Source organism: Mobula birostris, chromosome 2 (genome assembly GCF_030028105.1).
Source record: "Mobula birostris isolate sMobBir1 chromosome 2, sMobBir1.hap1, whole genome shotgun sequence".
In the NCBI taxonomy this organism is placed as follows: domain Eukaryota; kingdom Metazoa; phylum Chordata; class Chondrichthyes; order Myliobatiformes; family Myliobatidae; genus Mobula; species Mobula birostris.
Genome location: NC_092371.1, coordinates 47,185,496 through 47,257,584, shown reverse-complemented (window position 1 = coordinate 47,257,584; position 72,089 = coordinate 47,185,496). Strand labels below are relative to the sequence as shown.

Sequence of the window (72,089 nt, the reverse complement as noted above, 5' to 3'; positions counted from 1 at the left end):
ATTGTATCACACTTGGTGAGTCAACAGAAGTTGTTAGCATCCGGTGCCCTCTAGTGCAAACTGAACTTCTCTGTGAAGGACATTATTCGAATTTTTTATTTATTTGGAATGTTTTGAGAACGCTAAATTATGAGATCAGCTTAGGCAGTCATAAATAGTCATTAAAGATCAAAAAAATAAAAAGATCTTGCACAGTTGACAACTGGAAACTGGGTAAATTGGCAGTTTAAATGTTTAGGTTACATCCCTGCCCTGGCGCATCCAGAAGCCGACAGTTACCAATATGTGCGGCTGCGTGACTCAACAAAAGACCGGGAATCCTAACAAAAATAGTTAATAATGCATTTCAAATACGATTTCTTTGGCAATGATCTGCGATTTTCCACCATAGAACACAGAACAATGCAGTTTGTTAGGGCGTATTCTCGAGTTATGTGAATATAGCAGACATTAATTCAAACAACAACCAGTCTTCAGTTCTTAATGTGGATTGTAAATTGCAAATAGTGAATTGAAATTAAAGGAATGCTATTGCACTGTTTGTGGAACATTGGCTGGCCTATGGACTAAGAGATATGGTTTGCAAAATGGTGACCATGAGATATTTATTTTAACATTTGTCTGAAGACTATGCAATGTGTTTGTATTAATTGGCCTGCATTAAACAAGGTAACATGGGCTAAGTTATTTTCACCTTTGCAAAAGGGAGTTCAAGCTGGCAGACAAGACTGATGTTGTCACTTAGTATATCAAACATGGTCACAGGTATAGGTAATCAAACAGCTTTTGTACACTTACCATATTTGTATACTTAGAAGACAGCCCTGACAACGTTAATTTTGGGTGTCTGGGATTTCTGTGAATTACTTTGTGACAAGGCATTTGAACATTCAAGGTGTCTTTCATTATAGATATGTATTTCAAAGGAGGCATTGTCAACCCAAAATATTGAAGTAAAGAATTGTAACTACTGAAGTTATATTGAATCAAGTTGTATCCTATGATCTTAAGTGTATTTTTAAAATGTAATGTATTTTTGTGTTTGTGAGACTTTACTGAAAGCAGCAGTTTCCAAAGTGGGCAATATCTCTCCCCTGGGGGGTGGTTGGAGTTTCTAAGGGGCAAATAAAGAAAACACAGGTGGTGAGGATTCCTTGGTAGCGGTGGTGGTGGTGGTGGGGTGTCAGCTGAGGCTTTTTTTTTTAAATATGAAAATAATTATTATAAGCATTTGGTCATCACTGCTTTATAAATGATCATGTAATCACCTCATCTCTTGCTAACCCACTGTTCTCTTAGAATTTGCTCAATGTGACAGATCATAAGAAATCTGGACAGAAGAAACTGTGTTATTTCTGGACAGGCCTGCACTTTATTTCTGTTTACTACTGTACTATATTGTTAGCTAGTACGATTCCCAGACTCTAATCATGCAGTGACACAGTTTCTGTGAATTATGGTATGGCATCCAATCGGGTAAAGCTCATTATCTGCCCTTTCGAGTGGTCTTGCTGTATTTCTCTAGCCAATGGCCCATCCGAGGTATTGCTGCCCTACTTCGTCTGCCTGAAGGTACATAGTCAGGTTTTCCCTGAGCTACGATGACATCATAACTTTCCCCTTTATTGATAACAGCACTTGAGGTTGGACTTTGCAGGTGATTGACCATGGTTGTTAATCCTTAATGAAAATGGCAGAAGCAGACCAAACGAAAAGGAAATGTAGACAATATAGTGTGATGTATCTGAAATGTGGATTTATAGCAGCACCAAGCAACCAACAGCAGCCATTATGTCAGTTTTGTGACCCAGAACCCAGTTTAATTTTAGCACAACATTCTTGTTCTTGCACTCTTGCAATGTAAACCAAAATACCAGAAACCTCCATATTTAATTCCTGCACCTACATGTTTGTTTTCAGTGACTGTTGCATAAGAACATTCATTTCCCTTTGTACATCAATGTTTCCCAATCTATCACCAACCTATCTGCCTTTCTGTTTTTCCTTCCAAAGCGGACAACTTCGTATTTATCCTAGTTTAATGGAATTTACCATGGATACAGTGTGCCCCCTTACTCAATTTGTCTGCACCATCTAGAGATCTCTCGGAGTCCTCCTCATTGGATAGATATTTGATTCTATCTCATGTTTGCTAAACTTGCTATTCAAAAGTTCACAAACAGTTGTAAGAAAACTTTCAATTATATTGCTTTGTTTAACTTTTGGTCATAAACAGAAGTCTGCATCTCTTCAAATTTAAATGGAAAGCTGCTTTAGGTTAAAAAGGCATTCTTTATACAACAACTTTGCAAATATGCTCTGTATTTTGAAGACACTTTGTAATGAGTCACTGCACCTGCTTTGTTATTGCTCAAAAGTAGAGTACAAGACCATGGGTTGTTTAATTTAGATTGTTTCAAACCGACAAACTGACTCTTAAGTTACTTAGTTCGAGGTAGCTGGCAAAACAGATGCATAATATCATTTAGCTTGTCAATAACTGATGTGTTTATAGTCGAAAGAGCTAACTCAGAAGTTAGCTTTGCAGCATTAATGGTAGATCTACATCTCCAAAGAAACTTTTAGACCATTTGTGTTAAAAGGATATCTAAGGAAACATATCATGCTTATGAAGTCACTCATTTTGGAGATAAAGGGTATGAATGTAGAGAGAAGTTCAAGCTTATTAGAACATCAATAAACATTGAAAGAAATAGAATCCATTCCCCAAGCTCTGCTTTCTACAATGGATAACTTATTCATCTGCATTTTTGGTACGTCTTTTAAGTTCTTAGGAATTGTTTCTGTGTTTTGGAAATCCTTAATCCTTCATATTTGAGAAATGCTTTGAGCTTTGTAATGATTTGTGTTTTAGACATGATTTGAAATAGGGGAATGTTTAAAATAGAAATCCTCTGTGAATTTTAAATGTGTTTTAAGAATGTTGCTTGGATTTAAACATATATCACTATACATAAATGAACTGCATTTTAAACTACTTTGTTAGTTGGAGGTATCTTTTCCTTGATAGGGGAAAAGGAACCACCACTTGAATAGCCGACATTGGCAGCTAAACTCACCAGGGAGAATAAACGAGGAAGTGAACTAGTCATTGAAGATTGGATGATTACAGTATAATCTCCTTTTACTGGGAGAACTCATGGCTATTTATATCCAATAAGGCTTAAAGCCAGCAGGGTGAGTATCAGTATGTTAGGATGCAAAATCAAAAAGGGTAGCAAATACAGTACTCAAAGTGTTAGATTTCAATACACAAAGTATAAGAAACAAGGTGGATGATTCAGTTGCACTTTTACAGATTGTTGGGTTTGATGTTCTGGCCATCACTGAATCGTGGCTGAAGGATGGTTGTAGTTGGGAGCTGAATGTTCAAGGTTACACATTGTATCAGAGGGATAGGAAGGTGGACTACAGATTACAACAGGAAATAGAAACGGTGTGTCAAAAGGGCAATGTTATGAAAGTCATGGGAGATTTCAACATGCACTTTGATTGGGAAAATCAGGTTGGTAAAGAATCCCAAGAGAGTGAATTTGTTGAATGCCTATGAGATGGCTTTTTAGAGCAGCTTATCATTGAGTCTTCTAGGGGATCAGCTATACTGGATTGGGTGCTATGTAATGAACTGGAGGTGATGAGGTAAAGGATCACTTAGGAGGCAATGATCACCATATAATTGAGTTCATCTTGAAATCCTGATAGGGAGCAAGTAAAGACTGATGTAGCAGTATTTCACTGGAGTAAAGGAAATTGCAGTGGTTTGAGAGAGGAGCTGGCCAAAGTAAATTGGAAGGAGATGCTGGCAGGGATGACAGCAGAGTAGCAATGGCTTGCATTTCTGGGAAACATGAGCAAAGTGCAGGATAGATGTATTCCCACAAAAAAAAAATTCAAATGGCAAAGTAGTACAAGCATGACTGACAAGGGAAGTCAAAGCTAATGTAAAAACAAAACAGAGGGCATACAATAAAGCAAAAATTAGCAGGAAGATAGAGGACTGGGAAGCTTTTAAAAACCTGCAGAAAGCATCTAAAAGAATCATTAGAGGGGAAAAGGTGAAAATGAAAGCAAACTTGCTAACAATATCGAGGTCAATAAGAAAAGCTTTTTCAAGTATATAAAATAAAAGAGAGATCAGAGTGGTTATAGGACCGCTAGAAAATAAGGCTGGAAAAATAATAATGAGGGACAAGGAAATGGCAGATGAACTAAATGAGTATTTTGCATCAGTCTTCACTGTGGAAGATACTAGCAGTGTGCCAGGTTGAAGGGTGTGAGGGAAGAGAAGTCTGAAAGACCTAAGGGTACATAAGTCACCCGGACCAGATGAACTGCACCCTAGGGTTCTGAAAGAGGTAGCAGTAGAGTTTGTGGAGGCATTAGTAATGATTTTTCAAAAATCATTGGACTCTGGCATGGTTCTGGAGGACTGGAAAATTGCAAATGTCATTCCACTCTTTAAGAAAGGAGGGAGGCCATAGAAAGGAAATTGTTAAGGATGAAGTTATGGTGTTCTTGGTGACACAGGACCAGATAGGACAAAGACAGTATGGTTTCCTTAAGGGAAAATTTTGCCTGCCGAACCTGTTGGAATTCTTTGAGGAGATTACAAGTAGGATAGATAAAAGGGATGTAGTGGATGTTGTATATTTGGACTTTCAGAAGGCCTTTGACAAGGTACCACAAATGAGGCTACTTACCAAGTTAAGAGCCCGTGGTATTACAGGAAAGTTACTAGCATGGTTAGAGCATTGGCTGATTGGTAGGAGGCAGTGAGTGGGAATAGAAGGATCCTTTTCTCGTTGGCTTCCAGTTACTAACAGTGTTCCACAGGGGTCAGTGTTGGGACCGCTTTATTTTATGCAGTATATCAATGATATAGATGATAGAATAGATGTCTTTGTTGCCAAGTTTGCAGATGATACAAAGACTGGTGGAGGGGAAGGTAGTGTTGAGGAAACAAGAAGGCTGCAGAAGAACTTAGACAGATTAGGAGAATAGGCAAGAAAGTGACAAATGAAATATATAACGTTGGGAAATGCATGGTTATTCACTTTGGTAAAAGAAATAAATGTGCAGACTATTTTCTAAATGGGGAGAAAATCCAAAAATCTGAAATGCAAATAGACTTGGGAGTCCTTGTCCAGAATACCCTAAAGGTTACAGTTTGAATCAGCGGTGAAGATCGCAAATGCAGTCATTTTTAGAGGTCTAGAATATAAGAGCAGGGATGTGATGCTGAGTCTTTATAAGGCACTCTTGAGGCCTCACCTTGAGTATTATGAACAGTTTTAGGTTCCTCATCTAAGAAATGATGTGTTAGCATTGGAGAAAGTTTAGAGGAGATTCATAAGTATGATTCTGGGAATGAAAGGATTATTATGAGAGGAACATTTGATGGCTCTGGGCCTATACTCACTGGAATTTAGAAGGATGGGGGGGGATCTCATTGAAACCTTTCGAATGTTGAAAGGCCTAGACAAAGTAGATATTGAAAGGATGTTTCTCATGGTGGGGGAGTCTAGGACAAGAGGGCACAGCCTTGGGATAGAGGGGCATCCATTTAAAACGGAGGTGTGAAGAAATTTCTTTAGCCAGAGGGTGGTGAATTTGTGAAATTTGTTCCCACAGGCAGCTGTGGAATCCAGGTCATTGGGTATATTTAAGGCAAGGCTTGATAGGTTCTTGATTGGACATGGCATCAAAGTTTACGGGGATAAGGCTGGGCAGTGGGGCTGAAGAGGGGAAGAAAAAGGATCCACCATGATTGAATGGTGGAATAGACTCGATGGGCGAAATGGCCTAATTCTGCTCTGATGTCTTATAGTCTGAAGTCTTCATTTGAGTTTACAACTTCACGATCAGCAGCCCTAATATCATCACACTCAGAACTGGCTAACTGACCCAGTTTTGTGTCAAAATCTGACACAACCTTTTCCAATCCTTCATTTTGGTATCCTTCCAATAAGATGTTTTCCCTTGCCGCTGTTTTGAAATGATATCCATCAAAGCAACATCCTACATTACTATGGATAGGTTACACACATCTTCTCAGGTATCTCTGTTTCTCTAAAAAGGAATGTTTTGGCCCTTGACGCTGAGGAAAGAGGAGATAAAAGAGAGAGGTTGTATCATAGAACATAGTACATAGAAGAGTACAGCACAGGAACAGGCTATTTGGCCCACAATGTTGTGCAGAACCAGCTAAAAAGCAAATCAAAAACACCTAAACACTAATCTCCCCGTACCTACACCATGTCTATATCCCTCCATCTGCCTTATATTCATATGCCTATTCAAACATCTCTTAAAAGCCTCTAATATATTTGCCTCTATCACCAGGCAGCGCATTCCAGGCATTCACAAATCACTGAGTAAAAAACTTACCCTTCACATCCCCCTTGACTCTACCCCCTCTCACCTTCAATGCATGCCCTCTGGTATTGGACATTTCAACCCTTGGAAACGGATACTCTCTGTCCGCGCTACCTATGCCTCTCATAATATTGTAAACCTCTATCAGATCTTCCCTCAGCCTCCAGTGCTCCAGAGAAAAGAATTCAAGTTTATCCAGTGTCTCGTGATAGCACCTGCCCTCTAAACCAGGCAGCACCCTAATAAACCTCTTCTGTACCCTCTCTAAAGCCTCAACATCCTTCCTACAGTGTGGCGACCAGAACTGTACACAATACTCCAGATGCGGCCTAACCAGAGTTTTATAATGTTGCAACGTAACATCTTGACTTTTGAGCTCAGTGTCTCAACTAATAAAAGCAAGCATTTCATAAGCCTTTTTAAACCACCTTATTGAATCGTGTAGCCACTTTCAATGAGCTATGAACTTCGAGCCCAAGATTTCTCTGCTCAGCAAAACTGTTAATGATCTTGCCCTTAACAGTGTACTGACTCCTTGCATTTGCCTTACCAAGGAGCAACACCTCACATTTATCTGGGTAAAGCTCCATATGTCGTTTCTCTGCCCACATCTGCAACTAATCTATATTGTGCTGTATTCTTTGCCAGTCTTCTACACTATCCACAACTCCACCAATCTTGGTATTATCCACAAACTTACTAACTCACCCATCTACATTTTCATCCAGGTCATTTATATACATCACAAACAGCAGGCGTCCCAGCTCAGATCCCTGTGGAACACAACTAATTACAGGCCCTCAGCTCAAATAAGGCCCTTCAACGACTACCCTCTGTCTTCTTTGTGCCAGCCAGTTCTGAATCCAAGCAGCTAATTCGCTGCCAACTCCATGCATCTTAATCTCCTGGATTAGCTTCCCATGAGGGACTTTGTCAAATGCCTCACTAAAATCCATGTAGATAGCATCCATTGCCCTACCCTCATCAATCTCCCTCATCACCTTGTCAAAATACTCAATCAAGTGTTGGTAAGGTATGATCTGCCATGCACAAGACCATACTGACTCTCTCTAATTAGGCCGCGGATTTCAGAATGTTCATGTTTCCTAACCCTAAGAATTTTCTTCAGCAATTTCCCTACACCTGATGTGAGACTCACCAGTCTATGGTTTCCAGGATTTTCCATTGTTCTTTCTTAAATGGAGGTACAACATTAGCCACTCGCCAGTCCTCTGGGACCTCGCTTGTGCCTAGAAATGACGTGAAGATACTGGTCAAGGCCTGAGCAAGCTCATCTCTTGCCTCTTTCAATAACCTGGGATAAATCTCATCAGGCCCTGGGGACTTAACCACCTTAATACTCATTAGGGGTTCCAACACTTCCTCCTCCTTGACCTCTAAACATCCTAATGTATACTCGCACTGAACCTTTGATCCTCCATATCCTTTGCTTTGGTAAATACTGAAGCAACGTACTCATTAAGTACCTCACTCACATTCTCCGAATCCAAGCAAATGTTCCCCCCTTTATTCTTGAGTGGACCTACCCTCGTCCTAGTAATCCTCTTGCTCTTGATATAGAATCCCTTGGGATTCACCTTAATCCTATTTGCCAAGGACTTTTCAGAGTTCTTCCTGGCTTTCCTGATTCAGATTAGAACTAGAATCAGAATCAGAATCAGGTTTAATATCACCAGAGTATGTTGTAAAATTTGTTAACTTAGCGGCGACAATACAATACAATACATGATAAATATAGAACAAATAAATGAAATATGTTAAATATATATTTTTACTAAATAGTTAAATGAAAATAATAGTGCAAAAACAGAAATAATAAAAAAGCGAGGTAGTGTTCATGGGTTCAATATCCATCGAGAAATTGGATGGCAGAGGGGAAGAAGCTGTTTCTGAATCGCTGAGTGTGTGACTTCATGATTCTGTGCCTCCTTCCTGATGGTAACAATGAGAAGAGGGCATGTCCTGGGTGATGGAAGTCCTTAATAATGGACACCACCTTTCTGAGGCAGTGCTTCTTGAAGGTGTCTTGGATACTACGGAGGCTTGTACCCATGATGGACCTGATTGATTTTACTACTTTCTGTAGCTTCTTTCAATCCTGTGCAGTAGCCACCCCCGCCCCCCGCCCCACTCCCCCACCATACCAACAGTGATGTAGCATGTCAGAATGTTCTCCACGGTACATCTGTACAAGTTTTCTAGTGTTTTAGGTGACAAACCAGATCTCCCCTAACTCCTAATGAAAGATAGCGGCTGACTTGTCTTCTTTATAGCTGCTTCAATATGTTGGGACCGGGCTAGATCCTTAGAGGTATTAACATCCAAGAACTTGAAATTGTTCACTCACTCCAATTCTGATCTCTCTATTAGGATTGGTTTGTGTTCCCTGATCTTACTCTTTCTGGAGTCCGCAATTAGCTCTTTGGTCTTACTGAAGGTTGCAAGGTTTTGCTGCAACACAATTGAACCAGCTGGTAAAACCGCTCCTGTACGCCCTCCCGTCTCCATCTGAGATTCTGCTAACAGCAAATTTATAGATGGCATTTGAGCTACACCTAGCCACACGGTCATGGGTGTAGAGAGAATAGATCAGGGGGCTAAGCACACATCCCTGTGGCGTGCCAATGTTGATTGTCAGCGAGGGGGAGATGTTATTATCAATCCACACAGATTGTGGTCTTTTAGTTAGGAAGTCAAGAATCCAATTGCAGAGGAAGGTACAGAGACCCAGGTTCTGTAGCTTTTTGATCAAGACTGACAAGAGTTGATTCTAACCACGACCAACCTTTCAAACTTGTTAAGGCAGCTCATATTACTCTTCTTGGGCACTGGTACAATTGTTGCATTTTTGAAGCGGGTGGGAACTTCTGATTGTAGCAGTGAGAGACTGAAAATGTCTTTGAGTACACCTGCCAGTTGGTTGGCACAAGTTTTCAGAGCCTTACCAGGTATTCCATTGGGGACTGCCGCCTTGCAAGAGTTCACCCTCCTGAAAGACAGCCTGACATTGGCCTCTGAGATAGAGATCACAGGGTTCCTGGGTGAAATAGGGATCCTCACAGCTGTAGTTATATACTCCCTTTCAAAGTGGGCACAAAAATTGTTGAGTTCATCTGGTACGGAAGCATCGCTGCCATTCATAATCTTGGGTTTTGCTTCATAGGAAGTAATGGTCTGCAAACCCTGTCAGAGAAATTCCCTTCTTTAGTTTTATTTCTTGCTTCTTTAAATTCCTCATGTGCTTCATTTGATCCTAACTTCTGAAGCTTTACATACTTTTCCTTTTTCTACTTGACTAAATTCATCACTTCTTTGGACATCCAAGGTTCTCTTACCTTTCCATCCCCATCTTTCCTTCTAACAGGAACATACCTTTCCTGTATTCTGTGCAATTGATCTTTAAACACCCTCTACGCATCTGATGTGGACTTGCCAGGGAGAAGGTGTTCCCAATTAACCCTTCTTAGTTCCTGCCTAATGCCATACTTTTCCCTACTCCAATTTAAAACTCTCCTACAAGGACCATATCTATCCTTATGTATAGCTCTCCTAAAAATTAAGGAATTGTGGACACTGTTCCCTAAATGTTCACCCTCTGGATGTTCAGTCACCTGGCCTGGCTCATTACCCAACACCATGTGCAGTATGGCCCATTCTCTTGTTGGACCATCCACATATCAACTTCAGAAACCTTCCGGGATACGCTAACAAATTCTGCTCCATCTAAATTCCTTTCACGAAGGAGGTCCCAGTTTATATAAGGGAAGTTGAAATCCTCCATGGCATCAGCCCTATTATTTTTACATATTTCCTTAATCTGATTACATGTCTGTTCCTCAATGTTCTGGTGGGCCATTGGGGTGATTCCATCAGTGTGATTGCACTCTTCCTGTTCCTGAGTTCCACCCAAATGGGCTCAGTGTCTGACCCCTTCATTATGTCTCCCCTGAGTGAGTTGTGATATTGTCCTTGATTAGTAGTGCAACTCCTTCTCCTTGCCTTTTACCTCCTCTACCTTTTCTAAGACTTTGAAAACCTGGTATATTAATCACCCATTCCTGCCCCGCTCTCAACCAAGTTTCAGTAATGGCTACAACATCGTACTTCCATGTACTGGTCCATGCTCTTTCATCACCCTTGCTCATAATATTCCTAGCATTAAAATATACACATTTCAAATCATCTTACCTATCATACCTGCTATTTGGATTTTGCCTTTCAATACTTTCCCTGACATCTAACTTCTTGTCTGATCTTTCCCTTAGTGACCTGGGGCTCCGGTTCTCAGACCCCTGCAAAATTAGTTGAAACTCTCTTTCCTGAGTAGCAGCAGCAAACCTCCCAGTCAGGATATTGATTCCTCTCCAGTTCAGGTGCAAACTTCCATTTTGCTTCAATCTTGCAATAGAAACCATAGAAAAACTACAGCACAGAAACAGGTCTTTTGGCCCTTCTTGGCTGTGCTGAACCATTTTCTGCCTAGTCCCACTGACCTGCACACGGACCATATCCCTCCATACACCTCCCATCCATGTATCTGTCCAATTTATTCTTAAATGTTAAAAAAGAACCCACATTTACCACCTCGTCTGGCAGCTCATTCCATACTCCCACCACTCTCTGTCTGAAGAAGCCCCCACTAATGTTTTCTTTAAACTTTTCCCCCCTCTCCCTTAACCCATGTCCTCTGTTTTTTTTCTCCCCTCGCCTCAGTGGAAAAAGCCTGCTTGCATTCACTCTATCTATACCCATCATAATTTTATATACCTCTATCAAATCTCCCCTCATTCTTCTACGCTCCAGGGAATAAAGTCCTAACCTATTCAACCTTTCTCTGTAACTGAGTTTCTCAAGTCCCGGCAACATCCTTGTAAACCTTCTCTTCACTCTTTCAACCTTATTTATATCCTTCCTGTAATTTGGTGACCAAAACTGAACACAATCCTCCAGATTCGGCCTCACCCCCAATGCCTTATACAACCTCATCATAACATCCCAGCTCTTATACTCAATACTTTGATTAATAAAGGCCAATGTACCAAAAGCTCTCTTTACGACTGTATCTACCTGTGACGCCACTTTTAGGGAATTTTGTATCTGTATTCCCAGATCCCTCTCTTCTACTGCACTCCTCAGAGCCTTACCATTAACCCTGTATGTTCTACCTTGGTTTGTCCTTCCAACGTACAATACCTCACACTCGTCTGTATTAAACTCCATCTGCCATTTTTCAGCCCATTTTTCCAGCTGGTCCAAGTCCCTCTGCAGGCTCTGAAAACCTTTCTCACTGTCTACTACACCTCCAATCTTTGTATCATCAGCAAATTTGCTGATCCAATTTACCACATTATCATCCAGATCATTGATATAGATGACAAATAACAATGGACCCAGCACTGATCCCTGTGGCACACCACTAGTCACAGGCCTCCAATCGGAGAAGCAATTCTCTACTACCACTCTTTGGCTTCTTCCATTGAGCCAATGTCTAATTCAATTTACCACCTCTCCATGTATATCTAGCGACTGAATTTTCCTAACTAACCTCCCATGCAGGACCTTGTCAAAGGCCTTACTGAAGTCCATGTAGACAATATCCACTGCCTTCCCTTCATCCACTTTCCTGGTAACCTCGTCGAAAAACTCCAAGAGATTGGTCAAACATGACCTACCACGCACAAAGCCATGTTGACTCTCCCTAATAAGTCCCTGTCTATCCAAATGCTTGTAGATTCTGTCTCTTAGTACTCCCTCCAATAACTTACCTACTACTGACGTTAAACTCATCGGCCTATAATTTCCCGGATTACTTTTCGATCCTTTTTTAAACAACGGAACAACATGAGCCACTCTCCAATCCTCCGGCACTTCACCCGTAGACAGCGACATTTTAAATATTTCTGCCAGGGCCCCTGCAATTTCAACACCTTCAAGGTCCGAGGGAACTCCCTGTCAGGTCCCGGGGATTTATCCACTTTAATTTTTCCTCAAGACAGCAAGCACCTCCTCCTTTTCGATCTGTACAGTTTCCATGGTCTCACTACTTGATTCCCTTAATTCCATAGATTTCATGCCAGTTTCCTTAGTAAATACAGACGCAAAAAAACCTATTTAAGATCTCCCCCATTTCCTTTGGTTCCGCACATAGCCGACCACTCTGATCTTCAAGAGGACCAATTTTATCCCTTACAATCCTTTTGCTCTTAATATACCTGTAAAAGCTCTCTGGATTATCCTTCACTTTGAATGCCAAGGCAACCCCATGCCTTCTTTTAGCCTTCCTGATTTCTTTCTTAAGTATTTTCTTGCACTTCTTATACTCCTCATTCACCTTATTTACTCCTTGTTTCCTATACATGTCGTACAACTCCCTCTTCTTCTTTATCAGAGTTGCAATATGCTTGAGAAGCAAAGTTCCTTATTCCTATTCACTTTGCCTTTAATCCTGACAGGAACATACAAACTCTAGAGTCTCAAAATTTCTCCTTTGAAGGCTTCCCACCTACCGATCACACCTTTGCCAGAGAACAACCTGTCCCAATCCATGCTTTTTAGATCCTTTCTCATTTCTTCAAATTTGGCCTTCTTGCAGTTCAGAACCTTGACCCTAGGACCAGATCTATCCTTGTCCATGATCAAGTTGAAACTAATGGTGTTATGATCACTGGAACCAAAGTGCTCCCCTACACAGACTTCCATCACTTGTCCTAACAGGAGATCCAATATTGCATCCCCTCTAGTTGGTCCCTCTATATATTGATTTAGAAAACTTTCTTGAACACATTTTACAAACTCTAAACCATCTAGACCCCTAACAGTATGGGAGTCCCAATCAATATATGGAAAATTAAAATCCCCTACCACCACAACTTTATGTTTTCTGCAGTTGCCTGCTATCTCTCTGCAGATTTGCTCTTCCAATTCTCGTTGACTATTGGGTGGTCTGTAATACAATCCCACTAATGTGGCCATACCTTTCCTGTTTCTCAGCTCCACCCATAAGGACTCAGTAGACAAGCCCTCTAATCTGTCCTGCCTGAGCACTGCTGTAATATTTTCCCTAACAAGCAATGCTACCCCCCCCCCCCACCTTTCATTCCTCTGCCTCGATCACATCTGAAACATCGGAACCCTGGAATATTAAGCTGCCAGTCCTGCCCGTCCTGTAGCCAAGTTTCACTAATTTCTATAACGTCATAATTCCATGTGTCAATCCACGCCCTCAACTCATCCGCCTTCCCCGCAATACTCCTAGCATTGAAATATATACACCTCAGAAGATTTTCACCACCACTAACAACCTTTCTATTAGCAGATTTGCTTGAACTTTTAACATCATTTATTTTCACCCCAGCCACACTGTCAGCTCTGGCACTCTGGTTCCCATCCCCCTGCAAATCTAGTTTAAAGCCTCCCCAATAGCACTAACAAACCTCCCTGAAAGGATATTGGTCCCCCTGTAGTTCAAGTGTAACCCGTCTCTCTTGTACAGGTCCCACCTGCCCCAGAAGAGGTCCCAATGATCCTGGAATCTGAAACCCTGCCCCCTACACCAGTTCCTCAGCCACTTGTTCATCCTCCAGAGCATCCTATTCCTACCCTCACTGGCACGTAGCACAGGTAGCAATCCTGATATTACCACCCTTGAGGTCCTGCTTTTCAACTTCCTACCAAGCTCTCTATACTCACTCTCCAGGACCTCCTCACTCTTCCTTGCTATGTCATTGGTACCGATGTGCACCACGACATCTGGCTGATCACCCTCCCACTTCAGAATGTCATGCAAGTGATCAGAGACATCCTTGACCCTGGCACCCGGGAGACAACAAACCATCCTGGATTCTCTGTCACGACTACGGAACCTCCTATCTGCATCTCTAACTATCGAGTCCCCTATCACTACCACTCTCCTCTTTTTCCACCCTCCCTTCTGCACTGCAGAGCCAGACTCACTGCCAGAGATCCAGCTACTGCAGCTTGTCCCAGGTAAGTCATCCTCCCCAACAGAATCCAATGTGGTATACTTGTTGTTGAGGGGAATGGCCATAGGGGAACCCTGCTCTGCCTGCCCTTTCCTCTTCCCTCGCCTGACAGTGACCCAATTTCCTGTCCTCTGCTCCTTTGGCGTAACTACCTCCCTGTAGCTACTACCTATAATCTCCTCATTCTCCCGAATGATCCGCAGGTCATCCAGCTGCTGCTCCAGTTCCCTAACGCGTTTGTCAGGAGCTACAGCTGGATGCACTTCTTGCAGGTGTCGTTGTCAGGGACACCGGAGGGCTCCCTGACTTCCCACATCCTGCAAGAGGAGCATTCCAACATCCTGCCTGGCATTCTCTCTACTCTAAGCAATCTGAACAAAAAACTTACCGGAACCTACCCTGGCCTCTGCCTGTTCTCGCCGAAACCTGTTGAGCCAAAGCCGTCCCACTCTAACTCAGTCCACTCCGACGATGGCCGCTGTATATGGCGGTCTGTTTTTAAACCTTGGCGCGCTACGTCACGCGCCTGCGCAGTGCAGACCCTTCTTCCCGAGCAGTGTTTAAAAAAAAAAACGACTTTTTTAACCTGAGTTCTTCACTCCCTTCTCAGCTGCTTGCTTCAACTGAAACAAGAACCGTTGAAAATATTCTCTTTTTAAACCTTGGCGCGCTACGTCACGATGCAATGTGATGGATATTCACTTTCCTCGGACAGGAGGTCTCATGTTTGCTAAGCTTGCTTTCTAAACACAAGCAGCTGCCATTTGAAAGATCACAAACAGATGTAATTAAACTTGCAACTAATTAGTTTGTATAGTTTCTGGTTGCAAATGGAAGTCATTCTTCAGTTCTTTAAATGTAAAGGGAAAATAGTAATCTGCTTGAAGTTATAAAATCACCCTCGAAAGAATAGTTTAGAAGATGCTCTGTTTGTGAGAGTGCAGATGCTAGTCACTGTACCTGATTTACTGCTCAAAGATGTAGTGTAACACAATGGGTTTTTAATTTGGTTGTTTCAAATAGACAAGCTGACTCTTAAGTTGCTTAGTTCACAGAAACTTGCAGAACATATGGATAATATTATTTAGCATATCACTATCTGATGAGTTTATAGTTGACAGTTTTATGTACTCAGAAGTTAGCTTTACAACTTTTATTGTGAAATATGAACATGTCTATGTTTCCAAAAAATGCTTTTAGATCATTTGTGTTATGTCACCCAAGTGGGAGAAAAAAGGGTCTAAATAGAGAGAGTAGTTTAGGCTTATTAGCAATGAGGTAAGGAACATCAAGAAACTTGAAAGAAACATGGAGTGAATGAGAATTGGTTTCTGTATGTATTGGGTATGTCTTTTTAGTTTACAGGAATTGTACCTGTGTCTTGGAAATCCTTTATCGTTTGAGTTTAGAAATCCTTTGGGTTTTAGATATGCTTTATCCTTTGTGTTTAAGAAATGCTTTAATCTAAATGTTTTTTTTTGTTTTAGAAATGGTTTGTAATTTGAAAATGTTTCAGATAGTGATATTGTTGGTGAATGGGAACTGATTCAAGCAAAAATCTGAGAGTCTGCAGGCTGTTCTGTAGTTGGATGGAGATGGGGAGACTTTGGGTGTCCATAGTAAAATTGAGACAATTTAAAAAAACCCATCAAAACAGCAGAGAACAGAAAGTAGTCACAAAGGTAAAGCTCAAGGAGATCCACATCCCCTGCAGTAATAAACCTCCAGCCTTGACTTCCCTTATATCTGCTCCAATGACAGATACACTCTTTTCCATGTGGCTGAGCACCTGAGTGAAGGCTAGCTTTTGTCTGCTTTTTCTCTTCTCTTTTTTTTCTACAGTAAAGGTGGGAGGATGTTAGTGTGTGATTCCTGTGATTAAATGTGCAGATATGATGGGCTGCTTCCCCTTGAGTGCACATTGAGAAGGAGGAGAAAACAAGCTGTAGGCAGGGTAGGGAAGTGGTATCCTGTAACACAGTGGTTCCTACATGAAATATAAGAACAATTGAAAGAAGAGAAAGGTTTTCCTGTTGTTATCGGTAAAAGCAGCGTCCTGTTTGGGCTAGGTACAAGGATAACAGCTGCAATCTTGTATGCCTGGACTGAAAAGGAGAATGGGTGCAATGTACCTCTGTAAATGAAGGAAAACTGTGGGAAGGAAAAAAAGAGTAGTGGCAAGGTCTTATGGGAAACAAATTCTCATTTTTGCTCTGTTACTGAATTTTTGCAGCATTGCATTTATGTCTTGGGGATAATAATAATAATGACATTGATGGTTTCTGCCACCTCTTTCCAGATCTGCTGCAGTAATGATGAAGGTTTGTTGACCTCCGTTTCTTCCACCGTTGATGCTGCCTGCTGTTTTATGCTTTGCTGCATCATTTACCTAGAAGGTATTCATTAGAAATGAATTCATTTCTTCAGTAGCTGAATTGCTTCACTGAACTGTGCTAATCTACCAAATGTGCCTTTCAACCCAAATTCCAAAATGGCACCAAGTAAATTGAACACATTTAACATGTGCTATCAGCCCTCTGGAAATTATATCCTGCAAATTGCTGATCAGTGAATTCAAGCAGATAAGCATATGTTGCCTGCATCTGACTTTCAAAATAAAGATCAACTATCAAAATGGTTTGGCCACATCACTGACTATACAAATTCTTAGCTGGAATGTTCCACCAATTTGTCTCACACACAGTATGCAAAAAATTGATTGAATAGCACAGCATCTCAATATGCCAGGCCACATAATTCATGCATTTCAACATGGTTTAACCGTGAGTTATATTTGAAGCAAATATATCTTCAAAAGTTATTAATATCTCTCGGTCAGATACCACAATCTCTCATAATTTTTGTGTTCTTTTTGAAGACCTTCTTTCTGGAACCAAGAACACGAAGGTTACATTTAAACAAACAGTTTATTAATGCTGCAACACAACTTAATTTCCCTGAGCTGGCTAGTTTATCTGACCCATATAACTTAAACTACTCAGTAAATGAAAAGGTTGATTCTTTTAACAATAACTTGACAAATACATTAAACACAGTGGCCCCACTTAGGGTTAAAAAGAAATCACTTAGTAAAATATCATTATGGTTAAACAACCTTGTCTGTAGCTGAGAGAAAATGGACGAAAGCTGGACTGTAAGTCCACCGTAATATTTTCAAGGGAAAACTAGGCCCCTTTAATACTGTTATATGCTCTGCAAGAAGAGCCCATTTTCCCAAGATTATTATAGAGAATAGCGGCGATCCAAGAATATTGTTCTCAACCAGAAAAACTGATTGTTGAACCCTGCCACAACCCATGTCCTCAGTCAAGCATCTGCCTCAAAATGTGAGGGATTTTCTATATTTTTCATCAACAAAATTACTTCCATTCGGAAGCCTATATATACTAGTAGCCTCTGCAGATAACCTCTCAAAAAGACGGCAACCATGTCAAAATTTACAAGTATATCTGATTCAGAACTCTCTAAGATTGTAACGAATAGTGACAGTCTACTTGCTGTCTCAACCCTGAACCTACCACACTTTATAAAGACTCTTAATAGTGTTTTCAATTCTGTTAGGAAAAATATTAGCACATCTGTTGAAACTGGAGTTTCTCCAAAAGCCTTTAAAACAGCGCTGTCAAACCTCAATTTAAAATGCCAACATTTGATCATGAGGTACTAGGTAACTACAGGTCTATATCAAATCTTTCCTTCCTGGGCAATGTTTTTGAGAAACTAACTTTCAACTATCTCAACAACTTTATGAATAAAAGCAATATTCCAGAAAAGCTTCAGTCAGATTTCAGAGCAAACCACAGCACAGAGATGACTCTTACCAAAATTATCAATGGCCTTAGACTCAGCACTGATGCCAACAGAGTCTCATTTCCAATTCTTCTAGATCTTAGTCTTCAACATTATGGACCACTACATTCTCCTAGATAGGCTTGAGAACTGGGATTGCCTTTTAGGGAGTGCCTTTAATTAGTTTTGTTCATATATCTTGGAGAGGATTTTTTTTTGTCTGTCTTGGAGACAAATTTTCTAAGAGATGCAATGTACCATTTGGTGTTGCTCAGGGAAGCTGTCTTAGTCGTCTACCCTTCTGCTTATACATGCACCTCTTAGGAGACATAATTAGAGAGCATAAACTTGATTTCCACAGAGTACAGCACAGAATCGTTTTCATTTCATAAACCTGTTGAAGCTGTCAGATTTTCTTCTGCCAGTCTCTTAAACTTAAACATTTTCCCTCAAAAAATAACTGGCAGGTGAGCTTTTTTGAACTATGTTCCTAAACTGAGGCATTCAAAACCTAAAAATTTAAGGGATGCAGACTTAATTTATGCTTTTAAACGCCAGCTAAGCTATTTATTTAAGCTTTCTTCTAACTAACACCTTTTTGTCTTTTATTTTCATGGTTATTTTTATATTTTATTTTCATGTTTTTACTTTTATCCCATTCTAACAGATTTGAACTACATCAGCTGTATGAAAAGTGCTCTATAAATAAAGTTATTATTACTATTGTTGTTGTTGCATTTTCATTTTACCTCAGCTCAAGCTGGTAAAACCTGAGGTACAGGCATCACCAAGCATGCTCATTTCTCAATTGCTAGGAACTTTCAGTGGTGTTTAGCATTGTGGCTTTCTGGAGATTTACATAAATATTGCTGCGTAAGACTGGTTGCTTAATGCTATTGTCTAGTGACATTGGGATGATATCAGTTGTAGATATTACTATTACTAATACTAATACTAATATTAGTATTGGTATACCCTGTTCAAGTTCCACTTTTAATTCAGCACATTTCTGGTGTTTTTCACTTATTTATTTCTCTATGTTTTGTGTGTTTGGAATAGCTATGTCTATTAAGTAAGTTGTCCTTGCTTGCTTATCCTGTAATATTATATCTGAACGATCACTATGTTTTGTCCTATCTGTAATAACGGATTGGTCATAATATAACTTGTAGGACTCGGACTCTAAAACTGGATCAGACTCGTGTTTATAGTAAGGTATGGTGCTTTTATCAGTTTGTATTTTAACACAAGGTTTTGGTGAATGAAACTTGCTACTTGATTGAGCCTGTGTAATCTGACTGAATTAAACTGCTACAGGATCCTATAATGTGTTGGATTGTTTCTGGTTTCTCTTGGCATTTCTGAATTTATCATCTTGAATTTGTTGGTTTTTTATTATGTACTTTTGATATTTTTTTTCTGTTAACCACCTGATCCTGTATTGCCACAAGGAACCCCTTTGTTTCTGGAGTCAGGCATCCAACACTTCCTTGTTGACATCTAGTCTCCTCAGATTGTGCGGATGTCTACCATGGAGGGTCAAGCTCTTTCATTGGTTAACTTTTTCTTCAGTAATGATAATTTCTTCAGCTTTCTGGGTTGTGCTTTCATTTAAGTTTAGTGGTGTGATCTTATCAGAATTTCATTTGCTTGTGTGGTGTGCTGAATCCTGTTTTCATTGATGAAAATATGTCATCAGAAGTATTATCTGACTTGTGTTCATCTAAGTGTGTTTGAGTGTACATGGTGTTTTCTAAAATGTGTCATTTCATTTCTTATTTGTCTTTGTAACTTTCCAGATTGGTTTTGGACCAAGATATTATGCCAAAAGTTAATATGGGTATAGCAAAAGTGTTTGTTCCCTTTGTTATATTTTTACTATTGAGTTCTGTTTGGCAGATTTTCTTAAGCCTTGAAGTAAATTCTGTTCAAAGTTTTCCCTTTATTGCAGTATAATCTACTTTCTTTGCTTGTTGATACCTCAAGTACTTATGTTTCATGTTCTTCCATTGGTTGTATCCTGCTGCTCTGTTTTATATTCTACTAGCTCTATAGCATCTTTCTTTATGCTTAATTTTCTGAACTTAACTAGTCCAAAGTTCATGTTTATATCTTTTGAAAATAGTCCTATTTAAGACCATAAGATATAGGAACGGATTTAGGCCATTTAGCCCATTGAGTCTGCTCTGCAATATCATCATGGCTGATCCATTTTTCCTCTCAGTCTCAATCTTCTGCCTTCCCCTGTAACCCTTCATGCCCTGACCAATCACAAATCTATCAACCTTTGCCTTAAATATACATAAAGACTTTGCCTCCACGGCTGCCTGTGGCAATAAATTCCACAGATTCACTACTCTCTAGCTAAACAAATTCCTCCTTAACTCTGTTCTAAAAGGATGCCCCTCTATTCTGAGGCTGTGTCCTCTAGTCTTAAACATTCTCACCACGGGAAACATCCTCTCCATATCCATTCTATCAAGGCCTTTCATTGTTCGATGGGTTTCAATTAGGTCACCCCTCATTCTTCTGAATTCCAGTGAATACAGGCTCAGAACCATCAAATGATCTTCATATGACAAACTATTAATCCTGGAATCACTTTCCTGAACCTCCTTTGAACCCTCTCCAGTTTCAGCACATTCTTTCGAAGGTAAGGGCCCCAAAATTGCTCATAATTCTCCAAATGAGGCCTCACCCGTGCTTTATAAAGTCTCATTACATCCTTGCTTTTATTTTCAAGTCCTCTTGAAATGAATGCTAACATTGCATTTGCCTTCCTCACCACAGAATCAACCTGCAAATGAACCTTTAGGGAATCCTGGACAAGGACTCCCAAATCCCTTTGCACCTCAGATTTTTGTATTTTCTCTCCACTTAGAAAATAATCAATCCTTTTATATCTTCTGCAAAAGTGCATGGCCATACACTTCCCGACACTTCATGTATTCCATCCGCCACTTCTTTGCCCATTCTCCAAACATGTCCAAGTCCTACTGTAGCTTCTCTATTTCCTATTTCCTGCCCCTCCACCTATCTTTGTATTGTCTGCAAACTTTGCAACAAAGCCATCAATTCTTTCATACAAATCATTGACATACAACATGAAACGAATCAGTCCCAACGCACACCCGTGTGAACACCACTAGTCACTTGAGAAAACTATGCTGACTACGGCATATCTTATCATGTGCCTCCAAGTATCCCGAAACCAAATCCTCAACAATTGACTCCAATATTTTCCCAACCACTGAGGTCAGACTAACTGGCCTATAATTTTCTTTCTTCTGCCTTTCACCTTTGTTGAAAAGTGGAGTAACATTTGCAAATTTCCAGTCTTTCTGGAACATAGAAAACATAGAAAATAGGTGCAGGAATAGGCCATTCGGCCCTTCGAGCCTGCACCGCCATTCAGTATGATCATGGCTGATCATCCAACTCAGAACCCTGTACCAGACTTCCCTCCATACCCTCTGATCCCCCTAGCCACAAGGGCCATATCTAACTCCCTCTTAAATATAGCCAATGAACTGGCCTCAACTGTTTCCTGTGGCAGAGAATTCCACAGATTCACCACTCTCTGTGTGAAGAAGTTTTTCCTAATCTCAGTCCTAAAAGGCTTCGCCTTTATCCTCAAACTGTGACCCCTCGTTCTGGACTTCCCCAACATCGGGAACAATCTTCCTGCATCAAGCCTGTCCAATCCCTTTAGGATTTTATACGTTTCAATAAGATCCCCCCTCAATCTTCTAAATTCCAACGAGTACAAGCCTAGTTCATCCAGTCTTTCTTCATATGAAAGTCCTGCCATCCCAGGAATCAATCTGGTGAACCTTCTTTGTACTCCCTCTATGGCAAGGATGTCTTTCCTCAGATTAGGGGACCAAAACTGCACACAATACTCCAGGTGTGGTCTCACCAAGGCCTTGTACAACTGCAGTAGTACCTCCCTGCTCCTGTACTCAAATCCTCTTGCTATAAATGCCAGCATACCATTCGCCTTTTTCACCGCCTGCTGTACCTGCATGCCCACTTTCAATGACTGGTGTATAACGACACCCAGGTCTCGTTGCACCTCCCCTTTTCCTAATCGGCCACCATTCAGATAATAATCTGTTTTCCTATTTTTGCCACCAAAGTGGATAACTTCACATTTATCCACATTAAAGTGCATCTGCCATGAATTTGCCCACTCACCCAACCTATCCAAGTCACCCTGCACCCTCTTAGCATCCTCCTCACAGCTAACACTGCCGCCCAGCTTCGTGTCATCCGCAAACTTGGAGATGCTGCATTTAATTCCCTCATCCAAGTCATTAATATATATTGTAAACAACTGGGGTCCCAGCACTGAGCCTTGCGGTACCCCACTAGTCACCGCCTGCCATTCTGAAAAGGTCCCGTTTATTCCCACTCTTTGCTTCCTGTCTGCTAACCAATTCTCTATCCACATCAATACCTTACCCCCAATACCGTGTGCTTTAAGTTTGCACACTAATCTCCTGTGTGGGACCTTGTCAAAAGCCTTTTGAAAATCCAAATATACCACATCCGCTGGTTCTCCCCTATCCACTCTACTAGTTACATCCTCAAAAAATTCTATGAGATTCGTCAGACATGATTTTCCTTTCACAAATCCATGCTGACTTTGTCCGATGATTTCACCGCTTTCCAAGTGTGCTGTTATCACATCTTTGATAACTGACCTCAGCAGTTTCCCCACCATCGACGTTAGGTTAACGGGTCTATAGTTCCCCGGTTTCTCTCTCCCTCCTTTTTTAAAAAGTGGGGTTACATTAGCCACCCTCCAATCATCAGGAACTAGTCCAGAATCTAACAAGTTTGAAAAATTATCACTAATGCATCCACTATTTCTTGGGCTACTTCCTTAAGCAGTCTGGGATGCAGACCATCTGGCCCTGGGGATTTATCTGCCTTTAATCCCTTCAATTTACCTAACACCACTTCCCTACTAACATGTATTTCCCTCAGTTCCTCCATCTCACTGGACCCTCTGTCCCCTACAATTTCTGGAAGATTATTTATGTCCTCCTTAGTGAAGACAGAACCAAAGTAATTATTCAATAGCAGGGAACCATTCCAGAATCTAGTGATTCTTGAAAGATTATTTCTAACGCCTCCCTGGTCTCTTCAGGCACCTCTTTCAGAAGCCTGGGGTGTGCACCATCTGGTCCGGGTGACTTATCTACATTAAGAACTTTCATTTTCTAAAGAGCCTTCTCTCTAATAATGGTAAATTCACATGCTTCATGTCTCCTGACACCTGGAACTTCCTCCATACTGCCAGTGTCTTCTGCAGTGAAGATTGATGCAAAGTACTTACTCAGTTCATCCATTATTCTGTTGTCCCCCATTACTACCTCTCAGCATCGGTTTCCAGCTGTCTGATATCCACCCTCACTACTCACTCTTTTACACTTTATATATCCAAAGAAACTTTTGATATCCTCCTGTATTACAGGCTAGCTTACTTTCGTATTCCATCTTTACCTTCTTAATGACTCCTTTAGTTGTCTTCTGTTGGCATTTAAAAGCTTTCCAATTCTCTAACCACATTCATTTTTGCTCTGTTATATGCCCGCTCTTTGGCTTTTATGTTGGCATGACTTCTCTGGTTAGACATGATTGTGTCATCTTGCCTTTGGGATGTATATCTCTTGTGCCTTACAAGTTGCTTCCAGAAATTCCAGCCATTGCTCCTCTGCCATCATCCCTGCTAGTGTTCTTTTCCAATCAATTCTGGCCAACTCTTCACTCATGTCCCTGTAATTTCCTGTACTCCATTGCAATAGTGATACATCTGACTTTAGCTTCTCCTTCTCAAATTTCAGGGTGAATTTGAAGTTATTATGATCACTTTCCCCTAAGAATTCTTTTACCTTAAGCTCTCTAATCAATTCAGTTCATTGCACAACACCCAATCCAGAATAGCAGAATAGCTGATCCCCTAAGGGGTTCAACCACGAGCTGCTCTAAAAAACCATCTCATAGGCATTTTAGGAATACCCCTGCTTTGAAATGCACACCAACCTGATTTTCCCAATCTAGCTACTGAAATCCCTCATGACTAATGTAACATTGTCCTTTGGCATACATTTTCTATCTCCTCAGGTAACTTGTAGACCACATCCTTACTACTGTATTGAGTCTGTATATAACTCCCATTAGGCTCTTTTTATCCTTGCAGTTCCTTTGCTCTATCCACCACGATTCAACACCTACTGTATGTCACCTCTTTCTAATGATTTAATTTCATTTGTTTACAAACAGAGCCACGCCACCCCCTCTGCCTTCCTGCCTATCCTTTCAGTACAATGTGTATCATTGAACATCAAGCTCCCAGCTATAATCTTCTTTAATATATTTGAATTATTTGCTTTGGCTTTACTGATGAAGGAGCATATAATTTCAGATCAGTCATGTATAGATGGCATGCCAGGGTATAATTTGTAATTTGATACCCTATTTTCATCTGATTCTGTAAATTAGAGAGTCAGTTTAAAGCTAGATAAAACCATAGTGGGTTTACAGAGTCGCCTGAAAAATGTTTTGGTCTATTTTGATAATGGTAGTTGTTGATAGGGCGATTATAGTAAGCCAATGCTTCAACACACGTTGAAGGAATTTCACAAGTATTGGGCTTATTTTATATATATTAAGAACTTCTATTAACCATGTATGTGTCAAATGCTTTTTGATAGTCAATATAATAACGTGAAAGATTTCTGCTTTTCCTCCAAGCTTGATATAGACTTACAGAATCTATAATTAATTGTTCTTTGCATCCTTTCATACCCTTATAGCTTCCTTTCTTCTCTTCTGTAAGTATATCGTGGTTATCTAAGTGAGTGGTGATTAGTTGTGAGATGCATTATTATTATTAATGCATTTGAACTGACAGGGTAATCTTTTCCTGGGGCAAAATTATTCTGCTGTAAAACTAGCTTGTCATCTCAAAACATGTTTAAATAGTTTTACTATAACATGATACGCCGTGACAGGACAATTTAAATAACAACTTCCACTTACACAGAACCGTTTACAGAGCAAAACAGAAAAGTGCTAAAGCTCTTTACGAGGCACTTATAAAATAAAACAAACATGATGCCAAGCCACATAGGAGTTATTAGTGTAGACGAGGAAAATCCCAGCAAAGGAAGATTTTAACATTGTAAGACAGAAATGTTTTGGGATGAAATTTCAGAGTTTAGGGTTTTGGCGTATCTAAGAATGAGGAAAAGGGTCAATATTAGATACTCATTTTAGAGAGTGACAAATCTGGAGAAAATTTGTAACTAGGAGAGGTGAAACCCTGGATAGAGGCCATGAATTTTTCAGTTTAATTACTATAGAGTCATGGAGCATTATAGCAGAGTCACAAGGACCTTCCTTCCATCTAGTCCGTGCCAAACTTATTCCGCCTAGTCCCATCAACCCGCCACCTAGACCATAGCTCTCCATGCCCCTCCAGTCCATGTATTTATCCAAACTTCCCCTAAATATTGCACTTTCGTTGGCAGCTCGATCCCCACTACCACTACACTGGGTGAAGAAGAATCTACTCAAGTTCCCCTTAAATATTTCACTTTTCACCCTTAACCTATGATCTCTAGTCCGAGTGTCACCCAACCTCAATGGAAAAAGACTGCTTGGATTTATCCTATCTTCACCCCTCATACCCTACTTTTGCAAAAAATAAATTAATTTAAATCATTGAACAGGTATTCCGTCAGCAGAGGAAATAGTCATTACGGAATAACAGTCTGAACATTATTTTACTTAATGTACTGTTTTTGTGCCTTATGCAAATAAATGAAGTCTTCTATTGCATATCTGAGGCACGGCAACGAAGTGGACTACTCATACAGGAGCTGATCTCGATAATGACAGTTGAGCATGCTTGTGCATCACATAAAGAGAGAACCTCACCTGTTCCAGAAGTTTTCTGTTATATGGATCAAGTTTTAAGAATTCTTAATGTTTACTCCCATTCACCCACATCATCAAACCGTTGGGAGATTGCACCCTGATGCCTTGGGCCTGATATTCAATAGAAATATTACTATTAGGGATGGGGTGGTTAACACACAAGAGGAGTGGAGGTTCCCTAAGCAGGTCTGGTTCAGAACAATACAGCAGAGGAACAAACTCTTACGCCCACAAACTCTATGCCAAACATAACGTCAAATTAAACTAGTTCTTTTCTGCCTGTAATTAGAACATAGCACAGTACAGGCCCTTTGGCACACCTAAGTGATCCATATCCCTCCATCTTCTGCATATTTATGTGTCTATCTAACAGGGGCTTAAACACCACAATTGTATCTTCTTCCACTACGCTCCCTGGCAGCCCGTTACAGGCATCTATCACTCTGTGTAAAAAAAAGCTTATCCCACCCACCTCCTTCAAACCTTTCCCCTCTCACCTTAGATGCATGTCCTGGTACTTAATGCATACCCTAATTATTTTAATAAGCTTGATGGGCTTTTGAAAGATATCTAGATCGACATCAGAAACATTAAATAGCAGAATATCATCCTGATGTGGGGCTTCAATACAAAATACATACTCTTTGTCAACATGCCATCTTTACTGGGCTTCCCAGTTCAGTAGATCAGGGTGGCTTAGTGGAATAGTAGTTTGTGTCAGATCACAGGTCTAAGCAGTTGATCTTAATTCTGTGTAGTTTGTGCTTTCATCATGGATTACCTCTGGGAGAGGTCAGATTTCCCTACACATCCCAGGGACATGCTGGTATGTTACATGGGGCCTATAAGTTACTCTTTATTGTAGGTAGTATTTAAAGAATAAAATGTACTTAAAGCAGAGTGAATGGGTTTCTGTGGGAGAACTATTTGTAGGTGTTTAGGGAAGTACAGAGAGGGAAACTAATGGGATTGTTGCCTTGGGAGCTGATGTGGATGCACCGTGCCAAATGACCTTTTTTATGTAGTGTTAAGAAATGTTAATCCCAATTACAAATCATCTCATTGAGTGGTGCAGTAGGTTTGAAGAGCTAAATGGTATAAATCCTGCTCTTGCTGCATGGATTGCCTTCCATAATAAAATCACTGCTTAAATCAAAGTTATTTTTGATACAATGTGTACATGATATTATCACTGACAGGAACTTATAATTATTCTTCCCCACTAGGACAGTAGGGACTGTCCTTTGACTTCCAACACATGCAGCTCATCGCGTATACCACATCTGCTACTCATCGTAGCGTTGTTTTTCTATAAATATTAGTTTTTATAATGATAATAACCTCGGGTCCTCATTTTATTGCTGTAATATCCTTTTTCCTGTAGTTAGATTGCTTACCTTCCTAAGATACCATAGGAGATGCGAGCAGGAATTTAAAATGCTCTGGCTCGAGTTACAAGTTAGGAAAGAATGATATGCTACTGTAGAGGTCTCTAAGTACTAAAAGCAAAGACTAAAACAAACACAGTATTTCTCTGTGAACCACTTCTTGCTCCTGAATTCCCTCTCATATCTCAGAAGAGAAATGTGAAACACAACCTCATATTAACGGGACAGGATATCCTCCTTTGTTGGGAGTAGCGGTGGGATGTCTCATTTCTTGGATAAGGACATTCAGAGTAAAATTTCCACATTAAATGTACCCCTTATTCAATGAATATAATAGAAATTAGATGGCACTGCAAATACAGGGTTGCAAGTAGGAGCAGAAGATGTACAGCATTGCACACACAGTAAAGACAGAAATATACATTGTTTTTGTACACTTCTGCAGTGTAGTGATGCATAAAAGTGACTGTGCTCATTTGAGGAACAGAAAGCTCTTTCTAGCTCTTTTGTCTTTATCAGGAGACCATGCCTGTGATCACTGCTACCTACTTAGCTATTAACAGGTGGTTTCTGGGAGAGGCAAAGCAATTATGTGGTTATTAAAATGAGTTGATAAAAGGACATCCAGAAGAGACAGAGGACACTAAATCCACCTCAGATTTCGTCTTGTCCTACCATTTTTGTTGTCCAGCTTGATTTGAGGCATGGTAGTGAAGCAAATCCAGCTTTTATTGTACTAATATAGACATCAGTGGAACACATCCAAAGTGCTAGAAGAAGTCAGCATATCAAGCAACATGTATGGAGAATAAAGTTGACATTTTGGGTTGAGACCCTTCATCAGGACTCTGATGAATAATGAACACGGCATAGTTTTTTTAAAAATCATTATGTTTTGATAGGTTATATTAATAGTCTACATGGTACCTTTAGTTATTTCTCTGTCATTTTGGAACATGCACATATTCTATTCATTTTCTTCTATTTTTCTGCAATTCACCTATACTCCACTGAATTTCATTTACTACTGATCAGGTCACTTGTAAAGATCATCTGGCTCACTATTTTGCTTATTCTTAGATACTTATTCAGACTTGATTAACATCCATATCACACTCCCAACAGCATTATTTGCAGTTTGGAATTTAATGCAAACGAAAACATCAAGGATCCAGGCAACTGCAATTCAAAATGTCCCAGACAAGTTAGCAAAAAGAAATCAACAATACAGATTAGGTGGTCATTTGCCACATTATCTTTGCAATCCCATGTACAAATTCTTTGTCTACATTCAAAACAATGGCATGCTTCAACGTTAATTGACCATGAAGCGTTTTGGGGGCATTCAAAGTTTTAAACAAATTCGTGACCGTTTCTGGATGAGCAGCTACCAGTGTGTCTCACCTTTTCCTAACTATATCAGCCACCACCACTACCAGAGATTGGATCATTGAGAGTTACATGGAAACCTTTGGTTTTGAGATCAAGGACGGGCAACTTATCTGAGTGTCTGCTAAAACTCTAATTTTTTTTGAAAGAAACATGTGTAAAAATTCGAGGGGAATGGTGACAACCCGAAGTATGTGAGGTGCAAAAGGAATTGGACACATTACATGTCAAGCATTGTTTGAACTCCGAAACAAATTAGAAGCGACTGCCCAAAGTTTCAGGAGTGAAACAGTTGGGGGAAGAGACGGCAGCCAGAGCGCAGAATCAGGGCCAATACCAGTGCGATGCTTCCGCCATTCGCTAACACGTGAGTGCGAAAGCTGCACCGGACTGGCGGCGAGCAGCAGGAAAGGGCGGAGGCAAGGCAGCAGCGAGAGGCCGAGCTTCCCAGGAATGAATGAGAAGAGAGCAGCGTAGCGAGAGGCCCGTTCGGAGTTAGCTGCCTCGTTGGGAGCTCGCTTGATTATCGGCGCAGAGTGGGAAGCAGCTGTAGGTTAATCACCCCCCCTTCCCTCCCTCCCTCCTCAGTGGCCGGGGTGCGCCGTCACCCTGAGCTTGAACCGTGAGGGAGCGGCGGCGGATGAGGCGCGCACCGCGGCTGCCTGCAGCCAGCTGTGGGACAGCACAGGGCCCGGCCGCCGCGGCTTGACTCACCCGGCACTCAGCTGCCTTTGCCTCAGTGATGTGGAGCGTGAGCGTCTCCCCTCAGCGACGTGCGGAGCATGGAAACTCGCGACGCCCCAAAAGGTACAAACCGTGAGGAGCGGTCAGCGGCGGGGAGTACCGCCGCCGCGCCGAGGCCGCCGGGCCTGTTGTGGGAACCCAAGTACAGCCTGGTGCAGGAGGTAGGCCGCGGCAGCTACGGCGTGGTGTACGAGGCGGTGGTGAGGAAGAGCGGCGCCCGGGTGGCCATCAAGAAGATCCGCTGCGACGCTCCGGAGAACGTGGAGCTGGCCCTGTCCGAGTTCTGGGCGCTGACCAGCCTCAAGCGGCAACACGAGAACGTGATCCAGTTCGAGGAGTGCGTACTGCAGCGCAACGGCATCGCCCAGAAGATGAGCCATGGCAATAAGCGCTCCGAGTTCTACCTGCGCCTGGTCGAGACCTCGCTGAAGGGCGAGCGCATCCTGGGCGCTGGCGAGCCCTGTTACCTCTGGTTCGTTATGGAGTTCTGCAACGGCGGCGACCTCAACCAGTACGTGCTGTCCCGGAGGCCCGACTCGGCCATCAACACCAGCTTCATGCTCCAGCTGACCAGCGCCATCGCTTTTTTGCACAAGAACCACATAGTCCACCGGGATCTCAAGCCCGACAACATCCTAATTTCAGAGAAGTCAGGAGTTCCCATTCTCAAAGTGGCCGATTTCGGCCTCAGTAAAGTCTGCGTCGTGGGCGGTGGAGCAGCGAATAACAAAAACGTGAACGTCAACAAGTGCTGGCTGTCCTCGGCCTGTGGCTCTGATTTCTACATGGCCCCGGAGGTCTGGGAAGGACACTACACGGCTAAAGCGGATATTTTTGCTTTGGGAATAATTATATGGGCCATGATTGAGCGTATAACTTTTATTGATGCCGAGACTAAGAAAGAACTGCTTGGGACCTACGTTAGGCAGGGCAGTGAGATTGTACCTGTAGGGGAAGCATTGCTAGAAAACCCAAAGATGGAACTACATATCCCACAGAAAAGGAGAACTTTCATGTCTGAAGGGATCAAGCAACTAATTAAAGACATGTTGGCTGCTAATCCACAGGATCGCCCAGACGCCTTTGAGTTAGAAACTAGGATGGACCAGGTCATTTGTGCTGCCTAAGTTATCTATTGTACAATGGAAACTTGTAAAAGGTATACATTAAGCAAATTATTGATTATGTTTATGGCTAAAGTAGTTGTATATACCAGTATCTGGTGTATCTGGTTACTTCCTGTTTGTAGAATTCTACTTCCTTACTTTAGGTCTTGAATGTAGTATGTCTAAGACACTTAAAAGTGTCTCCAGCTGGTCAAATTTTACTTCTCACTGCTACCAATGTTTTGCAATCGCACTGGAAATTTCTTTCCTCTTCAGGACAAAAGAATGAGGGTATTTTACAGATGTTAAGTTTTCTTGCTTAAAAACGAGCAACATATGGAGGAATGATTCAAGTTTCACAAGTTAAAAAATACTTGGTTAATTATGAGAATCTTTATTGTTAATATAAATATTGTTTTTCCCTCCCACACTTAATGGATGTTTAATGACTTGGGAGTAATGCCAGAAATTGCAGAAAAGAAAGGGGACCAGAACAGGTGAGTTTATCCCAGAAAAGAAATTGTATTAATTGACAGGCTCAAGGCAACTCAGAGTGTCTGGACTTTGTAGTTGGTCTTACTTGGTCATGTTGATTTTACATGAAGTTGTAAATAGACTCTTTGAATGACAATACTGAACTCTCTTATTGAAAAATACAGTTTGGTTCAATATTTTGGACTGCCACTATTGTGAATCAAACTTGGGGAAGTAGACAAAATGCTGAAAAACAAAAGTCAAGAAATAGTTGTGGAGATTTAGGTCGATAACTGTTGAAATGTTGATTTGATTTGCTGGTCAATTTTTTGTTTCAGTGTTTAGGTCCAGTCCATCAAATGAGAAATTAATCTTTTGTTTTAGGTCATTGATGCTCCATGGTGGCGCAGCAGCTTAGTGGTTAAGACAACACTTTATACAGTACCAGCGACCCAGGTTCAGTTCCTGCCGCAGCCTGTAAGGAGTTTGTATGTTCCCCTGTGACTGCTTAGGGTTTTTTCCGGGAGTTCTGGTTTCCTCCCACAGTCCAAAGACCTATGGGTTGGTCGGCTAATTGGCCACTGTAAATTCTCTCGTGAATAGGCTCGGGTTCAGATTGATGGGTGGCACAGTCACAGTGCCTGTTCCATGCTGCATCTCAATCAATTAGTAAATAGTTAAAAAGTGAAAATGTTAGCTTCAAGCCACGGGGGTGGTACCATTCTTTATAATATTTCTGTTAAACTCAAAGGAAGCTATGACAAGACCTCATGTTCATATTTTTTTTAGGATTCCAAATTTTCCCTAATTCTTCGTTGCTTTTTGTATTTGACCCATACTGCCCCACCCCCACCATACTAGTTTTTTTTTATCCCTTTTTAGTCAGTTCTCTTTCGTGTCTACCCCTTGATCATTAGAGCCATGTATTCTTTCCCTAGTTTGCAAATCTTAAAAGTTGTTAACCTGAAACACTAGCATATCTCTCCACAGATCAGATGCTGCCTTGATTTGCCATTTTCAGTGTGTGTATTTCAGATGGCCACCATTGTCAGTATTTTGCTGCTGTCATACTTGGCATTGCTGACGAAATAGGCATTAACTGAAATGTAAAAGCTGATTTTTTTTTTTCTCCCCATTGATACTATCTGATTTGTTGTGTTTCCTGTTCTTCCCATGCTCCTTTCCCCCACCCCCTGTGCATCCCAGATCCTCATTTTGTAATTTGGGAGATTATTATTTATGAGGGGGAATATATTTTCAGTGGATAAATTCTGCAATAATTTTAAATAACACTTTATGCTTAAGTTTTATTTTTGTGTTACATGGGGAAATTGCTAGTCTGAGCCAGTAGATGATCATGCATCATTTGGTAAATACTTTTGTGTTTGCGGTGTAGGATGGAGACTTATTATTCTGTTCCAAGTGGATTTGTACATAGTAAAATTATTATTGGAGCAAACTGGCTGGCTTATTTAATATTCGCATGCAAGCAAGAAGGTCTCATGATATCAATGGAAATACACTAATATCTGATTCTTTCTGCCACCCTATGCCCTATAAAGGGGGTAAAAAAAAAAACAACTCCTTGAACTGTGCATTGCTTTGCTGGGAACCTGGTTCATGTCCTGTGCTTTGCAACGAGAGCCACCTTCCTTTGTTTCCCTGTCGGGATTGTAGTCTGGTTCCCTGCCCTCTGGCACTCTTGCAGTGATAATGGCTTGGTGTGAGTCAGAATCAGGTTTAATATCATTGGCATATGTCATGAAATGTGTTGTTGCTACAGCAGTATATTACAAATTTAAAAATGTATAAAGTACAATGAGGTATATATTAAATAAATAGTGCAAAAGAAGTAGTGAGGTAGTGTACATGGGTTCATTGTCTATTCAGAAATTTGATGGCAGTGGGGAAGAAGCTGTCCCAGAAATGCTGAGTGGTATCTTCAAGCTCCTGTATCTCTTGATGGTAGCAATAAGGAGGACTGGGTGATGGAGGTCCTTAATGATGGATGCTGCCTTTTTGGACATTATGTTTGGAAGCTGTCTTTCCGATGCTGGTGCCCATAATGCAGCTGCTGTATTTGCAACTTCCTGCAGTTTTTTCCGATCCTGTTCAGTGGCCCCTCCATACCAGGCGGTAGTGCAACCTGTTAGATGCTCTCCACAGTACATTGTTGTCTTTGTTGACATACCAATCTTCTCAAACTCCTTATGAAATATGGCCTTTTTTGCAATTGCATCAAAATATATGGGCCAGGATATATCTTAAGAGATGTTGATACCCAGGAACTTGAAATTGCTCACCCTTTCCACTGCTGACTCCTTGACGAGGACTGGTGTGTGATCTCTTGACTTCCCTTTCCTGAAGTCCACTGTCCCTTAGTCTCAGTAATATTAAGTGCAAGGTTGTTGTATCAACACCACTCAACTAGCTGATCTGCCTTACTCCTGTACACCACCTTGTCACCATCTGAAATTCTGCCATTAGTAGTTGTGTCATCGGCGAACTTACAGATCGCGTTTTAAGCTGTGCCTGACCACACAGTCATAGGTGGTAAAAAGAGTAGAGCAATGGGCTAAGCATACATCCTTGAGGTGTACCAGTGTTGATTGTCAGCGAGGAGGAGATATTATTTCTGACCTGCACCAACTGTGGTCTCCCAGTGAGGATTTCCTCCTAGAAGAGTTTGAGGGCCGATGTTGAGTAAACTAGGACAAACAGTGATTGCTGAGCACTAAGTTGACTAGGGCTGCACCCTAGCTGGCAAAGTGAGAATGGGGAAACTGTTGGGTACTCTTGGCACCTGCTTCGTTTTCTGACAGACTTGTGGCCTCATTCATCATCTATTGGAGATGATGAAAGTTATCTTCTCCTCTAATACATGGAATAATCCCTTGGCTGGAGGAAGCTGCGCAATCAACCACAGGGTGGACAATAGGTTCAAATCTTTTGAGGATCCAAGCAATTTGTTAATGGAGCAGTGGCTACTATTGTCCATCAATGTCATGTGTTTGAACCTTAAATAGCTATGTAGCTGTGCAGTTTGTCACAACCTTCTCAACAGCAGCCCATGTAGGCAATCTTTCCCATACCAAGCCTTGCAGTAGGCTTACACCAGGTTCCAGGCACAGCTCATTTTAGTGCTGTTTCCACTTGTGCTCTCATTCCTTGGGACAAATTCTGAACACTTTTAGCAAGGTGCTAGTTTAAATTCATTTTCACTTAATAAAGGAAATAGTGATTTGCCATGAAAGGTTGAGTGAGTTAGGGCTTTTCTGTTTGGAGTGAAGAAGGTTGAGAGGTGACTTGATAGAGATGTATACGGTAAGAGACATAGACCAAGTGTATAGACAGCACCTTTCCTCCAGGGCTGCAATGGCTAATTTTAAGATAATTGGAGAAAAATATAGGGGGGATGTCAGAGGTAGGTTTCATACAGAATGCTTAGTGTGTGGAATGTACTGCCAGGGATGGTGGGAGGGGCAGATGTATTAGAGACTCTTGGGTAGGCACATGGATGAAAGAAAATTGGAAGGATATAGGGGAGGGAAGGGTTAGATTGATTTTGGAGTAAATTAAAATGTCAGCACAACATTGTTGGCCAAAGGGCCTGTACTGTACTGTGGAGATGCAATAAGATTGTAGGTTTCAGTTTCACTTTCCCTTTTTGCACTGTGATTTTTATATAGCAATATCAATACTTGTTTTAATTTCATTTCCTTTAATTGAGTTTGGGCAATGTTCTGTACATCATTATGCTTGAATCATGCATAGCAGGATATGCAGCTTTTTGGGGGAAAAAAATCAGGTAATTTTGGGTGTATGAAATGAAAATTTAATGAAAGGTGTAGCGGTTATTGTGACGCTATTATTGCTCTGGGCATTCTGGAATTTAGAGTCAAATTCCGGCGCAGTGCTGTAAGGAGACTCTACATCCTTCCCATGGAAAATGTGGATTCTCACCAGGTCCTCCAAGTTTCCTCACACAGTCCAAAGATGTACCAGGTAGGTTAGTTGGTCATTGTAAATTGTCCTGTGATTAGGTTTGGATTTGCTGGGGGTTGCCAGGACGGCGTGTTTTGCATTGTAACACTAAACAAAGATTGTCATAGGATATTTTAGTTGTGATCAAAACTGAAATAGCAAAGAATTATCTTTTAAGTAAATTTGAAGGTTAAGTAGTTAGTTATCAGGAACAAGTTGGTGTTTGTACCATATGACATTTCCTCTTTGGCTGCTTTGAGTGGAGAGCACTCAAATATTCAGGTTCCCAGAAGTTATTGCTACCCCGACACCCTCTATTTTGATTGGCAAGTCAGCATAGTAGCTTGTGTTCATAGTGTATGTGTAATGTATTAAAACCTCCCAAAGCACATCGTAGAAAAGTTTTAAAAGTTAACACTGATCCACGTGAATATACTTAATTTTTGACAATGTTTATATTATTTCTTGGAGGATGATGAAATTTAAACACTTGAAATCATTTTGAACTAGTTTGATTTGGATAAAACTAGATGTTGGCATAATTCTGCAGTTGATGGCATTTTGATGTAAAGCTAGGGAGCTGCGCTAGACTTGTAGGATCTGAAACCTGTGTTCCATTTTAGGATCTTGCAATTTGTTTTTAAGTATTGAAATTTTTGTACTTTAACATTCTTGCCATGTGCACTTCTTATAAAAACCAACGATGTAGGAAAATCTGGCCCTTTGAGTCTGTTTCATCATTCAATAGAATTGTAGCTGATCTTCTACCTCTTTTTTTCTAGCATTGTTCCCATATCACTCAGTTGCTTAAAATCCAAAAGTCTAAGAACTTATTTTGAATGAATATAATGACTGAGTCTCAAACTCCCTGAGGTGGAGAAATTTTTCCTCATTTCATTATTAAATGGACCATCCTTTTTGAAACTGATCCTAGAATTATGAGGCAGGAGCAGTCATTGTTTAGATTGCAAATTATACTGCTGGGTCAAATACACACTTATTTTGCCCTTTATAAATACTGGAGTGACTCAACAAGGCTAGCTTTGCTGTTGGTCTTTTGCATGAAGTCCAGCAGAGGAGCAAACTCCTATTTAGCATCACAGAAGGTTTGTCAGTACTCAGCTCAATAGTGCAAATTTATAATTCCTGGACTTAACTGCAGTTTAATTGTATTCCGAAGTACTGACATTTTGCTGACTAGATCTGGCCCACCATTTCAATACGACTGATCTCTCTGTGACAATAATTTTAATTAAATTATATGCTTTATGGCATCAGATAATGTCCCTAAGTCTTTGTTTTGAGCTCTACATTTGCCCTCAAGCAAGGCATCCAAACTTAGAGAGCATTTTAATTTGATTTAATTTTAGTATATTGTTTCTAGAAGCTTTCTGGGCTACTGCAGTTAGCCGTTATTGTGACATGGATTATCCTGTTTAGACAAATGTTGCATTGGCAGCTCTGGTCCTTCAACATAAATTAGGTTTAAATGGTGTGTGAAGCATCTTTTTATTTGCTTTAAATTCAGTTTTCAATTTAGCAACAGCAGTATAATGCCTACCTTTGATTCTTTACCATAGTAGTTTATTGTTGGTTGTTACCTATTTACTGCTCAAACTCTTGTATCATTCCACTCACTTAATTTACTCTAATGGAAGTTTAGAAGCAGTTTCATTGGATTGAATCATCGCCAGTTTTTGGTAATTTATTAAATGCATCAGACAGGCCTAACTAAAGTGTGTAAATAGAGAATGGGTGTATTTTTGAGGACCTACTTTACGTGCGTGATAAGGATATTACAGCTATAAACAAGGTGAAACAGCAATTATATTTCATTAGGAGTTTGAAGCGATTTAGTTTGTCAACTAACACACTCAAACTTCTACATACATGTACCGTGCAGAGCATTCTGGCAGGCTGTGACACTATCTGGTATGGGGGGGGGGGGGGGTGGCTATTGCACAGGATCGAAAGGAGCTGGAGTCAACACCATCTTAGATACTACCCAAGATATCTTCACGGAGGTACAGAAGCTTGAAGGTAATTCAGGAAAAGCTTCTTCTCTGCCATCCGATTTCTAAGTGGACATTGAACCCATGAACACTACCTCACTTTTTTTAATATATCGTTTCTGTTTTTGCACCATTTTAAATCTATTCCATATACTTGTATACTTACTGCAATTGATTTACTTATTTTTTCTGTTAGGTATTGCATTATGTGGCTGACGCTAAGTTAACAAATTTCATGACGCATGGTGGTGATGATAAATCTGATTCTGATTTTTGCAGGGAAATTTGCATTAAAGCAATGTCTAAATGTATTCCAGAAATTTATATTGGCTATCCATTTACCTGATGCAAAACATTTCATAAGGTGTCTGTAGGTGATCTTTGTGCCAAAGTTATTAATATATTGTGCAGATGGCGCATTGCTATATTATGTTATTAGCTTTGGGAGAAGTTCTTTTCAAAACATGGATCCATTCTTATGACTAACAAACACTTTTGGAGTTCAAAGTAAAACAATTTTACAAAATGTACTGTATCTGAATTTGCAAATGTGGGATCTTGATTAGTTGAGGCATCTTTATGCTTTTGTTCACAGTTCTTGGCTTCCCACCCTCAACCTTTCTTCAACTGTTGAAATGTGAAATATGTCTAAGCTCATTGTTACTTTGGGTTGTTGATGAGCAGGCCTAGGATTTAAAATCGGAGAATGTCTTTCATGTGCTTTGCTGATTTCAGTATGCTGCATAGCATGTTATTTCAGCAGTAAGTGCCCTTTTTTAAAAATATTCCATAAATTATGAGAAAGCAGAGCAATTTGGCAGTTTGATCCTTTATATATTTGTAATATTAATAACATCTTATTTCTCTTTTGTCTCTGTGCAGGCCAATTTGAAGCAAGTTTTGTTTAGAAAAAGATCTTTTTACAATGACCTCCCAGTTCTGGAAACACATTTTTGCTTCTCCACCCACCCCACTTTCTTTGTGTTTGACTCTGAATTACCTCATTTTAATCTCTTGTGTCATTACCATGTTTGTAATTCCCTAGAGGAGCTTTGTTTTCTCATGGGGGGAAAAAGCAAATAAACTGGATGTAATTTTCAACTTATGAGCAACTTCTGCAGATAACATAGGGAAAAGTGCCTCTGCCATGAACCTACTTTATCATTCAGTAAGATCTTGCCTAATTTTGCATCTGTGTATAATTTTAAGATGTATCAGCTAAATTCTGATTTGATCTATTGTTTCAATACTCTGCATACTGTTTTAAAAATTATTGGATGTTTGGGATGATAAAGAATGGACCTTTTGCTTGTTGAGTATAATGGTGGTGATGCAGAATTAATGAATGAAAATGTTTTGCTCTGTAGATAAATATGGAGTATCATCTGACATCAAGAAAACTGACATGTAGAGGTAAATATGTCAAGTTTATTAGGTTATGCTACTGGTTCAAGATGTACTCCTTGTATATCAAGTAACATTTTTACTTCATAAAGGTGAGGTAATCCAGGTATTCTCTTGGTGTTTCAAAAAGTTTCCTGTATAGCACATTTTCCTGACTCTGTTCACCTTCAATCTTGGTTGTTGGCCAATTATGGCATGCAATTCTCCCTACTGCTCCTATGATTTGCAGATTGCTGTAATTTTCTTGTGGGCATGTAGGTATATCTGTCCATATATGTATATGGAGTGAAGTACTTGCAGCTTTTTACTATCCTTTTGTCAATTTTTCTTGCAATATTGTTTGAAGATGGATGTTTTAATGTTGTGGATTCCAAATATTTTAAAAGCATAGGGAGCTCTAATAATGGGTGTGGTTGGAATTTTCCTGATTCTACCACTTTAAATGTCATGTCAGTTATTTAAGGATAAACTGATCATCTAACTGCCTGTTTTGAAAGAGGTAACCATGATATTGTTCAGGCATCTTTGGGTTTGCATCTGAATTATCTGTATATTTTTTAAAAATGTTGTTACTTCTCACGCTTTGTGGTGCATCAGGTGGTATTTTGTGCCATTTCCATAGCATTTGTCTGTTTCTTATGAGGCCAAGTTGGTAGTTTGATGCTCAATCCACCACGGATGGAAACCATGCAAGCAGCTAGCTGGATTCCATCCCAGGACCAGTGATGATGCCACTATACCACTGGCTGATATATTTAAAAAATAACCACTTTATATTCTTTGGAAATATGAAGACAAATGCGATTGTAGAGGAATATTCTGAAGACCCTAGAAACAAAAAAGGGAGCTATGATAAATAACAGATTTTTCTAAGTTGGGGTCCCTCCTAAACTAGATAATTTAGTAAACAACATTTTGATAGTTGTCATTGTGGTTGTATTTAACAATATTTTGAACAATATATTCAATATAATTTTGTAAACTGTTTTTAAATTTCAGGTGGAGAACTTGGAACATAAGCTTTTTCTCAAGTGGATGGGACTTTCCATAGAAATAAAGCTCAACAGCTTCCTTATCATACAAAGATTGGAGACTTGCCACATTTAGAGCTTCAGTGCTAGCTCATGTCAGGACGAGGAAAGCTATGCAATTAAATTGCTCAGATTTTTTTTTGTGTGGGGAGGGTGCTGAGAAGGTGGGGGGATATTTTGGGGGTTTGGGAAAGATGTTGACCATGCAATTAAACTTGTATTTACACTATTTCATTGTACCTTCACTTTATCTGATTAAATGGTGTCCTTGAACATTTAATTGGGTGGATTGAATTCTTAATAGTTGTATGACCCTTGTGTTTATCTTTTATTTTTTTTGTAAAGTAAGTAACAAAAAATAGAAGCATCTGCACTTGTCTTTCTGTGTGATTTTTAAAATGATCAGCATAAATGACCAGAGTGCCTTAAATTATAGATTTACTGATGCTAAATTGAATTTTAGAAACTCCTAGCTACAAGTAGTTTTTTTTTCTCTCTCTGTTACTGTATTGGGAGATAGTTCTGATGGTCTGGGTTGAAGTGTGTCTGGTAATCTGATAACCTAGCAAAGATTGGTTCAGTCATAAATTTAGTAGCTTCGTCAAATGTAGAATTGAATAAACATAACTGTTTGGAAGTTGAAAGTTAACACTTACCATTTGCACCAGCCTTGCCCCCAACTCATCACTTCACCCCTTGTATTTAAATAAAAAAAAAAGTGGAACCAGAAAACTGGGTTATATAGAGTTAGGTATTTGGATTGAGGATAAAGGAAATAAAAATCTAATTGCTCAGCAACCACAGTTTAAAATGCACATCAATCAATTTTACAGGTCACTGAGGTAGTTAATGTGGAAATTAGAAAATTGCCTATGTTGATTTTCTTGAAGTATGTAAACATACTCAATGCTGTGATGGCAGGTTTGAGACTTCAAAAAAAAATCCAAGTTTTCAGCACTCCTGATTTTCCATCAGTGTTTCTAGAAGAATTGAATGTTGTGATTTAAGGTGTGCTAGCCTCTGCATCATGAATGGAGTCTCAGTTTTGGTACTATTATCAATTACTGTGCAATAAGTGACTTGAAGTCCTTGATGCTGATACAGTGTATACCAAAGTAGAAAAGCTTGACCTTTAACCATTCAGTACAAAGAAAATATCCTCCTGTTAACAGGTAATTAGAATAAATTGTTTTATTTTTGCCACTAGTTTGAACATGTAGTACGGAGGCTGGCTCTCCAAAGTATTCTAAAGGATCCCCAGTACACACATTACTACTAGGATGAAACCTGAGAATTATGACCAAGATATGCAAGTGCCATCAACTTGTGTCATCTTAAAATCTGATGATGAATCAATTTGGTTTTCTTCCAATGAAGTTTTATCACATTCTAACTTGATCTATCACTTGAATATCAAAAGTGGTTTATTATTTTCAATGTCAGTTGCAATATCAGAACCATTATGGAGTGTAAACTTTGAATTTAATGATACATTGTGAAAATATTTTTAAAAGTCTTCAAGCTTTGAGCATTGGACTGTAGATGTGATCAAGACATAAATATATGGAAACCATTTTTAATTCATTTGTATAGCATTATTTATATAAGCTTAATATATGGCTTTCTCTTTCAGAATACTGAGTAATTTGAACAAATTTGACGATCAGGTGTAAAGTTTATTTGTCAAAAGGTAATCTGTAAATATTTGCCTTTTTTAGAGAAAGTGGCCATATTTACTTATTTCTACAATTGATTTTGTGGTTTGCACTTGGCTTTGCTTAACTCTGTAGCCTAAGCACTATAATACATCACTCTAGTAATGAAACTGAGGGCAAATTTTAAAACACTGGCCTTTAGTTACAAAGATCTGAAACAATTGCCAAGGTGAGGGTTTACTGTTTCCAGAGATTAAACAAAATCTTATTAAGCTTTTCATATCAACACCTTAATGGATCAGAGAAATTTCAAGGTTTTCTCCCCAGTTTGGGGATTCAAGATATAACTTTGGTCGATACTACTAATTAGCAATTGAAATAGATGAAGTGTTAATTTCTTGAAAACGTTGAATTGTTACATTTACATATTACTTATGAATGCTCCTTTATTTAAAATCTACATGCTGTTAATTCATTTGGAGCAAAATGCAAGGATATAATTTTAATGTTTAATTTTGGAAACTGAGTTGAAATGTGCAGAACTGTTTTCTTAATTGGGATTCTTAATCTGCAAATTGAGTCTTTAACCTTAGTATTTCTAAGAATGTATCAGATTAAACCTATATCAAATGATGCTTATCTTTAGTGATGCCCTTCCCCATTTGGGCCAGATAAAATGAGTACTCTGTATTTGCTGATATGTGGTTATTTTTATAATTGATGTTACAGACTTTCCCTTCATCCCTGGAGCAGTATTTTATGCTGAATGTGCTTTGAGTATTTGTGTAATGTTCTATTATGTATTTAGTGTGTTAGAACATAGCAAGTTAAAGAAAAGTAATGTGTTCTCCAATAATTGTTAGAGCTGAAAATTATACTCGAACATTTGTAGGATTCAAGGCATAGTTCTTAAGAATTAAAACAAGTCCTTGCTATATAGGGACGCTGCCAAAAAGTATCTTTAAAAAATACTTAAAGCCAAGAATGCTCCAAATGTAGTTTTTGAAAATAAATTAATAGAGTTTTGAATTACCTTGTTTACCAGATCAATATGACCACTTAAGCATCAGGAAGTTAGCTGAATTTCAAACAAATAAATGGAGGCTGAATTGAAAATAGAAAAATCTGAAATGTGTATTGAAACTAAAGCATTGATGCTTCTACTAATGGGAAGAACATCTCAATGACTTTTTGCCCGACTTGCATTAATTGACCATCAGACATAAATATGTACTTTCCTTTTGCCATATAATTTAATGTCCTTTGAAGCCAGGATGACAATGTGGCTTTGGTATTGCAGGAAGATGGCACTTGCATATTGAGATCAAATCCAAACTGAAGATCTTGAGTTGCAGTGCTTGTTAATCTAGGGATAAACATGCTATAGTTTGATGTAATGTGTGCTTTCCTCTACAGTTTGGCTTATGTAACTGCATGGACATGTCGCAACAAATCTTTTTACAATCTTAGCAGCTAAAATACAGGAAAAGATGTGTCTACTGGTAGATGAGCTGTTCTTTTCAAAGTTACTTCAGACTATGCTTCTGGAAATGGAGGGAAGAAATGAGGGAACAGGTTCTGAGCATTTTGTATAGGGACACTGCTAGTTGTAACTGAGCGTTTAGGATATGTTTACTGAAGAGTTTTTGTGGTTTACAGAAGGATTTGTTTCAAGAGAATCCTTGTTTGTTTCTACCTCGTATGCAGGACATCAGTCAAGTCTTGCTGGCTGATGTAACACTGCTTGTATGGTTGATTTTTGCGAATGCATTAAGTTGCTTCCAAGAATCTTTACTTCTATGCAAATTTTTTGTATTCAAATTTGAAACACTGTAATACCATAATATCTTTGTTGGTCCTTCTGCATGGAACACATCTTGTGGACCAATATTGAATATTGTTTCATTTTCTTATTTAACATGATTTGTAGTCTGGACTGGAGCCATTTGAATCTTCTAATATTGTCTTGGGAAGAAATTTTGACATGTTATTTCAGCAATAAAGGGTTTTAAAATGTCATTGAGCTGATTGTTTTAATTTGAGTTTAATATTTCTGTTTTCAAGCTCTGACATCAAGGAATGAAATACGTTTGAGATTGTTTAAGCAGCATCTATACACTTGTGTTATTAAGCATTTGATGCACAAGGTTTTCAGTTTTGGCCTGTGAGCAAGATGACCTTTGAACCAAGCCAAGCCTCCTGACTTTCTAAATGAGCTTGCCTTTAGTAGGGTGTTTGATAAGGCCTTGTCAAACACCTTACTGAAATCTATATATACACACACTATTTCCACCTTCAATGTGTCATATCCTCAAAGAATTCAGTTGGGCTCCTAAGGCATGACCTACCCATTATAAAGCTATGCTAAGTATCCCTAATTAGAATATGCTTTTCCAAATGTTTGTAAATGCTCTAAGAATCTTCAATAGTTTCCAACCACTGAAGTAAGACTCATGAGTCTACAAGCTTATTTCTACTCCCTTTATTGAGAAAAAAAATAAAATTTATCATTCTCCAATTATCTGATACCACACCTGTGGCCAGTGAATACACAAAGATCATTGCCAAAGATGCAGCAATCTTTCCTCACTTCCCTTAGTAGGCTGGGATTTATTCCATCCTGCCTTGGGGACTAATGTTTTTCAAAAGTTGCAGTTTAGCCTCTTAATGTTGACATGTTCTAGCATATCAGTCTGCTTTACACTGGCTTCAGAAACCAAAAGTCCCTCTTGCTGGTGAATACTGATCCTACTTGCTCCAACTCCAGGCAAGTTTCCTCTCATCTCTGACTGACTCCACCCTCATTCTGGTCATTTATTGGTTCTTCACATGTGTAGAATATCTTGAGGTTTTCCTTAATCTTACTCGGGTCCCTTTCTAGCTCTCCTAAATCCTTATGCCCTGTGTATTTTAAACAACTTTAGGTGAAAATCTGTCCATAAGATTATAACTTGTCTAAATGGCTCAATTTACAATTAATGCCTGAGTTATTTACTGCAAGGTAAATACAATGATCACAAGTGTGGACAGCAGTAAAATAATCTTGTTGCAATAGTGCTGAAGTAGTTCCATATTTGAGAAAAGAAATTACAAACGTGTGGAACAATGATTAATAGCTAAGGTTGTGGAAGTAGGTGTTTAGCTTTTCTCTGATAAAGATGTCAGACTAACGCTGAGGCATAAAGGTCGCAAGTTTTTTTTTCTTTTTACTATTTTTTGGACTTCTCCCTCTATCATTTTGACACATGTTCAGTGTCTACCATGGATGTTCAATCCCTTAATGCCTATTATGTGGTGATCCAAATAAACATGATTACTGGGAGTGTGAAATCCCTTGAATTCATTTTACAAATCCCTTTATATCTAAGCCCCCTGCAGTAAGACAAGTGCTGTCATTATTGGAAAAGTTAAAATCCCCTATTTTGCTTTTGCACATCCACGGTGGTACCCACAAAGCTACTTCTCTACTCCCTATATGCTCATATCTGTGGGTGGATTCTGTTTAACTCCATTTTTGCAGCTTATACTACCATGTGGACTGAAACTGTGCAGGAAGGTGATAGCCTGGTGGGATGGCGTCAGAGTCAAAATCAGGTTAACATATGTGGAACATAAATCAGTCAGCACAGGAACAGACCCTTTGGCCCACAATGTTGTGCTACCACAATTAAATTAGCAGGCAAATGGCTAACTAAATTAATCTCTTCTGCCTTCATAATATTCACATCCTTCTGTTTTTCTCATTTTCGTATGCCTTTCTGAATTCAAAAGTCCCTAATGTATCTGCCTCTACCACATCCCAGGCAGTGCATTGGAGACACCCAGCAAAAAACTTGTTCCTCATCTTTAAAATGACTGCCTCTCAGCTTAAATGCATGCCCTGTAATATTAGACATTTCAGCCCTGAGAGTAAGATAGTGTCTCTACTGTCTTTCAATCTTATAAACCCCTTAATCTCTGCCACTTCAGATAAAACAACCCAAGTTTGTCCAACCTCATTACCAAGATTTAGAGGGAATGTGCTATAAACTTCTTCATCCTCTCCATACTTACTATAATGGAGCAACTGGAACTGTATGCAATACTCCAGATCTGGTCTAATTAGTTTTATAAAGTTGCAGCATAACTTCTTGACTTCCGAACTCAATGCCTCAACTAATGAAGACAAGCATCCCATAAACTACCTTAACTACCCTATGAATCTATGCAGCCACTTGCAGGGAGCTATGAACTTTGACCCCAAGATCATTGTGCACATGAATACTTAAGGGTATTTCCCTTAACAGTGCGCTTACTGTATCTTTACATTTGACATATCAAGATGTAACTCCACATTTGACTGGGTTAAAATCATTTTACCATTTCTCCACCCATATCTGCAACTGATCTGCAATGCCTTTAAAAAGTATTCACCACCATGTGCCTTGCCCTGCCCTGCCCCCCTCCAACCTTGGAAATTTTCATATTTTATTGTTTTACAGCATTGAATCACAGCAGTTTTAATTTGGCATTTTTTGACTGTGGTTAACAGAAAAGACTCGTGTAAAAGTGAAAGCAAGTTTCTACAAATTGGTCTAACTTTATTACAACAATTAAACACAAAGTATTTAGTAGCTAAACCCTTGGCAGCAATTACAACCAGAGTCTGTGTGGCTAGGTCTCTATCAGCTCCGCACATCAGAACACAGCAATTTCACCCCCCCCCCTCCCCAATTCTATTTACAAAACTGCTCAAGTTCTGTCAGATTGCATGGGATTGTAAGTGAACAGTCCTTTACAATTCCAGCCACAAATTCTCAATTGCATTGAGGTTTGGACTCTGACTTGTCCACTCCAGGACATTAACTTTGTTGTTTTTAAGCCATTCTTGTGTGGCTTTGATTTTATGCTTGGAGTCATTGCCTTGTTAGAAAATAAATCTTCTCCCAAGTCTCAGTTTTCTTGCAGACTGCATCAGGTTTTCCTCCTGGAGTTCCCTGTATTTTGCTACATTCACTTTACCCTCTACCTTCACAAGTCTTGCAGGGCCTGCTGCAGTGAAGCATCCCCACAGCATAACGCAGCCACCACCATGCTTCACGGTATGGATGGTGTGTTTTTGATGGTGTAGTGTTTGGCTATGCCAAACATAGCATTTAGTCTGAAAGCTAAAAAGCTCAATTTTGGTTTCATCAGACCATAGAACTTTCTTCCGGCTGACTTCAGAGTCTTCCACATGCCTTCTGGCAAACTCTGGCTGAGATTTTGAGAGCGTTTTTTCAACAATGGCTTTTTTTTTTGCCACTCTCCCTTAAACCTACAACTGGTGAATCACCTGGGCAACAGTTATATGCGCGATCTCTCCCATCTCAGCCACTGAAGCTTTTAATTCCTCCAGGGTTATCATAGGTCTCCTGGTGGACTCCCTCATTAGTTCCTTTCTTGCACAGTCACTCAGTTTTTGAGGAAGGCTTGCTCTTGAAAGATTTACAGCTGTGCCATATTCTTTCCATTTCTTGATGATTGACTTAATTGTACTCCAAGGGATATCCAGTTACTTGGAAATCTTCTTGTATCCATCTGTGCTTTTCAATAACCTTTCAATAACTCTGCTTTTCAATAACCTTTTTTGCAGAATTCCTTGGAGTGTTCTTTTGTCTTCTTGGTGTTATTTTCACCAGGATACTGAGTCACCAGCAGTTGGTTAACCTTCTTCCTTCTGATATTTGATAGCAGTTGGCAGTCCAACTTAAAGTCCACCACCAACTGGACTGGAGTGTGGTGTAGAGAATTGGGAAATAAAACCCCCACTAGTTCTTTATCAAATGAAAACTAAATTACCCCAAAACCCTATAGATTGTAAATATTGAAAGACAATATTGTGAATTTAATTAAAGTCACTTCCATAACTTAGTTTTTTTTAAATGAAAACTATCAACCCCCAAAGATAGTAGTGAAGCCTGCAATTTTTTTTTCTTTCAACCTTATATATTTCGCATTGTATAAGAATGATGACAAAACCTACACACCTTGGAGTGATGTTTTCCAACAAGATACCGTACAAGGAATAATTCCCAGTTCTATGTCGAGTCAATATAATTCCTTGCCTTCTTGTTTTATCCTCTTCTCCAATCAATCTAAAAGTTTTGTGTATTCTGTAAAGGTGTCTCACTTTACGCCCCTTCTCCCGCAACTCCCGCCATGATCCACAGATTCTTAGCCTCACCCAACTCTCAGCTTCTGATTTGCTAAGTGGAAGGTCTATAACCACAGATGAATTTTATCGGCTTTATTGGCCAATTGACCCAAACTCACTCATTCCCTCAAACACCTCTATGTGTAGACAGAAACATGTAAACCTATACTTTGAATATGAAATAAAGATTGAAGAGCTTCCAGCACTAAATCTGACCTATTGCTAGAATGACCTGTTTTAAGACTAGTCATAACTGAAAAAGAATCTGAACAAATTTCATCTTTGCAAGGACAAATTTCCTCCACACATTGTAAGCCCAAAATGATGGCAACCAATTCTGCTGAATATATTAATAGGTGGTTAGCAAGACATTTCTTTAGTGTTACCTGTGATTCAGCACTAAAACAGCCACACTAATATTCCCAGTTAAATTATCTTTTGATCCATCAGCAAAAATAGTCAACATATCACAATAATTTTCCTTAACATATTGATGAACCAACAGACTCTCAGGCATATCAGGATCCTTGGAATTCATTAAATCATGCAGCCTAAAATCAACTAAAGTTATTGGAAAAAACCGAAGTGAAGTTACTGAAGCTATTATGGGACATATTGCATAATTCAGCAAACCCACATTCCTAGCGTGATAAGAACCCAGACACCTAAAACTAACACCCTTCTTGTGATGTTCCCAACAGTCGTCCAACATGCCTTTAGCAGAGTGATCATTTCCCTGCCTCCTGAAATTAATCCAGTATGTTAACATCAATTTCACCTTCCGCAACTGTAAGGGTAATTGTCCCATTTCAACGAGTAAAGCCAAGACAGGAAGTGACCTTACTGGACTACAACACAGTCTTCTTGCCTGTGCTTGTATCACATCAAAACATTTTAAATTAGTCCTTAGTCCAGCATGGTATGGCCTTTCTTCTAATTAATGCCCTTTTTAAATAGGAATCACTTCCACCAGAGTTTGATGAATAATATGACATCTTTCTTTGAAGAAGTTCACTTCATCCTTGACATTCAGCCCGGACAGATGTTCATCACACAAAACCTTAAACCTCTCCCAATTTGCTTTACCAAAATTCCACCTCATAAAGGTGGCCTCCAGTCTCCTATACAAATCCAAACCCAAGCTTACAAATAAGGAAAAATTATCACTTCCCCATGTTTCATCCACCATGACATTCCACTCACTCTAGCCAGAATGTTCAAAACTAAAGTTAAGTCTATAGCAGTTTCAGAACTATTATGAACATTAAATCTCATACTCCTCCCATCATTAAGGCACACAAGATGGGAAATATCTAAAACTTCTTCTAGAATCAAAATATTGCCATCATTCAGTGAACAACCCCACAGTGAACTAAGTGCATTAAAATGCCCACACAATATAGCCCTTAGTGAGCTAGAGCTACATATGCTTTTCAACAAATCAAAATCTTTCCCCAAGGGTTGTGAAAATTTACCACTTTAATACCCCTAACCATTGAATCAAACACTTCTAATACATGTGCCTCGTATACTTCATTTACATCCACAATTCTATGTCTTATCCTTTTCCTTATAAAACTTGCAACACTACTCCCTCTACCAACTAACCCATCACACCTAATTACAATATATTCCTGCAAAGAAAATCTTAAAATGTGGTAACAACCAGGTTTCCTGAATACATATAACATTGGGTAGATTTGATAAATCAGAAATAAACTTTTTACAGTCTGGACCATTAGAAATTAGGCTTCTCGCATTCCACCACAATATTCTTAATCCCTTCGTGTGTTTTCACAAGGAGACTGAAATACAGATACCCTGCCCATCAGAGCTTCATTTACAGCTTCCCTGCCCATCAGAGCTTCATTTACAGCTTCCCACATAACATCAATTATACCCAGATACTTTTCAGCAGCTTTCAAAATAATTTTAATTTTCTTAGTACTAGATGCCTGAGCAGAGCAATTCACCACATCCACTATGAATATCACAAACTTCATTGCATCAACTAGTAAAAGTATCTTTACTAAGAGAACTATGATGCCAACATATAGCTTCTGACTTCACATCCTCTTCTCTGACTGGTAATACCTCATCAATATTTGGTTTGACTTTTTGCAAGGCTTCTGCACAAGACACACTTAATTGTACCTTAACTTGAACTTCGGCTGCCTTCTTAAGCACTTCACATCCTCTACAAGCCGCTCTATGTTCTCCTCTGCAAATACAACAATTAAACTAAATGCCTTCACAAGCTTCATACTTATGTTCCCTACCACACCTACTTTTGTAGTTCCCCATGACATACTGCTGCCACATGCCCAAACCTCTGACATTTGTAACATCTAAGCAGGAATATAAGCTCGAACATTATAACTAACGTACCCCAAATTAACTTTATCAGGGAGATTTACCTCATTAAAATATATCAATACAGATAAACTATCCATCCTATCCCCATTTCTGACTACTTGCAATCTCTTTACCTCGTTAACCTTGCCTCCCAATAAATGAGATTTAACCTCTTCTATTGAAATCTCCACCAGAGCATCCTTTACAAAAACCCTAATGCCTCTATATTCATTCAGGCAACAATTATCTTTTTGGCAAGTAAAGTCTTCAAATGTAATGCCTTTTCAGGCTGTTTCTTATTCTTAAGAAGAATTAACACATTACTTCCTCTTAAAGTACAAGAACAATCTATATTCTCTATAGTAGATTTTAATTCTGTAGTTAATTTAAATAGGATTGATAGAAGGTGGCTATTCCAGGTCAAATTTAAACAATACCTTAAAGTTTCCTTTCCATTTTTTTTTCCAAACTATCATGCCTTTCCTTTCCATCACTTGAAATCATTCCAATATTATGTTTCTTTTTCCATATTCCACCTCTAGATTCAACTTTATTCCAACCTCCTCCCATCAACCTGCATTCTCCCAAACCCTCCATTTCTGGTTCCTTTTCCAGTCCCTCCCCCTACTTGAACATACACTATTTTCCAACATTCAGAAGTTGTCAGCCAGCTGAACCAACTTCAGCCAATGCCCAAGCCAGCTCTAAAACAAGCCAGCAATTCAATCCACAAACCTGCCTGTCCTGGCAGACCTATTGTCTCAGCTTGCTCCTGCCCCACCAAACTCGTTTCTGCATACCTCAACACAGTTTTATCCCCCCTTGTTCAATCCCTTCCTACCTATGTTCGTGACACTTCTCACACTCTTAAACTTTTCGATGATTTTAAGTTCCCTGGCCCCCACCGCTTTATCTTCACCATCGATGTCCAGTCCCTATATACTTCCATCCCCCATCAGGAATGTCTCAAAGCTCTCCGCTTCTTTTTGGATTCCAGACCTAATCAGTTCCCCTCTACCACCACTCTGCTCCGTCTAGCGGAATTAGTCCTTATCCTTAATAATTTCTTCCTTGGCTCCTCCCACTTCCTCCAAACTAAAGGTGTAGCTATGGGCACCCGTATGGGTCCTAGCTATGCCTGCCTTTTTGCTGGGTTTGTGGAACAATCTATGTTCCGTGCCTATTCTGGTATCTGTCCCCCACTTTTCCTTCGCTACATCGACGACTGCATTGGCGCTGCTTCCTGCACGCATGCAGAACTCGTTGACTTTATTAACTTTGCCTCCAACTTTCACCCTGCCCTCAAGTTTACCTGGTCCATTTCCGACACCTCCCTCCCCTTTCTAGATCTTTCTGTCTCTATCTCTGGAGACAGCTTATCCACTGATGTCTACTATAAGCCCACTGACTCTCACAGCTATCTGGACTATTCCTCTTCTCACCCTGTCTCTTGCAAAAATGCCATCCCCTTCCCGCAATTCCTCCGTCTCTGCCGCATCTGCTCTCAGGATGAGGCTTTTCATTCCAGGACGAGGGAGATGTCCTCCTTTTTTAAAGAAAGGGGCTTCCCTTCCTCCACCATCAACTCTGCTCTCAAATGCATCTCCCCCATTTCACGCATATCTGCTCTCACTCCATCCTCCCGCCACCCCACTAGGAATGGGATTCCCCTGGTCCTCACCTATCACCCCACCAGCCTCCGGGTCCAACATATTATTCTCCGTAACTTCCGCCACCTCCAATGGGATCCCACCACTAAGCACATCTTTCCCTCCTCCCCCACTCTGTTTTCCGCAGGGATCGCTCCCTACACGACTCCCTTGTCCATTCGTACCCCCCATCCCTCCCCACTGATCTCCCTCCTGGCACTTATCCTTGTAAGCGGACCAAGTGCTACACATGCCCTTACACTTCCTCCCTTACCACCATTCAGGGCCCCAGACAGTCCTTCCAGGTGAGACAAAACTTCACCTGTGAGTCGGCTGGGGTGAAATACTGCGTCCGGTGCTCCCGATGTGGCCTTCTATATATTGGCGAGACCTGACACAGACTGGGAGACCATTTTGCTGAACACCTACGCTCTGTCCGCCAGAGAAAGCAGGATCTCCCAGTGGCCGCACATTTTAATTCCACATCCCATTCCCATTCTGACATGTCTATCCACGGCCTCCTCTACTGTAAAGATGAAGCCACACTCAGGTTGGAGGAACAACACCTTATATTCTGTTTGGGTAGCCTGCAACCTGATGGCATGAACATTGACTTCTCTAACTTCCGCTAATGCCCCACCTCCCCCTCGTACCCCATCTGTTAATTATTTTTATACACACATTCTTTTTTTTCTCTCTCTCTCTCTCTCTCCCTCCCTCTCTCTCTCTCTCTCTCTCCCTCTCCCTCTCTGTCCCTCTCACTATACCCCTTGCCCATCCTCTGGGTTTTTCCCCCCTCCCCCTTTTCTTTCTCCCTGAGCCTCCTGTCCCATGATCCTCTCATATCCCTTTTGCCAATCACCTGTCCAGCTCTTGGCTCCATCCCTCCCCCTCCTGTCTTCTCCTATCATTTTGGATCTCCCCCTCCCACTTTCAAATCTCTTACTAACTCTTCCTTCAGTTAGTCCTGACGAAGGGTCTCGGCCTGAAACATCGACTGTACCTCTTCCTAGAGATGCTGCCTGGCCTGCTGCGGTCACCAGCAACTTTGATGTGTGTTGCCAGCAATTAGACCTTCCAGATACAATGTATTTTTACTACAATGAATTGAAACACATTGACTGCACACAGGTGATCTCCATTTAACTAATCATGTGACTTCTAAATCCAATTGGCTGCACCAGTGATGATTTGATGTGTCATGTTAAAGGCGGAGAATACTTATGCAATCAATTATTTTGTGTTTTATATTTGTAACTAATTTAAATCACTTTGTATATATGTTTGTATTTGTTTTCACTTTGACACAAAAGAGACTTTTTCTGTTGATCAGTGTCAAAAAAGCCAAATTAAATCCATCATGATTCAATAAAACAATAAAACATGAAAAGTTCCAAGGAGGATGAATACTTTTTATAGGCACTGTATATCCTGTTGCCAGTCATCTATGCTACCCACAACACTACCAAACTTTATCAACTGCAAACTTACTAATTTATCCATCTACATATTCATCCAGGTAACTTATATACATCATAGACAGCAGAAGTGCCAGTACAGATCCCTACAGAGCACCATTAATCAGAGACCTCCAGATCCCTCTGACCACCAGCCTCTGTCTTCTATTGGCAAACCAGTTCTGAATCCAAAAATCACCATCGATCCAATGCATCTTAATCTTCTGGATGAACCTCCCATGAGAGAACTTGTCAAACGCCTTACTAGAATCCATGTAGACAACATCCACAGCTCTAACTTTAACAATCACCCTCATCATCTTGTCATTAAACTCAATCAAGTCATTAAGACATGGCTTGCCCTGTACAAAGCCATGCTGGCTCTCCCTAATTAGGCCATGGTTTTCCAACTGCACATAAATCCTAACCCTACGAATTCTCTCCAGTAAATTCCCTATCACTGATGTGAGGTCTGTAGTTTCCAGAATTATCCCTGATTCCCTTCTTGAGCAATTAGAACAATGTTAGCTACTCACCAGTCCTCTGGGATCTTGGTTTATTATCAGTGATGTAAAATTTGGTTGTGGTAGTACAGAGCAAGACAAAAATTATGATAAATCACAAAATAAATAGTGCAAAAGACGAATAATGAGGTAGTGTTCATAGACGATCCAAAAATCTGATGGTTGAAGGGAAAAAGCTGTTCTTGAATCGTCAGACTTCTTCCCTGCTGCCATCCAATTTCTGAACAGGCCTTGAACTATGAACATACCTCACTACTTTGTTATTTCAGTTTTTTGCACTAATTATTTAACTTTATATATAAATACACACACATATATATACTTACTCTAATTCACAGATCTTTTCTCTCTATTATTATATACTGCATTGTACTGCTGCCACAAAGTTAACAAATTTCACAACACATGCTGATGATATTAAACCTGATTCTGATGTTGGTGAGCTGCCTTTGTGACTGCATCAATGTGTTGGGCCCAAGGTAGACTCTCTGAGATGTTGATGCCCAGGAACATGAAGCTGCTCACCCTTTCCCACCACTGATATCTCAATAAAGACTAGTGAGTGTTGGCAGAAATTTCCATTTCTGAAGTCCACAATCACAGCTTGGTCTTGTTGATGTTGAATGCGGCGTTGTTGTCTGACATCATTCAGCCAGCGATCTGTATGCTTCCTTGTTGCCAGCCACCTGAGGTCCTGCCAATGACAGCAATGAATTTTATGCAGAGCTCATTAAATGCAGGAGGTCATTGAATGCAAGAAGGGGGCAGTGCCTTTTGCTTTCATCAAAGACACTGAGGTTGAGAGCTTCAAGTTCCTAGATGTAAACGTCAAACATGTTGATGCGGTGGCCAAGAAAGCTCATTATTTCCTCTACCTCCTCAAGAGGCTAAAGAAATTTGGGATGTCCCCTTTGACGCTCATCAAATTTTATAGATGTACCTTAGAAAGCATCCTAGCCAAAACATCACAGCTTGATGTGGCAACTACTTTGCCTGAGATTACAAGAAATTGCAGAGAATTATGGTCACAGCTCAGCACATTAAGGAAATCAGGCTCTTCTACATGGACACTGTCTGCACTTCTCACTGCCTCTGGTCAATCCCTCTCCAGTGCTCTCTGTCCCACACAAGAGATTCTGCAGATATCTTGAGCAACACACACAAAATGGGAGAGGAATTCAGCAATCAGGCAGCATTGATGGAGGACAATAAGCAGTCGGAATCAGGCCTGATGTCATTGTCGTGTCATGAAATTTGTTTCTTTGTGGCAGCAGTACAGTTCAATACATAATAAAAATACTATAAAGTACAATGAGAAATAAATTCTTAAAATTTTAATTAAATAAGTTGTGCAAAAAGATAGCAAAAAATAGTGAGGTAGTGTACATGGGCTCATTGTCCATTCAGAAATCTGACGATGGAAAGGAAGAAGCTGTTCTTAAAACATTAAACTTGTTTGTGTGTTCAGTCTCTTGTACCTCTCCATGATGGGAGCAATAAAAAATGACATGTGCTATGTGATTGGTTTCCTTTATGATGGATGCTGCCTTTTTGAGACATTGCTTCTTGATGATGTCCTTGATGCTAAGGAGGCTAGTGTCTATGATGGTGTTGGCTGAATTTGCAACTTACTGCAGCTTTTTCTGACCCTGTGCAGTGCCCCCCCCCCATACCAGATGGCCATGTAACCAGTTAGGATGCTCTCCATGGAAATTTTGCTAGAGTCTTTGGTGACATACCAAATCTCCTCAAATTCCTAATGAAATATAACTTCTGTTGTGCCTTCTTTGTAATGGCATCAATATGTTGGGCCCAGGAAAGATCTTCAGAGATGTTGACACCTGGGAACTTGAAACTGCTCACTCTTTCTACTGTTGATCTCTTGATAGCCAACTGTCAACTGTTTATTCCCCTCCATAGATGCTGCCTGACCTATTGAATTTCTCCAGAATTTTGCGTGTGTTGCTCCCTGTCCCACAGCTGCTCCCCATGCAAATGGAGGGAGTGCAATACCTGTCCTTTTACCACATTCCTCCCTACTATTGAGGGGCTCAAGACAATCATTCCAGGTGAAATGGTAATTCACCTGCACTGCTTTCAACTTACTTGTACACCGTTTTTCACTATGTATCCTCTTCTGCTCTGGAGAAACCAAAAGCAGATTGCTTGATTACTCAGTCCACTGCCATAACCCTGAGTTTCTGTTTGCCTGACATCATAATTCACCATCCCACTCCCACTCTGAACTCTTTTTGTGGCCTCTTGCACTGAGGCACAGCATAAGTTTGAGAAGAAATATCCCTTTTTTTGCCGGGGAGTATTGCAGTCTGTTGACTCTGCTGAATACTCTAAGTTCAAATAACCTGCTCCTTTTATTTGTATCAGGGCTGGCCATTTGTACGTGGTTTTCCTCTCCCCTCTCTGTATTAATGTGTATGTTTCGGCCTGCTCAGCATGTATCAGTTGGCTGGATTTCACAACACGAGTAACGCAGTATTTAGATAAAGGAGCTTAACTGTCCATTCAATGACTATCAGTCATTTCACCTTATTACTGACATACTTTTTCCAATCTTAGACTTAATTTCTTCTTCGGTTCTGATGAAAGGACTTTTCACCTGAAGCACAGATAGATTCTTGCACCAGATGCTGCTTGACAGTCTAAGTACTTCCAATAATTCTGGTTTTGAACAATTTGTGTATTGCTTTGTCCTGACTCGTAGAGTCACATAGCACAGAAAGGGGCCCTTTAGCCCAACGTGTCCACCCTCAGAATCCAGACCGTCTCAAATCTGAATCCTTCCTAACTACCCATCTCACTATGTTAGAAGGTCACAAGAATCTGACTGTCAGCCTCAATGTGTTTAAGTGGTATTAATGAGGGATAAATATTGACAGGCAAAGAAATTACTGCTCTTCAAGTTCTTCCCATGAAGTGATTCTTCACATTCTCAATGCAAAACTGCGTGGGCAGACTTGGCAAAGCCAGCATTTGTTCCCTATCTCCAATTGATGGCATGCCTCCTTATGGTGACAGTACTCCCAACTTTCAAAGATCTTGTTGGTTATCTGGCTGCACCCAGCTAATGAACTTACCTGTGAACACTGAATGATATCCTTCACAAATATTTGCTTTATTTCAAGAAATTTGAAGGACAACAGTCCCTTTTCTTCTCGAAAAGCCAACCACTCACTTCTATGATACAATTGCTTTTTGTTCACAGATATGCAACTAACCTGTATATTTTAAGCTCTTAAGCAAGGATTAGTGTTTTAATCCTTGCTTAAAAGCTTAAAAATATACAGGTTAGTTGCATGTCTGTGAGGTGTATTTCTTTATGTTGAAGGAATGATCTAATTGAGATATTTAAAACACAGTGGTTGGGTAGATGTAAACATTTTATTGATATGTTGATCCTAAACAAGGGAGAATAATACATTTGGAACAAAGGTGTTTAGTGCAGAATCAGGGAAAATCTTATTTTTCTCGTGGAGAGTAGTTAAATTTGTATCACAAACACGAGAAAATCTGCAGATGCTGGAGATCTGAAGCAACCCACACAAACTGTAGGACGAAATCAGCAGGCCAGGCAGCATCTCTGATGACAGGTCTTGGCCCGAAAAACTTTTCCATAGATGCTGCCTGGCCTGCTGAGTTCCCCCAGCATTTTGTGTGTGTTACTCTAGTTAAATTTGTAACTGGGATTTCGGTACCATTGAAGATTATTAGAATAACATGTTCATATTTTAAGGATATCGGACTTGCGGACCAGGTGCCCTTACAGGTGGTTAAACTGATGGTCAATTTAGACATCAACAGATGGTCAAATCTGAGCTCAGCCTCAGATTTGGTAAAATCTAATTTAATAATCGGACAAGATCAAATAATATTTTTTCATATGGCAGGGAGGCAAAGAGTTGGTTAAAATAAGAAAGTGCCAACATGATTTTTGGAACTGGAGTGAAATAGCTGATAACAAATTGTTTTTTTTTAAATCTTGGACCATCCATTGTCTTGAAGAATCTCTTTGCTTCTATAGAGCTGCTGGTGTTCCCTCTTATCTCAACAAATAACCATGGCTAGAAATGGTAAGGGGAGGGGGTCATCAAAAAACTTTGGTAGCAGAGGCATGAGACCACTGCAAATATTAAAGGACTTGTAGATTTTAGAAGGATTTAAAACAATTGCATTGATATCATCATGCATGATTACTGACATTGTTGCTTTTCATATGATGCTAGGAAACTCCAAATAGAAAGGAGCATTTCCCACAACAATTAGCTTCTATAATGCAGAGGCAGTCAAATGTTGTACAGTACTAAACACATAGAGAATTTCAAGTTCAACATTAGTTTCAGTTGTTCGATTGATTAACTTCCAGCAGCACCACTGAAAATTTTTCTGATTAAGTTTTCAACAATTCCATCACTTCTGCTAAGTTGTGTTTGATATATTGAATATTCAGGACATTTATGGATAAAGCATTCTGCCCATTGTGCATCTGATCAGAACGTAACAGAATATAAATTTTCCCGTGTTTGTTTCTACTAATAAAATGGCAAAAGTCCTTTGAAGCTTGCTCTGAAATTCAGATCCTGAAAGGAACTACAAAACATGTACTCCGTTATATCTCACTGTGTCTGACAGTGCCCTCAGCCCTCTGTTATGCTTTGGAACAAAACCTGAATCTGTAATCTTCTGACTCAGTAGCATGTGTGCTACTACTAAACCACAACTAACATAAAAGACCATTGTAGTGTCTCAGATTCACAAATTGATATGATTTCTGTGCAATATGTGAAATACATGATCGGGAACATGACGAGACAATCATTTTTTTGCTCAAATGTATTTTGCCAGCTAGTTCAGAGCTAACAAAGGAGGTTTTACATTCTGCATTCCTGGCAAATCGTGCCAACAAAGCACATTTTAGTGGCTTATGTAATCAAATAAATTATATAATATTTGGTTTATGTTATAATTATCACTGCAGGCTTTGAATGTGTTGTCAAATATAAATATAAAACAATGTCAATTGAATGAAAATTTTTTGCCGTGTCTTTAAAAATTTATTTTAAAATTAATTAAAGGTGATTGCACACAGCAAACTGCTCATCAAAGATTCTATTATTGTTTGGCAATAGGGCATAGCGTGTCAGCCTTGGTGTCTGTGGAGCTTGGCATTATATTATCATGCAACATCATCCATCAAAACGAAATTCAAATGCACTTTAACACTGGAGATTAATTGTGATATCAACCATTGTTAACATACTCAATGTGCATTTTGATTAGCCCTGCAAGTAAAGTTATTTGTTCACTGATGACAATCCTTGATAAGCTTTCATTTTTTTTTCTTTTTGAATACCTTACTTTTCAGTATAATTCTATTTTTTAAAAATGACTTTTCAGCTAATTATTTGTTTTGACTGGTGCTGACAAAAAGAAATTCAGACATCCCAAAACCCTTTCCAGCTAATTAAATACTCTTAAAAAGGAGTCACCATTGTTATGTAAGAAATTTAGCAGGCAATCCATAAACAGCAAGTTCCAAGAAATATCAGCATAACAATGCTGGGTAACTGAATACCAAAGAGCCAGATAATGGCTTGATCACCAGAGTTAACTTCTTATTTCTTCAAAACAATATCATGAGATCTTTTATGATCAAGCAGGTAAACAGCCAGGGTCAATCTGTAAAATCTTTTTGTACCCTTGATTGTGTGGCATTCTCCTAGTACTGCACAGTTACTTACTTACTTACTGCCTGTTATGCTGCTGGCATTTAGGGCAGCAAATGAAGATCCTCCATCTCTGACAATGTTCAGGGCTTCCTTCATCATGTCAGTAGCTTCCTCTCGGTTTTTACTACTGTCAGCCGTGCAAATCCCGGGTGGAGACTCGGGAATACTGTTGAACTCAGATGTAGACGGATTCTTCATTGCTGTTTCCGTAACAGTTTTGTTTTACCTATCAGCGTTGTTAGTCCTGAGCTGACCTCCAAGGAGGACCAGTGGACCGTTCTTAGTCTGGCCTCTACCCTTTGACCTGTTTGATATGGGTGATCTTGCCAAGAGCCAAAGCATGAAGTCCTGACTCCAGCCAGCGTAGCTCCATGGGTCACTGAGGCACGCGAACCTCCAAATCAGGACAAGGTTGTGATGCTCTTGGAGGAGCACTGTACCACTGTGTGGACAGATTTTGCGTTTATATTTTAGAGTCTGACGAGAACTCAAAATGTCTGACTCAGAGGGAAGTGTGCCACCATGTCCCAGCTGGGAAATCTAATAGGTCCGGGGTGATATTTGTTGACATTTTATTACATGAAAGCTATCGCCCATTTGAAGAATGGAGATTCACGGTAACAGACGATCCGATACTTAGATACAACCTAGGATGTGCTGGAACACATCATCAGTGATGTAACCTGGGATCATCTGGTGTTTCTGGTCTTTCAACATCAGATACCCTCACCTGGGCAGAGTTGACCAGGCCTTGGCTTGTGTACCAGCAGCACTATTGATCCACAGCCATAAAGAGGCTCGCTCAGCAGCTACTGTGATGGCCTTGATGGCTCTTTTCTTTGCAGCACCGATAATGCCAAGGAGAGAGTAAGTTCTGCACAACAAGCAGCCAGCGAAATCTCTACATCGCACCTCTATGGGCTTACATTGTGCCCTCCATCCCTGTCTCTAGCACTGCTCTACCAGCTTCTGGTATTTGGCTTTCTTATGTTCAAATGTTTCCTCAATCTGGTCTTCCCAAGAAACTACCAGTTCTACCATGACCATCTGCTTCGAGGTTTCTGACAGAATGACCAATCTCATTAGAGATGTAAAGAGATTAAAGCAACACATACAAAATGCTGGAGGGATCAGCAGGCCAGGTAGCATCTATGGAAAAAAAGTACAATCGATATTTTGGCCCGAAGCTCTAGATTGACATGTATTTGTCACATGTTCATTAGAACATGTGGTGAAATGCTTTGCTTTGCGTCAAATCAAATCAGCCAGGACTGTGCTGGACATCTCACTAGTGTTGCCATGGTTTTGGTGCCAACATAGTATGCCTGCTACTTACTAACCCTAACTGTAGATCCTTAGTATGCTGGAGGAAGGTGGAGCACCCGCTAGAAAGCCATGTCGTCACGGGAGACCATACAAACTCGTTACAAACAGGGGTAGGAATCAAATTCCAATCAGTAATCACTGTCACCATAAAATGATGCACTAACCCCTATACTACCATGCCACCATGCGTCCTGGTGACAACCAACCAGTAAATATATAGAAGGATGGATGACTGTTCAGCAGATTGGACAATTCTGTTAAAGACAGTGTTACCAGCAATAGACATCTTCTATATTATTCATTCTCAGGATGTGAAGAGCACCGAGTGACTGGTCTTGCACAATGCTGGATTGATGTTTTGCCTAAAAGTCATTGGAATTTTTGGCTATTCAAGGTGCTTAGGAAAAAGGATCAGTGTTTTAAAATTAAATGCTTGAGATTTGGACTTTAGAATAACACATTGTGTCTGATTGAATTTGTTATCGTGGTGACAATGAGGAATAGTTAATGAAAGGTGTTGAAAGAAAAGAGAACTGAGCAGGTAGTGAAGAACTCCTATCTTGATTCAAATACCAGAAAAAAGAATGCGGTAGTTCATAGGCAGAGACTGATAGATTAGGTAGTTTTCCTCCAGTTAGAGTATTAACAGTTCATTGCTGTAGGGGTTGAAAGGCATGGGAGGTGTTATTCCCATGGAGGAGACCCACTGAGGCTGGTGGACAAACAGTGACACCACCATTACAGCATGCAGGAAATCAAGAACCCAGTGGTAGAGGAAGTCTAGGGTATTGGAGGTCAAACCATGCTCTAGCTTTCATTTCCTTTCATGGTCATTGGGATCCAAAGGTCTCCTTCCACCTGATCAACTATTGAAGACTTCGCCTTCACTAGAGGCTCATTTGGTCGCCTGTTTCATTGTTCATAGTAGGCATCTCACATAATGGATAGTCAGAGATTCCCACTGCAACTCAAGTTGTACCCTTCTTAAGACTGTCACTTGCTCTTCTATGACAAAGACATGAGACTGAATTGTTGAGGTTGGAATTAAGATTATAGCTCATATAAAAGATAAATACCAACACAGATTGGCTGAACCACACAGCCTGTTTTATGCTGTAGCTCCTGTTATCTGACTGTCTGAATTTCAGTAAATAGGATTCATGCTCATCTACCAGAAATCCCAGCAAATGCCATATTTCTTTGAATGTTATTTCAAACCTCTGAACAATATGCATTCCTATTAAATAATCATTTTATTATATTCAAGCAAACATCCTTATGAAAGAGGCAGAGCAGTCCGGTCAGGTGGCTTAACATGTTCATTCTTCATTAGCTTATTTATAGGTTATATTACAGTTTGTCTCCTCAGCAGGTTAAACTATTGGGGTTTATTTGAAAGATCTATATGTTATTACTTCAAATCTGAATAGTTCAAAAACACAATAAAGCATCAGATTTGTTCGGAGTGAGATATGCCAACTAGTGGAGTGGTGCCGCAGCAACAACCTGGTACTCAACGTCAGTAAGACAAAAGAGCTGATTGTGGACTTTAGGAAGGGGTAGATGAAGGAACACATACAAATCCTCTTAGAAGTGGAGAGAGTGAGCAGCTCCAAGTTCCTGGGTGTCGAGATCTCTGAGGATCTAACCTGGTCCCAACATATTGATGCAATTATAAAGAAGGCAAGACAGTGGTAGCCACCTTATTAGGAGTTTGAAGAGATTTGGCATGTCAACAAATATACTCAAAAACTTCTATAGATGTACCGTGGAGAGCATTCTGACCGTCTGCATCACTGTCTGGTCTGGGGGGTGGGGGTGCTACTGCACAGGAGTGAAAGAAGCTACAGAGGGTTGTAAATTTAGTCAGCTCCATCGTGGGTACTACCCTACAAAGTACCCAGAACATCTTAAAGGAGCGGTGTCTCAGAAAGGCAGTGTCTATTATTAAGGATCTCCAGCACCCAGGGCATGCCCTTTTCTCACTGTTACCATCAGGTAGGAGGTTTAGAAGCCTGAAGGCACACACTCAGCGATTCAGAGACAGTTTCTTCCCCTCTGCCGTCCGATTCCTAAATGGACATTGAACCCTTGAACACTCACTTTTTTAATATTTAGTATTTCTGGGTTTTGCACAATTTTAGTCTATTCAATATACGTAACTGCAAAAAGTATACTGAATTATATTTATTCATCTATTTGTTTGTTTGTTTATTTATTTATTTTTTTCTCTATATTCTGTATTGCATTGAACTGCTGCTACTAAGTTAACAAATTTCACGTCACATGCCAGTGATAATAAACCTGATTCTGATTTCTGTAACAAGTCTCTTAGCTGGTGTTTTGCCTGTTTTACATTTATCACATGCTTATATATGTTGCCTGTTTAAGACATGGTACTGAATCATGGGCACACAGTTAAGTTCATTTGATGCTTATTGTTAGCATCAGATCATTGGCTACAGTTATTTTCAGTAGTGGGTTGCTACCTGATGTAGTGTAAGTGTTGTCTCTAGGCAAATTTTTGTCTCTAGGAAATCTTATGGCATCAAGTCAAACATCAGGATGGAAATCTGCTTTTTACTACTCACTAACCTTGCTCAGTTGTTTAGTCAGCACATTCCCCATTCTGAGGATAGAAATGACACAAAATATTCTCAGGGTGGAAATCTTTAGTATCCATCACCAATAGGAGACCAGTCTTCCATCACAGGCCATGTAATGATGTTTATTTAGCTGAACTACTGCCCTAAGTTTTAGCCAATAAATCAAGTTTAAAAATCCCACCTTTTATAATTAGTAAGTGTCACCTGGCTAAAATTAAAAAAAAGGATGCTCAACTACGAGAAGAAGACCTAGATATTATGAGGGAATGGGTCTGTTTGATTCTGCTAATAATCTTAGAATAATGCTTCTACCCAGGTCAAATGCAAGCATGTATCCATCTTAAAAAGAAAATTATTAAAATCATTGATGAAAGAAAGAGTTATGGACATTTTATTAACAAAACATCAGTATGTTGCCAGTGCTGTACTATTAGTTGCTGATTGCGGCTAGGCAAAAAAAAAAAAATGTCTGGTTCCTGTGTCGGGGTTATATCATCAAAGAAAAGGTGAGAGAGGCAACTGAAATGGATTGATAACACGCCAATTCCAATATTGGAGGTACAGATAAATCATTTCTGCATTTATACTGTATAGGATGGTGGATAAGATGATGAGAGGTATTGATCGTGTGGATAGTCAGAGGCTTTTTCCCAGGGCTGGAACGGCTAGCATGAGAGGGCACAGTTTTAAGGTGCTTGGAAGTAGGTACAGGGGAGATGTCAGGGGTAAGTTTTCTACGCAGAGAGTGGTGAGTGCACGGAATGGGTTGCTGGCAATGGTGGTGGAGGCGGATACAATAGGGTGTTTTAATAGACTCCTGGACAGGTACATTGAGCTCTGAAAAATAGAGGGCTATGGGTAACCCTAGGTAATTTCTCAGATAAGGACATGTTCGGTACAGCTTTGTGGGCCAAAGGGCCTGTATTGTGCTGTAGGTTTTCTATGTTTCTATACTGTTAGCCACGAAGAACTAAAGTCTACAAATTAGTAAATTCAAATGAATCAAAGACAGTGAAAGCAGACAGACCAATTGCCTTTATTCTTGCTATGAGGGAGGAGATGGAGGATGCCATTTTATGAAGAGGCTGTGAGTTAAAGTTGCCTGGCTTGATCAGTGCTTTAAAGTAGACACAATGATGCCTCAGGTAATCTGCTGAACTGGGGATCATTTCCAAATAAGAAGTTGTTTGCGTGGTGTTCTTTGGTTGGATAGAGCATGCAGTTTTTTGACTGTTGAAGTCTGTATCTGTTTCCCGTGATTCAAGCTAGTTGCTGATTGAGAACAGAGCCATAAATTACCAGTAGTCATTTGCTGGGAAGAGGCCAATAATTGGATGCTGGCTTGGAACAGAGCCAATAAAGAGGTGCTAAAGGTCAGGCACATGACCTATAGCCAATGACACTGGAATGCAATATTTGAATTGGTAAGAAATGAGTATAAAAGCAAAGATTTTCTCATAGAAGACAGCAATAACTCTGTAGGAGAATAACCATTGTGGACGAGGAGGACCCATGGACATGTGGAGATTTGAAGTAGGACTGTGAGGAACATGTGGCCAGCAGCATAAACTCCTTTTTAACTGGTATTATATCTTCTATTCTCTGACTGTTCATGGAAGGTAAGGAAAACTTAATAGGTGTGCACACAGGTATTTGGTTGTGTAAGTTCATGTGCTCTTCCATTGAGATAATAAAGATACTTGTCAGTAATTGGAGATTCTCTCTGTGCCTCCCTGATCATTATTACAAAGGGTGATTTTTGTAACAAAATCTGTACAGAAATCGTTAGTTTAGTTGCCAATGTTTATGAAGAAGTGTCATTCAAATTTAACTCATTACACCACCACTGCATTTCAATAAATTCATCAAACTTACTTTTTCATACTTGGATGATTTTCATTTTATTATCCTCTCATTTGATAAACATGCCTCTCTATTTTTTACTGTCTTTGCATTTTTCCTCTCTAGCTTTTTCAATACAGATCAGATATACAGTAATGCCTTCCAGTTCTAATGAAATATTAATTTTACAATTCTTTTCACATTTGCTATCTGATTTGTTGAGTGTGGCCAATACTTTCTATACTGTCTACATTGTATGTACAGTCTTTTATGGAAATGCCTTGAATACTCTATTTTCAAGTATTTATGTTCAAGGCTAAATTGTGCCTCAATGCAGAGTGATTTAAAAATGTTTGGTTGCTAAGCAATAAAAATTCCCTTCAGAGGAAGTGACTGTTGGACAGAGAATTACAGACGTGATGTAACCAAATCTTTGTAAGTCTGACTGATTTATGAGCATTCATCCATGAAGATTCCCCAGAGGCAATGAAAGTCCTTTGGGAGATTTGCAGGACAAATCTATAATATTGCAATGAAGTGGGTATGCTTTTTATCATCAGATGCGGATCACCATCTAAAACATGAACAAGTGAATGAGGTTCATGGTAAGATGGGTGAACTATTTATGATCTACTTTTCATGCAAAATGGGAGAAGTTGATTAACACGAACACTGAAAATGAATATTTGCTCTCATATGTAATGAATGACTGATTGATATCAGCAGATTCAAAACTACCCCAAGAGAGTGAATTTATTTGTTAATACAACGAGTTAAAATCAATTGGTCTGTACATAAAAATGAAAGAATCAAAGGTGCTGGGTGACTAGAAGTTTCAAAGCAGCAGCTAAAGTTTCCTTTTAATTCATATATGCATTTATATGGGAAGATACTGGAAGATGGATGGGGTTCTTGAAAGGACAGTAGTAAGCTATGGTGGCAGAGTGAGAAAGATATAAAGGTCCACAAAAAAAAATGCTAGGGATTGGATCTTTAGGTATATTTAATTTACAAAAAGAAGCTCTTGAGAAGATATTTTAATAAAACGGATACACAAGCTGAGGGTAGTTTTTTTTTATTTCTGATGTATTGCATTGCCTGTGCATGAAACACTTACAAAAAATCTGGTTAGAATTGTTTAATTTTCCCTACATATTGTAGCCACTTGATCCAATAAATCCAGTGTGGGAAAGTGTATTTAATCCTTAATAAGATTTGGAGCACTGCATCGTGTATAGTAACATGTATTATGTATCACATAATGTATAATTTTGTTACTAAAATAGATAATCATGTCATTTTTTAAAAATATGGAGTGAAGTTCAGGTTTCTTCTGCCTAACTGGTATAACAGGCAAAAGATTAGCGGAAGGAATAAAAGCTGCATTTACTCCACTAGTGTGCTGACAGCTTGAAGATCTCCAGCAGTGAAGTCTCCACGTGGCAACTAATGGAGGCAGACCTCTGACAGGATGCACTAAGAAACTCATCGTAGGAGTGGGTCAGTAATCTTCTCTTAGACTAAGAGGTTGATTGATTAAAAACAAAAAAGGTTATCAGATTCTCTTAAGAATTTGTTTTTAAATCTTCTGCATTATTCTAATTTCTCAGAATCATAATATTTCTAAGAACAGGGGTTATTCTCAAGATCGAGAAAACAACACATCAGTGAAAAGTGTCTGGCCTTGATTAAAGTTTTGAAATACACTTTAATGAGGTCATTATGGACCTGAAGTAAAATGTGACATCTACGTATGTAATGGGCAAGCTGGATCAAAGAATGTTGTTTAAATGTATATCATAGAACAAAGCAGAATTACATCTTTCATAAACATATGAACCAGGTGAATGAAGCACGAACTTTAATTTACAGTGGAAAAACATAACGGCTATGACTATTATGAGGAAATGAGGAGATAACAGAAGATGGGGAAGATTACCTTCTGCATAGCTAACCCAGAAATATGGATTTCCCAGATGTCCTGCTGAACCTATCAATGAGATATCTTTGAACATTTTTCATTAAATATTTCATCTGATTCCCAACTTGACTGATGGGAACCTGTCTGAAGAAGAAAGTGGCAACAGGCCACAACTTTGAAGTAGAGTGGAGAGAAGAGAAAAGGGATAGATTGTGGTTGAGGGAAAGTGTTTGTGATAATAGAACATACGGGGGTGATCGATAAGTTCATGGCCTAAGGTAGAAGGAGTCAATTTTAGAAAACCTAGCACATTTATTTTTCAACATAGTCCCCTCCTACAGTTACACACTTAGTCCAGCGGTCGTGGAGCATACGGATCCCTTCTTTGTAGAAGTCGGCATCTTGGACCTCCAGAAAGTGGTCCACAGCTGGAGTAATTGATAAGTTCGTGGCTTAAGGTAGAAGGAGATGAGTTATACAGCTGTCGTTACATGCACGTGCAGTTCAACTCTTTGAGCGATTATGCAGAAAGTTTGAAGTTAATAACTCGTACACTTCTCTACACTGTATTCCATCTTTGACCATTCTCCTAATCTGACAAAGTCCTTCTGCAGATTCAACACTACCTGCCTTTGTTTCATCCACAAACTTTGCCACAAAGCCATCTGTTCTATCATCCAGATTATTAACATGATGGCTTGGGTTTCCTCTGGGTACTTCAATTTCCTTACACATTCCAAAGATGTATGGATTAGGATTAGTGTATTGTGAGGATGCTGTGTTTGAGCTGGAAGCATGGCGACTCTTGTGGGCTGTCGTCAGCACATACTTGGACTGCTCTGGTCATTGACACAAACAAAACATTTCACTCTATGTTTCGATGTACATGTGACAAATTAAGCTAATTTCTTTTTCATATTTATATTATACATTTTAGTCAGTCTTTACATACCCAATTGATATACTTGAAGCATGCTGCATCTGGTTCACCAGTTTATTAACAAATGCTGGGGTGTGTGAGCTGCATGGCCTTAGTTGTAGTAAGGACTTGGCCTCAAGCCGCAGTGTCACCTGCTTGCAACCATCCAGGAGAAGCGTGCCAGAGTTGGTGTGACACAGGGTCAATGCTGGTTATGTCAGTTGTGACAGGGTCCTGAATTACCCCTATGGACTGTGCTTTTGAAAAGAGAGAGAGAGATTTGTTCAACACCAGACACCTCGTTAAAAAGAGAGAGAGAGAGGCAAAGACTGCTCATAGTTTATACTTTCTACAAGGACACTGGAAGCTTCTGTGTACTTACAGAGAGAGAAGGGAGGAGCTGCTTGATGGACAGCTAGTATTCAGCATGGTGAGATAAATAGAAGGTCAGCTGTTAGACCTGGAGACACATGGTTTTGGACACTGAATGAGCTTTGTTGTGCCCACAGAAAAGGTGGGTTTTGGAGGATCGATCAGTGGCTCTTGCAGTGTGAAAAGGGTGTGACCGGTGGGGAGTTATTTGTGTCCAACCCTCACCTGGGATGATAATTCCACCACAGAAGAACGGTCCCCTTTGTTGTGGTCACAGACGGCGACTTCTAAAGGATTTCGGAGGACAATGGGAAGATCAACAGCATCAGCTCACCTGAAGGCTCAAATCTCTCCCTCTCTCTCTCTCCATCACTACTCAACTCAATACCATGAACTGAACTGAACTTTACTCATCATCGTAAAACTATTTATTTACGCCTGGACTTGAAGAAGCTTGGTTTTCATATATTTCCACACTTACTTATGTATAATCATTGCTAACCTGTTTTATATATCTGCATTTATATTACTGTATTGCATAGTTACTAATAAATACCATTAGTTAATAGCAATACTGGACTCCAAAGTGTTTTCCATTTCTGCTGGATCTTTAACCCGTCACGGAGTACATGACACAGTGCTGCTCTCCAGTGTTCACTCAGCTGAAGACAAACTGTATTGTGTTTGACTGCAGACTGCAGCAACATTCATGGAACGGGACTTACACTATATATTTTTTGTGTGATGTTATTTTACTGCTATCTTATATGAGCTATATGTGCTTTACGTATGTGCTATATGTATGACTGTTGGTGCTGTGTTTTGCACCCTAGCCCCAGAGTAACACTGTCTTGTTTGGCAGTGTACATGGGTGTTCATGTATGGTTGAATGATAATTAAATTTGAACTTGACCTTGAATAGACTAGCACCTTCCAAGATGATAAGTTAGTTTTCACTTTTCATTTAGCCACCACTAATCAGGCTAACTTAATCCTTGACTATTAGTAGTGAACGTGATTCTGGCTAGCAGCTGTTCCAAAAATTTTAAGTTTACTTATTTTTTTAATGTATTATGGAGTCTAGGGAAAGTGGAGTAGTCTTTCTGGTTTTATAGCATTTTTGATTGTCACAGTTGGCAGGGATCTGTGCTTTTCCAGTTCTTCTCACCTCCCAATCAAGACTTTTGAGTTAAAATTAGGGTGAGTTGACTGTCGAGGTCATGCAGGTGATGACAAGCCATATTAAAATGAGTTACAGAGATCTTATTCTCAGGATTCTTAGGTCTTTATATCCAAGCATGAACGTTGTTCAAAATGTTCTGCTTTGTGCTGGATAACCTGATAAAATAAACTTCTAGTCTTAGTTTTCTAACTGTTCTTAAACAAGAAACGATATTCTTTTATTGGTAAGTAGTAAGCAAAATGTTTAATAGCAAATTTCACTTTAACTGTATTATAAGTATAAAGGTATTGTTGCATTATGTTTTTGGACATTATGCCATTAAATTTCAGTGATATGTTGTGAGTTGCACAAGGTCTGCAATTTTCCTTTCAGGTCGTTCATCCATTTAAAGTTTGATTGCACAGAAGAGCCTAAATGTACACGGTTCCTTCCAACAGGATGATCACTGATACATCTTTTCCGGAATTTTTGTTCACATGTAGGTGTGCATTAATCAGTCATGTTGAAGCAGTTCTGTGGAATGCTTGAAGTCAACTGCAATATCACTTAAAGGGGATCAAGCTCAGCATGTTGCAGCCCAGAGCACAAGACTCAACATGTGCATGTACCTTTAATGTACTCTACTTTATCCTGTCCTCCCACATTTGCACTTACTCTGAAGCTTGCAATCATCGCCTGACCCATTACCCACCTATTTGTTGATCTGCCCTGACACCACCCCATAAGAACCATGACTAGCTGCTGACCAGCTCTAAATACTAATGCAGACGTGACCACCGATTATTCCAAACTAACCATCACTCCAATGCCCCCTGCTAATCCTCACCCCAAATACTTTACTGATCCGGAGTATGAACTCTCTGCCAGCTGATGAACCACTGAACCAAATTCAGATTCCCAAAGCTCCCCTGGAATAGTCCTGGTCACCTTCATCAAAGCATTTCTGGTTCTTCTTGGTGCAGAAGACCATAAGACACAGGAGAAGAATTAGGTCCACTAAGTCTCCTCCACATTCAATAATGGCTGATGTATTTTTTTCAACCCATTCTCCAATCTTCTGCCCATAACCGTTAAGTGCCTTACAGTCAAGATTTGATGGGCTTTAGAGCAGGCTGTATGTTATAGACACACTGCGTTATTTGGGGTTGCCTGTAAGATGTCTGAGAAAAACTATCTTTGTAGTGCCTCAAGTCCTTCAACTTTGATCTTTTTATGACAGCAGTTCTACAGATGTTGATATTTTGGCACCAAATTCATTGCAGACAAGAGAAAGCATTAGAGTGATTAACTCAGCTGTCATTTAATACCAGTTGACACAGGCAGCTTTAAGATCCCTTGGTTAGATGATGATATGATATCAGTACCAATGCTTGGACTGGGGTTTTTAAGGTGAGGTCTTCCACTTATCCCTCTGATGAAAGCATTTACATTTTTAGAGTGCAAACACTTTGGTGATTTTCAATATCCACATAGATTTTGGCACATGAATCTCAATGATCAATTGTCATATTTAATCACATCCAATATATCTTTTTAATTGATCTACAAGTAAAAACATTTTGTTTTTATAAACTGGATAGGAGATTAATGAAAAATAATATTCCATGTAGTTTAGGTAATCATTGGAATAACAATTATATCGAACAAATTGGACTTGATATGAGATTCTGTGCTTGTACTCAAGTGTACAGAAGGTAAACAATTTCAATTGGTTATGCTATGTAACACTCACTCAATAATCTAGAACTCTTTTAAATCTTGATAAGCATTTCCTTGGTAACATTGGGCTGCTACGGTTCAAAATTTGCACTACACGCTCTTTAGCTCAACTGTCAAATAGGAAGAGCTTAAGATTAATGTAGTCAGTTGAGGCTAATAATTGCAAAGTCATAATGACTTCAGTGAGAAATTAAATTTGAGATTAAGGAAATTCTGTGCCGAACCGTTATCTCCTCAGGACAGAACCATATGCTGACTGTCTAAATTCTAATCCACTTGCAGGATTTTTGCAATTATATTTTTTAATCTTGAGTGCTCAGTACTTTGTTTAAAAATGCTTCTGAATTCTGATTTCCGTCTGGAAAGGCTTCTGAATAATGGTAAATATTATTCATCTTATAAACTCATGACTACTTTGCAGGAACTTATGGAAGAATTAAGGTGCCAGGTGGTTGAAACAATTGCTTGTCTGTACTTGTGAACCAGACATATTGAAATCATCATGACTCAAGTGGCTGTATCTCATAAACTGCTGACATTCATTTCGTAATGTACCTAATTCAAAACCAGAGCTGAAACTATAGACATTTGGCAAGATGGCTTCCTGCACGTTCAATTTGCTAGTTATGATTACATTTAAAGGTCTGTTTTGTAGCAGTGAGTGGCCAGTCATTTACTTATCAGCAAAAGGTTTAACATCACCGCCATATGTTGTGAAATTTATTGTTTTGCAGCAGCAGTACATTGCTATACATAATAATGTAAAATATAAATTACAATTAGTAATTACTATATATATAATTACATTAATTAAGAAGTGCAAAAAGAGAGGAGAAAATAGTGAGGTAGTGTTCATGGGTTTTTGTCCATTCAAAAATCTGGTGGCGCAGGGGAAGAATCTGTTACTGAAACACTGAGCATGCGTCTTTGGGATCCTGTACCTCCTCCTTG

At 39.7% G+C, this 72,089-nt stretch overlaps 1 protein-coding gene across 7 annotated transcripts; it reads left to right on the top strand.

The window, feature by feature from the left end:
* The first annotated feature begins 29,356 nt into the window (after nucleotides 1-29,356).
* Nucleotides 29,357-43,347, top strand: LOC140186236 (serine/threonine-protein kinase 35-like). 7 transcript variants are annotated; one of them, XR_011882823.1, is made up of 5 exons: nucleotides 29,357-30,839; nucleotides 37,852-38,018; nucleotides 38,139-38,424; nucleotides 38,624-38,669; nucleotides 39,660-39,890. XR_011882823.1 is itself a non-coding variant. In XM_072240272.1 (2 exons), exon 1 carries the CDS (start codon nucleotides 29,719-29,721, stop codon nucleotides 30,805-30,807), a length of 1,089 nt encoding a protein of 362 aa, XP_072096373.1. In that variant the 5' UTR covers nucleotides 29,357-29,718; the 3' UTR covers nucleotides 30,808-30,839; nucleotides 39,660-39,881. The 7 variants fall into 7 exon arrangements, 1 of the variants encoding a protein (XP_072096373.1); XR_011882818.1 differs by having other exon boundaries at nucleotides 38,139-38,669; nucleotides 39,660-39,894; XR_011882824.1 differs by lacking the exon at nucleotides 38,139-38,424 and having other exon boundaries at nucleotides 39,660-39,887.
* Nucleotides 43,348-72,089: the final 28,742 nt, after the last annotated feature.

Bases quoted from the DNA above. Each gene is read 5' to 3' on its own strand.
- LOC140186236 (XM_072240272.1), top strand. From the start codon at position 29,719: ATGGAAACTCGCGACGCCCCAAAAGGTACAAACCGTGAGGAGCGGTCA.